The 56,428-nt window shown below is 33.4% G+C and overlaps 2 protein-coding genes and 1 non-coding gene across 3 annotated transcripts; all 3 read left to right on the top strand.

The window, feature by feature from the left end:
• The first annotated feature begins 28,440 nt into the window (after positions 1-28,440).
• On the top strand, positions 28,441-30,832 carry LOC145572202 (peroxidase 24-like). Its single transcript, XM_081631206.1, has 4 exons — positions 28,441-28,677; positions 29,207-29,398; positions 29,809-29,974; positions 30,429-30,832. Exons 1-4 carry the CDS (start codon positions 28,441-28,443, stop codon positions 30,830-30,832), a joined length of 999 nt encoding a protein of 332 aa, XP_081487332.1.
• A 4,366-nt stretch (positions 30,833-35,198) lies between these two features.
• LOC145573280 (U4 spliceosomal RNA) lies at positions 35,199-35,352 on the top strand. Its single transcript, XR_014097330.1, has one exon. It is a non-coding gene; the product is annotated as a U4 spliceosomal RNA (small nuclear RNA).
• Positions 35,353-36,091: 739 nt separating this feature from the next.
• LOC145571036 (protein FAR1-RELATED SEQUENCE 5-like) lies at positions 36,092-39,641 on the top strand. The gene is made up of 4 exons (XM_081630136.1): positions 36,092-36,212; positions 37,149-37,525; positions 37,659-38,377; positions 38,732-39,641. Exons 1-4 carry the CDS (start codon positions 36,092-36,094, stop codon positions 39,639-39,641), a joined length of 2,127 nt encoding a protein of 708 aa, XP_081486262.1.
• Positions 39,642-56,428: the final 16,787 nt, after the last annotated feature.

Genomic DNA, 56,428 nt, shown 5'->3' on the forward strand with positions numbered 1-56,428 from the left:
CAATATAAATATTAAATCAAACAATTAATTTAAATAATTAAAATAGGGATTTGGGACCAAACCCTTAGAAATTATCAACCTTTCAGGTCTGGGGCGAAGGCAACTTCGAGCTTGGTTAGGTGTGTCTAAGTCTCGTGATGGAGGAATATTGTATTTGAAAAGGCAGGCTTAGAAAGAGGGAGAAAGAACAAGCTTCTAGCTTTTAGAGAGAGAATAGAAAGATGATTGTTGATGATTGAAAACGGGGAAATACGACCCTATCTATAGAGAAAAACATCCGAAAACGGTCAGAAAAGATCGAATTCTAATCGGAGTAAAACTGCTCTGTCGCGATGCGATAGACCTATCGCGAAACGATAAACCTGTCGCAGGGCGATGGTGCTGCATGATAAAAAATTTTGTACGGAGTCCTTTTTCCAATATAATTGGGTAATTAGAGTATATTCTTTATCATTAAAATCAGATTAAAACTTTTTAAAACACCTGTTTTATTTCACCTGAAATCCTTTATCTTTTTAAAAATTAAGATATAATCATTAATCCTGATCTCCTTAGAACTTAAAATAACCTTCTATATTATTCTAGAAAATTAAAGTTATTCCTAATGACTTTAGGAATTAATAATTAATGGACCATCCACTTGATCATTAGGTAACCCATAAAACTCATTTAAGTTCCAATTTAGTATTTTGGCCATAACTTCCTCATTATTCATCAGAATTAGGCTTATAACATATCGTTGAAAAGCTCTTTTCGAGCCCTATCCAACTACACACTTATTGGACCCATATCATGGACCAAACTAAATTGGATTGGATATTTTTTATAAATAAGGTACGAAAAGAAAGATTTTCGAAAACAGAAAGAAGTATTTTATTAAAAACAGAGAAATCACGATACCCTTCCATATTTCACTTCGTTCGATAATTAATGACGTGAGAAGTACTCATCACTGGGTTTGGTTTTTGGGGAGACACAATCTGGTGTCTATAATAGGTTTTCGAGAAGACCAATACATACGAGCAGAAACATTATAATTTGAGCCTTTGATCATCGTTATACATACTTATAATTATCATTTTCAAGCAATTTGAAGTCCCTTTGGAATACTTGGAGTTCTACTCATGAACCTAGGCATAAAAGCAATTTAAAGGAATGTACTCTATGTAATTAGTTAATTTATTTAATTACTTATTCTATTGAATTTTTCGAGTATCATGATAGAATTTTTATTATTTGTTATTTTCATGCTCATAACTTAATTTGTGCTAATTAATATTATGATGTTGCTTCAATTATTTTTGTTGTACTATTTTTTTTTCATTTTGATCACCCTTGTGAATGTTTAATTGGGAATAATTAATTGAAAATCAAACTTAATAAGATAATTTGAATAATCGGATTAGGTTCCATTTTAATCTCGTGGACTTAATTAGTGATCATAATATTTAGAATTTTATGTGCATTAAATATTGAACCTAGTCACATTAGTTTGGAGCAAATTGAATATTGTTTGTATTCCTTTTAAATTGCTACAATTATTTTCACAATAAGAATCGAGTAGAGGCCATTACGAGCGAAGTAGAATTTTACAAGTTCCTTAAAAACTTGTTGGTGGCTCCCTACTTTTTTTGTCCCTAATCGTATAATGGCAAATCCCACTTCCTATGATTGCCAAGTATATTCACAACATGCTTAAGTAGGTGTGCTTCATTTGACCCATCCACCTCCATCAAGACCCAATTGGAGGGTGACACCTAGTCCCTTGTTTTCTTAGTTTCTTCAATAAGAGTCTTCCTCTTTGAATCCATCTTTTGTAATTGGTGTGTAGAAGGTATTTGAGGTTTCTTGGATATTTTTGCCATCAGCCAGTTCTCGAGTGAGACTATTTGCTACAAAATTCTTCAATGCATGTATATGTTCAATAGTAAATGAGAATTTGTTAAGCCATAATTGCAAACACATGAGTCTCCCTTACAATTGCATAGATCTTTTTAACAAAACCAAATATGCCTTTGCAATATGTTCTTATTTAATTAAGAAGTTCTTAGTGGCTAAGAAAATTAAGAACTTCTCGATCCTTAATGACTGCAGGATTGAATTTCCTTTACATTATAGGATAATTAAACTCACCTTTATTAAAACTTCCACTATTGTATCCGCAAAGTCTTTCTCCTTCTTTGATTTTTAACTCGGCACTTTAGTGCTCATTACTAGCTTTTGTTTCAAGGACTAAATCATCCTCACTAGTAAGAAGTGTGATTGCAGGAAGATCTTTACACATGACTTTTAATTTTGGGAAATTCTCATTGGTGAACTCCAACTTATTTAAATTACAAGTGGTGAACAATCTTAAATTTAATTATCTTTGGTGAACCTTAATTAGAATGACTAAGTCATTGGTAACCTTAATTAAAATATAATCTGATTATTTAACCAAGGTTAACACTTAAAACCTTTTTTTTAAAAAAAAAAAACCTGGACTTCCTAATTTGCCCTTATTTACTTCCCTCAACCAACTGTGTCTAATCAAAGAAGACTGATCCCTTCTTCTCCTTCATTTCATCGTCGTCTCCCTCATTTCATCATCGTCTTCCCATTTCATCAAAGTCTGCGAAATTACACAAACAAATTTCTAGGGTTACAAAATTCGTATTATAGCAAAATTATTTGGAGGTTAGAGAAATTATTGGAGCGAATTTTAGGGGAATCTAAAGGTAATTGGGGGAAATCAAGTGCGAACAAATTGCGCAAGTGTAGGGAGATAATTTTTCTTGTTAACCATCGTGGTGGAGTAAAAGTGCGATCTTTGCTGCAATTTTATCAAATAGGGCGTGAATCGAAGTGAGGTATGTATTTTCATGCTTTCATTTGTAGTATGCCCTTGTTTTTGATGTTTGAAATGGATGTTGACTGCAACCTTGTTTAGCGTACATGTTATATGTGAAATCGATGTTGTTTGAAGTGAAAAACGTATTTTCATGGTTTATATGTGTGAATTGTATGTTGTTGTTGTCAAATGTGTTGGGTTGTTCGATTGTTATCCTGTATGTATCTTATACTGTTGTTGTTTTTTGTCTTTGTGATTGATGCAGAATGGGTGATAATATAGTGTTAAGGTTTCAATACAATGGAATTGATGTGATTATTTTGGTTGAGGATGTTGATAAGGTTAATCTAATAGACCTAATTGTAGAGTATTGGGAGAAGGCAAAGGCAAACAATATTGAAACTCCTAGTCACCCCAGTCAATTGGGTGAGGGAGTACCAAGGTCTGAGAGTGATAATGTCATCACAGAAGTTAGTTTAGGTGATGACACTGCTAATACTACTTTGACAGTGTATGAAGCACAGGATGATGACATTGATGATGATGGGTATACTGCAGATGAGGGTGAGGGTGAGTCTGATGATGATGGTGAGGGTGATAAGAGACAGTTTAAGTGATGAGGATGGTGAAGATGAATATGGGCCTAAGGTAGAGGATTCCTTTGATCCATTTGAGGAAGCAGAATTTGAATGTGAGGATGAGCATGATTACTATTTGAGTAAGCTATATAACAATGGGGAAGTCTACAAGGATGAGGGGTTTGGCAAAATAGTGTTGAAGGAATGGCAGCTTTTTGTTGACAAACAACATCTCAGAGATGTTGTTAAGGATTATTGTATACAGTGTGGGTTTGCTATTGTTGTTGATTATGCTAGTACCAAGAGATATGCAGCAAGATGCTCAGACATACACTGTAACTGGAGGCTGCATGCATCCATTTTGCCAGACAACACAACATGGGCAAACAAAAAGATAAGCAATCCAGAGCACACATGCCAAGGACTTGAGATGAGAAATCCAATGGTGAATGTGAGGTGGGCTAGAAGGGTGTTGATGGATGATATTAGGGCTAATAATGACATCCCAGCCAAGTCTTTGAATGAATTGTTGTGGAAGAGATTTGGTCTTGACATGGCACAGAGCACTTTGTATAGAGTTAGGTTAAAATCTCTAGAAGAAATACATGGGGGTCATGATGAGTCATACAAACACCTGCCCATGTATTGTGATGTTATCAGAGAAACCAACCCAAATTCTGTAGCTCATGTTGTTTGGTCAAGACCTGAACCTGAAAGGCCTTTACAATTCAGCAGCATATTCATTGCATTCCAAGCTGCATTAGATGGCTTGAAAGCAGGTTGCAGGAGCTTGATTGGAGTAGATGGGGCCCACCTTAAGGGCAATTATGGTGGTGTGTTACTGTCTGCAGTAGCCATGGATGGAAATAATGAAATATTTCCAGTTGCATGGGCAATTGTGGGGACAGAGAATGCTGATAGATGGAAATTCTTCCTTTGGCATTTGAAGACAGCTCTACAAGATTCAGGGAGGGGAGATGAATGGTGCATACTTTCTGACAGGCAAAAGGTTATGACACTAATAATGTTTGCTTATATTTGTCAACCTTTGTCTTTGCTTATCTGTGTGGTTATGACACTAATAAAGTTGCTGTTGTTATTTTTTTAGGGTATTGATCCAGCCTTAACTGAAATTTGGCCAAAGGTTGGTAGGAGATACTGTTGCAAGCACATTGTTAAAAATTTCAAGGGTCAGTTTCCTGGGTTGCTTATGTTCCAGCTTTTCTGGAAAGCTGCTGGGGCATACAATCCCTTCACTTTCAAGAAAGCCATGGAAGCTTTACAGAAAGCCAATCCTCTGGCATTGGTGTGGCTTGCAGAAGTGGGCCCACAATCAACTTGGACTAGGCATGCTTTCAACCCAGCCATCAAGAATGATATCAACAAATCCAACTTTGTTGAAAGCTTTAATTCAACTTTGGGAATAGATAGGTGCAGACCAGTCTTGACCTTGCTTGAAGGTAATAACAGCATACAAGCTATTATGTGTACATTTGAATTTGAAAAATGAAATATGTAAGCTAACACATTATTCTCACTTTGATTGCAGGTATAAGAAGGTTGACCATGGTTAGGATGGCTACAAGAAGAGAAGCTTGTGAAAGTTGGAGAGATGATTTCTGCCCTAACATAATGAGAAGAGTGCAAGTAATAAGGCTGGAGTCTAGGTCTTGTAAGTGCCTTAAATCTGGTGATGGGTTATTTGAAGTGTTAGATGGCAGATCTGTTCTTGTTGTCAACCTCAAGGACAAAACATGTATGTGTAATGCATGGCAATTATCTGGATTGCCATGTAAACATGCTATGAGGGCAATTCTCCACTCACATGATGACCCAAGAAAGTACATCAGTGAGTGGTACTCAGTCCAGAGGTACAAGCTGACCTATGCACACAGTATCAAAGTGATACCAGACCTAGAGCAATGGCCTGACAGCACATATGAAGAAATAGGCCCACCACCAATGAAGAGAAGGATAGGGAGGCCTGCTAGGAACAGAAGAAGAGAAGAAGGTGAGCAAGCTAAGGGTAAGAGGTCTAAGACAGTCAAATGTAGCAAGGGCCAACAATTTGGACACAATGCTCAAACCTGCCAAGGTGGACTGACTAAGAAACAAAAAGCCAAAGCTGGAGCTGCACCAAAGAAGGCACCAAAGCAAGCCCCAAAGCAAGCTCCAAAGCAAGCCCCAAAGCCACCCCTAAAGTCAAAGAAAGGGACAAGCCAAAGCCAACCAGATCCTGCTACACTGGCATCTTCATCTCAGCCAATAAGACAGAGTCCAAGAACTAGGGCAAAAAAAGGACTTTCAGCATCACAACCTTGTTAGTTTATGCATTTCATACTTTGAATTAAACAATGTATGCCTTTTAAGGATGTCAAACATGTTTTATGCTGTTTTTTGCACCAACAAAATTGGTATAATTATAAGACAATGAATTTTTCCTGTTAACACTATGTGTTTTTGTTGAAATATTAACTCTGGCATTTTGCTTCATTGTGAATATCCCAACAATTTATGTATCAATAATATAGGCAAAAATTTGAATAAGACAATAAATTGCAAAAAAATCATAAAAAGGACAGTTCTTTTATTCATCAAAATCCAGTGCATAATTTCGACATAAGTAGTCCATTACACCACACTAATAATCCATACTAATAATCATCACTTAGCAACTACAAGTAATAGCACAAAATACATTATCAGTGCCACCCTAACAACTAATTTCACAAATTTAAATAACTCATCAACCCTATCAATAACACCATGAACACTGCCACCTTGCTCAACCTCCATTTCGTCACCAACCCTAATTATATCCCCTTCTTTCAACCACGCAAAGAAATCGCAACTTCTACACTTGAAGAACAGCCTTCGAGGGTTTCTTGTTGTCTCTGAAATCATCACAGCGGCAAGTTGAGGAGGGGAACAGTGGCATCGCGTATGCTTCACCCACGCTATGCCATCATCCATGGTGATACCCTTCACAGTCGTAGACGCACGAGAATTTCTCATCGAAAAGACTAGAACCTGAGGATAATCGTTGGACAGAGAAAGAGAAATGAACAGAGCACGAAATTAGGGTTCATATGATTTGGGGGAAATTGGGGATACTGATTATATAGAAAAATAAAGGGATACGTTTAGGAGGGAATTAGGGAAATACTTTTGGAGGGAAAGCTTATTTTTTAGGGGCAGATTAGTAATTACACCAAAAGTTAACCATAGTTGTTAAATAATCAGATTATATTATAATTAAGGTTACCAATGACTTAGTCATTCTAATTAAGGTTCACCAAAGATAATTAAATTTAAGATTGTTCACCACTTGTAATTTAAATAAGTTGGAGTTCACCAATGAGAATTTCCCTTTAATTTTCGAATAAATTTAGAATCATTTTTCTTCCAATTCAAGTTATTTCTTTCTTGAGTTTTGGCTATAGTGGTTTTCTTAACAAAACAAGATTTTTTGAAATTGGAAGCATAGGCTGAACATCCTAGAAACCTTTCTAACTGTTTTTTATCTTCAATTTTATCTGTGAATTTTTCAAGAATTTGTTTTTATAAGACAATCAGCCCTGTAGAAACCCAATTCCTTGTTGTAGCTCTATTTTTTCACATCCATAGTTGTTTGGAAAATCCCAACAAATAAGAAACTGACTCTTATGATAATTTTTTGTTGAGTTACCATAACCTCTTTACATTTCTTTTTAATCAATTTTCTTAGAAAAGAAATTATGTTACGCCTAGGGCATCCCTAGCTTTGTATTTCTAGCTCTCTCCATTTTTCATATATTACTTTCATTTATTTTTTCATTAAAATGACTTGGTAATTTATCATAGAACATTCCAAGGTTTGTTTTATTTTCACCAATTTTATAATAACATGTCTCAAAAATTTTTTAATGTACTTTTCAACATATTTCATATTATAGAGAAACATATTACGTAATTTTATTTGATTTTACATTCACTTTTCATTAGGATTAGCTCTTGGACCAATGAATTCTAACTCGATGTATTGATATAACTATCTAAACATTCTAGTAGGGGATTCACTAGCTCTAAATTAAAGTAGTTTTAATTTCTTCATTTATGCCATCATACTAATGTTGTACATAGTCATAAAAGCTATGTTCAATACAACTTAAGAAATTTTCAGATTTCCCTTTAATTAGTATTTAGTTGAGTACACTACTCATTGCTCTTTTTCCATATGTTGATCTAAAATCCATGCAGCAACACAAATTAAGAGTATAAATAAAAATTATAACTATTAATAAAGCAATTATTTATTGAAAAATTAAACAGGAATAATCCAACCTTTACTTCGTTCTTCCATAATAAACCAACCTTTTGATTAACCCTGAATAATCCTAAGTTAACTATTTATTTTCTTATATCGAGCCTATTTGACCGTTTACCTAAACTTCAGGTAACTTTACTTTTTCTTTTAAAATTTTTTTCCTAAAGTTTTCCCTCCTTCTTCCTTCTCCCCTCTTCAAACAACTTGCCATTAACAATGGCTCCCTCACGGCTACTAGTACTTCAACCTTCCCGCCACCGTGCACCACCTCACCTCATCGACAACATTACCCATTTTCCCATCAACCAACCTGCCCCACTAACCCCTCCTCTCCCTGTCAACCAGCCAATCAAGTGCCATCCCCTCACAACCAGCCTTAGGGGTGTCCATTCGGTTTTCGGTTTGGATTTAGTCCAAATTTAATCTAATCCGAAATAAATTTTGGTTTTTAATTTTCAAATCTAATCCAATCCGAATTACTTGCCAAATCCAATATGATCCAATCCGATAATTTGGTTATTTGGTCCAATCCGAAAATCCAAATTAAAATATGTTGCTAATTTTTTTTAGGTCAAATGCGATTATAAAAATAAAATTACAATATTAAAATTTCAATTCTTGAAAGTAGTATTACATGATTTATACAAGTATTGAAAACATAGGTTTACATGATTAATATTATTATAATCATAAACATAGTTTAACACGATTAATATTAACAATATTTTTTAGTCAAATAACGCTTTTATAATTAGGTTATTTTGGTTTTTTGGATCTGAACAAGGTTAATTCGATCCAATTCGAAAATCCAAATTTTCAAAAATATTCAATCCGATCCAATCCGATTTAAAGTTTGGATCTGACCCGAATTGATAATTCAATTTGGATTGGATTGGATTTTGATTTTTGTCCAAATAATGGACACCTCTAATGATACAACCTCCATGGATGGTGTGTTGGTGGTGATCCCATGAATGGTTGTAACACCCTAGAAATACCTTTCATTAAAATACCTGTTTTGCTCTTTTTAAACTCAAAATAGAAAATTTAAGACATACCGCCACCGTGAAAATGGCTAAGGAAATTATCAAAGACACACAGCGGAAGACTAGCTTTAAAAAAACATTCAAAACAATTCAACTTAAAAAAGTCAACCAAACGAAAGTAAAGTCAAACTAAAGTAAAACGAAGTCAACCTACAACTTGGAACCATTGTAGGCCCTTATTTAACTAAACCAACTTGAAAACCTTTGTGTTAGTCTCACAAGCATAATATAATAAAATAATCAAGGCAATAAACACATCATAAACTTATGGAAACTAGCATGATTCGCTCTTCACTCATACCCATCATTAATATGCTTCATCACCTGAAAAGCTTCTCTCTACTAGTTCCCACTACTCTCCATTAAAAATGGGTCATCATAGGGCCATAGTAAAGACAAGGCCAAACAAACATACAAACACACAATTAGCAATGCTGAGTACATAAGCGTAATTAAACACACTAACATGCTTTCATCTATCAACACACAACTTACCTTGTTGCACCTGTTTACAAGCATGCAACATACAACATGACCCTTAATTAAATAACTAATTGATTCATTTTGCATTGATTACGCATGAACGGGTTTCCTCCCTAACATGCCCCAATAAAGGGGTACTAACACGGGAGCTAACCGTGCCAATATAAATAAAAGAACCACTCGTAAGTGGCGGAATTCATACAACGTCCTGTACTCCCACTAAAAGTTATGGTTAAATATAAAACACCATAACTCCCCCCATATGTTCATACTCAAGGTATATACGCTCCAAGAGTTTTGGTGCGTAATCTCTTTCACTTTATATTATTTACATATTATTAAACTTGGTGATGACTTTCAAACCATAACACAATCAAACTTTATAATTATTCAAACAATTAAACATACCAATTTAATTCTTGAATAATTAGTGACCACATAATATTTAATGTTGAACCCTTTTTAAATCTACCTCGGTGTCAAAGACACCTTAAACGCATAATGCACCAAAATTCCTATCCCTCAGTGTTAAAAATACCTTAAGTGCACTAAAGCGCCAATATATAATTTATTCCTCGTGTACAAAGACACTTAAATAGCTCTTTCCTCACGCTTATAGCATCAATAAAAATTATATGAATCATAACAAAATTTCTTTTTAATATTCCAAACCAAATTAAATATTTAGTTTAATTAAACATGCTCTCTATCATGCCAATAATAAAAGTGTGGTTCATATACAACATGCCAAATTAATTATTTTCCTTCACTAATCCATCACAAATAATTCATGCTTCATAATTCAATCTCCAACATCAACCAAATAATAAAATCCAATCAAAATCTATCATGATACTATTTGGAATCAATTATTCAAAGCCTAGCATGTTCCTATATCACCAATTAAATACCAAGTACGAGAACGTACCTTGAATACGATCTGAAAATCGCCACAACTATATGAAATCTCCTATAATCCAAAATTATAACAAGGCACTAAAATATACTCCACACAAATTTCTAGCAATATATACTCTCATTAATTCACTCATTATTTATTTAAAAAAAAGCTGAAAACAAAATTTAAAAGTCCTTACTTTTACCCTAATTAATGGGTAGTCAAAAATTCCTTCAAGAAACTTAATTATAGCTTACTAACAAAATTTTCAGCAATATTAAATCATTAAAACTTGCTGTAAATATGCTTTAAAACCCTCAAATAAAAGATTTAAACCACCTTAAATCATATTCCTTCAATATACAATTATTTACAAACCTAGGGTTTCAAATTTGGGGCTTTTTAATTAAAATCAAAATCTTAAAATTTATTTACATACTACCTATAATCAAACATCATGAAAATCATCACAAAACCCATAATTAATAATTAGACTTAGGATTAAAGAAAAATAATTTTAAAAAATAATTTTTTTTTATTCAGGTTGCCGGACAGCAGCCACGGCACCACAGCCGGCTGCTGCCGCAGCTGCCGCCGGCGTTGGCAGGTGTCGCGGTGGCCCGTTGGTGGGCATGGTGGTGGCCGACGATGGTCCGAAAAAAAAGGGGAAAGGGGAAAAGAAAGAAAGAAAGAAAATAAAATAAGAGAGAAGGGAGAGAAAATTACCTTGGGTATTCTCCACTCTGGGCAAAGTTTAATTTGCCCATATGTTGAATATTTATACCCCTTTTTTCTCTACAAACGCTCCTACCCTTGAATTCCCTTTCTATCCTTACTAATCCCTTTCCTAAATAAACTTGACTTTTATAAAATTTTCCTTTTATAAAACTTTCCTAAAATATTCCGAAACTTATTAAAATAAATAATTAAAATGCTTTATTTAAATACTTCACAAAATACTTTATTTAAAATAAAATATGTATAAAAATACAGGGTATTACAATGGTGTGTTGAGTGGTGTTGGTGGGTAATAATGGAGGAAGGGAGGGAAGAAAGAAACAAATAGATTGGGGAAGGAGATAATTTTGTTAAAAAACATTTTAGAATTAAATTTTTTTTATAAAAAATTGATCAATTAGAAAGTGCCACATGGATGGTAACCTGTTGTAACAGGTAAGGCGACCTGCTAGGGTTGCTATGAGAAAATAAATAGTAAACTTAGGATTATTCAGGGTTAATCGAATGGTTGGGTTATTTTGGGAGAACGAGGTAAATGTTGGATTATTCTTGTTAAGTTTCCTTATTTATTTAGGAAAATTCATGTTATGTTTTAGGTCATCCACTAAAGGTTATCAGCAATAGTAAAATGATTTATTGAGGTACTTTATGTATAGGGAAATTTCTAAATTGTCCTTGTGAGACAAAACTTTTGCAGCTCACCGTTAATCATTGTTTCAAGTGTGGTTCTTAGTTAGCTAACTATCTTAATAAATGGTGCTTGAATTACTCTTGAGCGTGGTGGAAGAGGGACTAAAACACCACACTACAAAGTTGAGGAATGCCTAGTTTGTTTTTTTTTTTTTTTTTTTTTTTTTGAAAGTCGTTTAGAACCAATTTAATCAATGGACAATTTGTCTTGGACAACAGGGCAGCTAAAGAATAGATGATGTAAGGTCTCTAGGGAGCTAGAACACCATGGGCATGCGTTTGACTCTTTCTTGTGTCTATTGTGAAGGAGAAAGCTAGTAGGATGAGAGTTAAGGTGACTAGAATGAGACAAATACTACCCCTATTATACTTCCTTATATGGTGTTGTTTCAATGAATACTACAAGAAAGGGGGGTTGAATTGTAGTATGACAGATTTGTCAAACTTTTTGCGGAAATAAAAACAAGTAAGCTTAAGGAACATAAAGTGCAAGAGAGATTTTACATGGAAAACTCCTTAGCCCTAAACAAGGAGAAAAACCATGACCACAAGGAATTTTAGGAAAAGAATCTTCACTAGAATAGGGCAAAGACCTATTACAACCTAAAGACTCTAACTTCAAGTTCCTCAACGAACTCAAAGCCCCAGCAACAAGTTACCCAACTTGTTACTCTTCTCTTCTCCTTTCTCTTTCTCTTTACTTTTGATAGGAATGGTGCCCTTTGAACAACTGTATTATTCCGATAGAGGGTTCGCAATTATTAGAAAGCTAATTACTCAGTGAGGTCAAGTGATCGAAATGCCTAGTTGGAGGCCGTTTTCGATCAATATTAATCCATAATTAATATTACAGGTCAACCTTGACTGAACCCTTCGGGTCACACCCAAGCAACTAACGATCCAATACGACGAATTAATCCGGAAGGAATTAATGGGTCACTCAAGTATTATGTATTTAGACATCGAAAATCAAGCTAGGAGCGTCGAGACCGAGTATCGCAAGTCGAGTTGAATTAATAAAAGACAAGACGGTAAAACTCAATCAATCAACAATTACCAAAATACCCCTAGCATCAGAATGCCCCGAGCAAACCGAGTGCTAGGGGAAAGTGGTGCTAGCATGCGCACCGCACCAAGCCAAGGGTGCTGGATGCGCATGGCTAGGCAGCTGGCGAATCGCTAGCAATGCTAGCAGCACTAGCAGCCCACATTGCGTGCGTGGGTTGCTGCGCACATGTGCGGGCTGGTGCACTGGCCAGCAAGCTGTGGCGCGCATGTACTCGGACAGCAACACCCAGCAGCCCGCATCATTACGTGGCTTGTTGGGACAGGCTGGCAAGGCTTGCGGCACTACAGCAACGCCCAGCAATATCAATATTCATTTCTCTTACCCAAAAAATTCATTTCTCTTTCTACATCAACATTTCTCTCGACCTCACCGTCCTCTTTCCTCGGATCTATCACTCACTCTCGCCAGCGTTTCGCTTACCCCCTCACCGGCGTTTCTCTTACCCCCTCACCGGCGTTTCTCTTACCCCCACAGCACTGCTTTGAGGATCTCACTCACCATCATCCCCACCGCCAATGCTTCACTTCCTCTCCACCACCATCGTCGTTTTTCACTGTCGCATTGGTCACCCTCATGGCGTCATGTCACTTCCTCCTTCAAATCTATCATTTTAAAGCCCTTGTTTATGGTTCTAGTCCAAGTAACTTCTTTTTCTCTCACTTGCTAACGATTCAGTTAGATGTGATTATGTTTGAAATTCTAGGGTTAATTTATAATTCTTACTAAAGCTAATTGATTGTTCACTATCATTATTAGTAGATCTGGTGTCATTCTTGATCTTAGTGTTGCTAATTGATTGATAATTTGTTTATGTTTGAAGTTTTATTTGATTATTAAGCTTTTTCTGTGCTATTCTTGATCTTAGTGTTGTTTATTATGTTGTTTGTCTTGAATTTTTGCTAAATATATGTATTATTATTAATGATTATAGAGAATTTATAATTAAGAATTTTGTTGGGTTGTATCTCATATTTTGTGCAAGATTCGATCGGAATATCATAGAAGTTTGTCACCTCTTTTGTTATGGTTTCTTATTTCAGTTAAGATTTTGTGCTATTGTTGGACTTAATCTCTTGATGAAACTGTTTGATATTGAGATTTCATTGTACCTCAATTGATGAAGATAATAGGTATTAGTCTTCCTGTTTTTTCTATGTTACAATTATAAGTTTATAACATAATTTATGCTTCTTTTTTTTTTTTTTGGAATACTTTAGTTTGTGAATGGTATTGGTGTTGGTCTGTTTTCTAATTATTCTACATGTTTAATAGTATTCTGATTTTTTTTTCTGTTTGTTACTTGGTAACAATAGGAACTTGAACATTAAATTTTTTTAGAGCTCTTCTACTAGTGTCAGCTTGAAATATTGAATGTCGTGAGGATTTGAACTTTTATGCTAAGCTCTTTGCACTCTTACTAGGCTAATATGCAAATATTTATCATTGTTTTTCTCTGTAGAAAAGGACTTGTTGTCCCTTTGCTCAAATTGTATTGATTTCCCTCGATGTAAGTACTTTTTACCAGAGATGCATTCTTTAATTGATGTTTTATTTAGATGTATTTGCTCAAGTAGTATTGATTGACCTTTGTTTTAAATTGTTTGCTTTCATTCATGAATGATCACCACAATCTATAGATCTGAATGTATGCCTATGTTTTTAAATCTATTTATCTACACTTATTTATTTTCCTATTTTTGGTGAAAATAATCCATCTATTTATATGGACCCCAATTTTGAATAATTAAGTGTGGGAAGTATAAAGTTGGAGGATTTATATGCGTCTCCCATTTTAAATGAAGACAAGTTTATATCTATTTTCCTATTCCGAAAAACAGTCATTCCTCTCCAACTAAAGTAGGCATAGGAGACCAAAGAGGCTGACTTCTAATGTGTTCTCACCTTATTCCTTTTAAACCAAAGTGCTAAATCCATAAGAACCTTAAAAACTGGGATTTCCTGGTAGATGAACCCACCTCAGGTAATCCATGTCACTAATTGACATTGCTGAAATATATAGAAGGGTTAAGATAGATTTCAATATAACTTCTATTTGTAATCAACTTCTTAACTATTTTTTGAGGTGATATTTTTCATCTAATCTCTATTTGTGATCAACTTCTTAACTATCTTTTGGTTATCTTATCCTTGACAGGATATCTGCTATAACAATTGTACAACTTGGGGAATAATAACTAGCATACAACGCCATGACGGGATCTGACTTTCAACACATGTATTCCTTATCAAAGTTATAAACATTCATAATGCCATGCTACTACTCGTGATACTTTTGCTAGTGCTTATATTGTTGTCGCTGCCTATGGGACGCTATTCTTGTTGTTGCTTGCTCAACACCACTTCTGTTGCTGCCTCCTATTCTCTGGTCATGCGATCTCCAAGTTTGTAATTTGGTTTGTTAATGATATATATATTACTACCTTGTTGAGCTTGTGCGGCTATTGTGTACATGCTATATGTTGATTTGCTTCCAATTGTATTCTTTTTTTTTTAAGTGTAATTTTACAGAAGTTTATTAATGGAAACATTTAAGTTTATATATTTATAATTCTTTGTTTAGCAATTTCAAGTGCAATTTCTCTACAAATGCAAGTTATTTGTGATTGGATAGACGTAGTTTAGACTTGAAATAAGCAGCATTATTTAGTTATTATTTAATTATAAAAAATTTAAATTAACAGCGGTTAAATGGGCATAACTACTGCAAATCAATTGATTGATTTGCTGCGGTTGTAACCTCCGCAAATTAATAGATTGATTTGCTACCCTGGCGTTTGCTGCCACTCCAAAAACGCAGCAAATAAATACTTTTTAATCGCTGCAAATCAATGTTTTTCTACTAGTACATGTTGGTTTTGGTTAGACTCAACGATTTGAGTGATGAAGTCCTAACATGTCGTGGCAAAGGAGATAAATTGTTGAGAGAGAATTAGATGCGACAATTTATCTAACTAAGAGTGGCTTGGAGCCATTAGCAAAGAGTTTCTTACCTTAGAGTAATAAGTTTTAAGACAAACCAAAGCATGCTTAATCCCTCATTGATTCTTTGGATCTTGGAATCGCCTTATTCTCGCCAAATGGGGACAAATTTAATGCGTGGATAAGGCGCTTAATAAGATTGAAAGTTTTCATGAATGCTTTTAAATTTCAAACTTATTATGTTATTTTCTTGATAAATGGTTATACTTATATTTGTAGAATCCTAAATCAAATTATATTGTTTTCAATGATTGGTAAAGGAAATCTTGGAGAATAGTTCTCAAAGAGAGGAAAGGCATTTCTAAAATACAATTCTCATAAATGACTTTTATAACTAAGTCCGTAAGGACGGTTGGACATCATGTATTCAAAATACTAGGTAGTTTTGATAATTATGAAGTATTGAGTTGCAAACTCAAATTGTCAATGCTTGACAACCAACATATCTTTTCGCTTCATACACTAATGAGTACAACTCATTGATGTAGTAATTCTAGTACGAATTAAACAAAAAGATGGAACTTTGTTTTATGGCGCACTAGATGCTTAACATGCCTAAAAAAGTATAAAGTCAAAGATACTTAAAGAACTGGTTCTTAAAGGTTATGAGATAATGTATAAATAAGAAATATAGGAAACAAGGAACAAAGAAAAGGAATAAAATTCCATTTCTACTAAAGAGTTCATGTTATTCTAGTTAACTTAGCAAGTCATTATCTTCACAAGTATCAGATACTGCTTGAGTGTTCCAATTTGAAAATGACCTCAAACCATTGAAGTAAAGCTAAGTTATTGACTTACAAGCTTAGAATGAAGCAAGAAGTGCTACATCAGTTGTAAGATCGTATGCTTTGTTTAAAGACCTTTTAAAAACTAAGGCTGGAACAAATAATGGTTATTATTATGTTCCATAATCAGCAAACAATCCGTTTACACATGAAAAGACTCACATTCAATATAAATAGCAATAGTTGAGAATTTATTTGAATGGAATGGTTATCCAAGCCTTGAGTCAAAAATGCTTGATTATAAACAAACATTTCTCTAACATGATAAACTCACAAAATTCAAGTCATGGGCATGATTTGTGTTCCGACATTTTTAGCAATGTCACATTAACAAGAACGTACTCAAGGCTATATAGGCTCTTGACAATTGATCGATTCGATATCGTTCTAAGACAAACAAGTCTTACTTGTTGAAACCGACAAAGTAAAGAGCTATTGTTCTTGGTATAAACAATTGACTCCGAAAGCTAAAGAGGATTCAATTACTTCTACGTTTCACAAAGAATTTGAAAGAATATGGCTGTATTCATCAAATGTGAACAAAACTTGACTTTGAGTAGCTCAAGCGTTCAATGAAGTACAAAATCGACTTGACAAGATATCAAAACGTCTAGATTAGATCAAGCGATGTTTTCTTGAGCCAAGCGTGACCATCTCAAAGTTATGAATGGAAATTTTCATAAATAACTCCGCAGAGATCATAGTATGTCTTCACAGAGACCTCGATGTCATTTGAAAATGACTCGAACGATGATGGATCACATCCCTTCCTATAAAGTTCTTAAAGATTTGCACAAATGACTAATGTTACACTAAATAAAATGTCGAAGCTAAGAAAGGACGCCATATTCAGTTATGAATAGAAATAACTTGTAAACATCTTTTCAAGTATATGTCTAAAACTCTTAGCCTCAGTGGGAGCTAAGTGACTTAGTGGGAGCTCACCGGCTTAGCAAGAGCTAGGTGGCTCAGTAGGAGCTTAATGGCTCATTAAAGGCTAAGATAGCTCAAGTGGGAGCTAACTGTTTGTTTCACAACGAACTTTTACCCAAAGACAATATATATGTCTCTTTGTAAGCATTCAAGTGAGACTACGGGCATTACCTCCACAACCTAATTGTGAACATAATGTTTTTTGCTCTAAGTGGTGTCCTTCTGGAAAGCAACACATTTCCAAAACGACAAGTGGGAGAAAAAATGAACTCGATGGCCATAAGATTAGCAACAAACTAAAACTGAGAATCTCGAAAGACCTTAAAAGGTCTTCGTGAAAATGCTTGATCAAGAATACTCAAAAGGACTTTACAAGTGCCATAAAAGAGAATTCATTACTCACAAATCATCATAAATGATGGAGTAAGATCAACATAATCAAAGGGCTTTGTGATAAGTGACTTTTATGTCACTTTTAGGGGTGTTTATTGAGTCGTTTTCCGGCTTATTTTCCAATAAATTTCCTCGTTTTAATTCTTTATCTGTATTATTTTCTTATTCTCGTCCTTTGTCTCTTAATTTGTGTATTTTAGTAGTTTTTAATAGTTTTTAGTTTATTTTCATAATTTATTTTGTAATTCTTAATTTATAATGTTCTTAGTATAGGTTTTTGTTAATATTTTTCTTCTCGTTTTCCTCCTTTTATTTTCTTTTATTCTCAGGTTTGTTTTCTTTATTTTATTTAATTTCATTTGATTTTATTATTTCTTTTAGTTTTAATATTTTATTTTACTTTAATTTTATCCTTATTTTATTTTAGTATAGCATTTTATTTTACTTTGTTTTACTTTATTTTTATTTTTATTTTATATGTCGATCTACCCTCGTGTTCGGTTTTGTTGGTGTGTGTAGGTGTGTCCGGGTTTATGCTCGATTTCCATGTTCAAATCAAGTTATAAAACTTAAGTTTGAGTCAAATGTACAGCAAACAAGCTGCTACCCCTTTTGATGCCCATACTAAACCATCACCACACCATTCCTTACCCTACACCACAACTCAACCTCTATCATCAACACTTCACTCCCCAGCTCCCTCACCTCACAGAAAAAACACCCCACATTTCACCAAACCTCCGCCATTACCATCCCACTTTCCACAACAACAATAACAAAAACAGCAGCGACAACCCCCTGCTCTCACAGCCAACTCCCACGCAACTCCTTGCCACCGCAATCACAACCACCAAGCCCCAATTCCCACGCAATTCGCAACCAACATAAGTCGCCCAACAATTGCAGCAGCAACGCTGCCAAACACCACGCACTCCAGCCGCCGCACCTATCACCGAAACTCACAGCTCCTAGCCACCGTTAGCCACCCCTAAAATCGCGGCAACAGAGCAGCCCGTACTTCGAATCAGCCCCAATTCAATTCTAGTTCGCCGCGGGCGCGGACACGGTATTTTGGAGCTCAACACTTGAAGCGAGAGATGCCGAGGAGAGGCCTGGGAGAAGGCGCGGCTCAGGCCACCGCGGGCACGGCCTATTCTTCCGCAGGCGCGGTCTTCGGGGTGTGTATAAACCGTATCATGAGCTTCTCACGTGTTATTTATCAAGATCGAGCGGCCAAGATTATTTGCTTATAATTATTGATGGTGTTGATTTGATGATGAAAGATTCGGTGATGATTGATGATGGTGGAGAGCGGCAGTGAATGATGAAGATCAGAGACAGGGGGATTTGGGGAGAGTCTGATTCTATTTTCGTGGGATATTGCTTGTTTTTCCCCTTTTTAATTTCTTTTTCCTTTTTACTTTCTTTTTTCATTTTAGTTTGTTATTTAATTAATTTGTTTAGTTTTATATCTTTTTATTTTTCTTTATTTATTTTCTTTATTTTTATCTTGTAAGAGAAATACCCATTTTTGGGTTAATACTCTCTAAAGAATAAGGGGAATAATTCACCCTAGTATTAGATTAGTTGAGCCTCTTTTATTTTCTCTCTCTTAGGGTTAGATTAGGAGCCTCTCTCTCTAGTTTAGGAGTAGTTTTAGAGAGAGAAAGATTGGATTTTTCATGTAGTTTTGAGAGGTTGAAGAAACAATTTATGGATTTTCTTCTCATATATTCAATGAGTCTTCCTAACTTTCTCTCATCTTTATTGATTTCCTTTATTTCTTGTTTTTTTAGATTGTTTATTGATTAGAGTTGTTTATAAGTTTAATAGTTTAATTTTAGCTTTAATTCTAGTTTTACCTTGCTTTTCATGTTCTTCTTTATCATGTTAGTTTAGATTTTATTCTAGGGAATTGGATGAAGATTATGTTGATGAATTGAATGAGTTATTGTGATTTGTATGCAATTGATTCTTGATTATTGTGTATGGATGATGCTTATATGGATTAGAATCTTTCTAGCTAATTGATTCTATGTTCTTAATTATGCTTTCAATTAATTGTGCGAAAGTGAGTTGTTTGAGAGTCTAAATTCTTCCATCCTATGCTAGGCTAGTTGCACGAGAGTGAATTAGTTTAGTAGGATAATTAGCATGCTTAATTGCGCGAGAGTGAGTTGAGTGTGTTGATTGTTCCTAATTGAGGTCATTTTCATCTAATTGCAATGTTGTTGTTGAATGCATTGGTGTAATTGGATTCCACTTTCCCTAGTTTTAGTTATTTGCTCTAAGTAGTGTTTAGTTGAACCTCTCTCTATATCACGACAATCCTTCTAGTTTAATTAGCACAAATTGAATACACTTAATCTTCGTGGTTCGACCCTATACTTGCCACTAACTAGTTTAGTGTAAGTTTAGGCATTATAAATTTCTAATTTGGTTAGGGTTAGTAGTCCCAATGACCTACTCTACCCCCCATCACTTTGAAAGCGCCTTGAATTGAAACTCGGTGTTTGATGCAATTACCCCGTATAGGTATAGAATTCACCAAACGCTTAGTTTCTATTAAGTTAGAAATAAACCTAAGATTTACAAGCATACTATATACTATAAGATGGTAAGGGAATAGTGTCTTGTAAATTAGCTATGACAAATCCAAATTTCGAATAATGTTTCAAGGCCATAAAATCCGAAATAGACTACATGTTTGAAAATCATGTTTAAAACTTGATTAATTTGAATGAAGGATGAAAGACCCATCGATCGCAAATAAGTTTTCAAATAGAAAACTAACAAATGTGGAAATGTATATGCATACATAGCTAGATTAGTTGAAAAGGATACAATTAAATTCACAGCGTTGATTTTAATAAAAACTTATTCACCAATCGGAATGCTCAAGTCTTTTCGTGATTATTCTAGCAAATTGCACATATGAAATATGGCAAAATAGATACCAAAACCGCCTTCCTAAAACAAGATTTTGGAAGTGACTATGAAAATAGTGTAAGGGTTTTGAAAATCTAAATAATGCTAGATTTGAAAGCAAGTTCAAGAAATCCATTATGGGATTGAAGGTAGCATTGCATAAAGGAATTAGAACGTGTTTTCTCACAAAAGGATTGACTTATGGAGAAACATAGAAATTCTTGTGGATAAGAAGTTTAGTGGGAGCTAGAGTCAATCTTGTAAGGTCCAACAAGAAGTTTACGAACGCTATTGTAAATTAACTATCAAATGCTAAATGCTTAAATTTGAAAGTATTTTCGGCAATGGACCAAGCTAATGGTGACACTTAGTAGATATTGGGAATTAAGTCTATACCATAGACTTAATTAAATGTTTAAACTAGTAAGGGAATTTACCAAACATGAAGGAATTTGAAAGGCTTTCGACCCATATGTATAAAACTAAGTAAATGTTTGAACTAAGTATAAGCTAGGCTAAATACTAAGTCAAACGAGAAAGACTCTAGTAGAGACTTTCAACCGTATCACATAGCAAACAGTTTAGCAAGACTCAGTGAAACTGGATGAGCTAAAATATAACATGGATGGAATAAGATTGAGAATCATTCTACAATTAAATCCATCATGTACGCTACGATACGGAATCGTCACACAACTTACTTGCTTAGAGCATGTGAAGTATGTATATAGTACCAATCAACTTGAATATATGTAATAGATCGTTAGATTATGATCAAGAACATCCAAAGCACTTGGATAAGTATTCTCATAGGTCGTGGCTTAAGAATGGTAACATGGATGTGCATCCATATGTAATGTGCGGAAATTTAAGGTAAATTTTCATGATCACGAGTGATTAGGGTATCCCAAATCATTGTGAGCCGTTTGGAGTGAAACCAAAGCAAAGCATTATCAGGAAGTCTACTAAAATATATGTTGAGAATATTGTTGCCTTAAAGGCAATAATAAGGAAGATGTTAAACGGAAAGTTCGTTGTTGAACGTTGATGATTATAGGTTGTCAAGTTGAAGCTCTCAATCATGAAAATGAGTGGGAGCCAACACTTAGACAATAAATCCAAAATCACAGATAATCCATAACACTCTCAAATTTTATTATCTTTATTATGAAAGTGATCAATAATGAAGATGCTAAGAATTGCAAAGTAATTATAACTAAACCTATGCAATTAGTGAACGACGATATTCACCATTGCATGTTAGAAATAAAGCATATTAAAATATGGGTATAATTTCTATTAATGTTTTGTGAAGAGTATTACTTTTAAAACATTTTTGAGAAAACCATTTATCATAAGATGAAACGTTGAAAGGTTTCATAGTGGAATAAAAATTATTACTAATTATTCCACAAAACTATTTAATTGTGGTTTAGAATTAAATTATGAGTCCATTCAATTTTGAGAATATTCAAAATAGGGTATCAAGACCAGTGTTGGATAAAGAAACACCTATTAAGTGAACGTTGAATATTGTAATCGAAAATTATCCCTAATCGAGGTCATTTAAGTAATGGACGATTAATGACCACTTGAGATTAGTGTGTAGTTTGATTTATAGCACCGTTTCTTGTGCTACAAGGACATAATTGTCATAAATCATTTGCACATGTATTGGTTTAGAACCATACCAGATCGACCTATGAGAATACTTTAAGAGATTTAAAATTGTCATAAGTACACTTCTCATTATGGCTATTGGAACCTCTTTCCTCGATCATGAGTATTGTGAGTTCTCTTGTTTGAGTACTAGTCTGCTTCGATGTTCGTCAAATGTCTGCCGTACATGGGGATTATAACGGCAACACTCGGGCAGCTAGGTCCTCTTAGTAAGAGAAGCTGACAGTACAAGATTGGGAATGTCCCCCATTATCAATAGGGAATATGTCTTTGTTGTTTACAAGGCCTCTCGAAGAGCGAGATTGTCAAAATGCATGGTCGTGCTCAGATGGATTTTAAGAAATCATCTTCTTATTGGCAGTCGGACTCGGATTTCGAGAAACATTTCTGAACGTAATAAGGATGACGAATAATCTTACCTTATAGATCATTAAGAGACATTAAGTGACATAGGAAATAGGCTATACACAAAAACCGCACTTATCCGGAAGGACAAGTGGGAGATTGATAAGAATGGTGTCCTTCGAACAAGTGTATTATTCCGATAGAGGGTTCGAAATTATTAAAAAGCTAATTATTTAGTGAGGTCAAGTGATGGAATGCCTAGTTGGAGGCCGCTTCCGATCAGTAATATTAATCCATAATTAATATTACAGCTTAATTTTGACTGAACCCTTTGGGTCACACCCCAAGCAACTAATGATCTGATATGATGAATTAATAACCGGAAGGAATTAATGAGTCACTCGAGTATTATGTATTTAGACGTCGGAAATCGAGCTAAGAGCGTCGAGACTGAGCGTCGCAAGTCGAGTCGAATTAATAAAAGACGAGACGGTAAAAATCAATAAATCAACAATTATCAAAATAACCCTAGCATCGGAATGCCCTGAGCAAACCGAGTGCTAGGGGCAAGTGGTGCTAGCATGCGCACTGCACCAAGCTAAGGGTGCTGGGTGCGCATGGCTAGGCAACTGGCGAATCGCTAGCAATGCTAGTAGCACCAGCCGCACATAAGCGCACTAGCAGCCCGCATTGCGCGCGTGGCTTGCTGCGCACATGTGCGGGCTGGTGCACTGGCCAACAAGCTGTGGCGCGCATGTACCCACACATCAGCACCCAGCAGCCCGCATCATTGCGTGGCTTGCTGGGGCAGGCTGGCAAGCCTTGCGGCACAGCAGCAGCACCCAGCAACAAGCAGCCCGCGTGTGCGTGGCTTGCTGGTACGGGCTGGTACGGGAAAGCCCAGCTGGCAGCCCAGCCGTGAGCTGAAGGGATGCCCACATGGCACCCTTGTTACCCATGACAAAGGAAAGCCATGTGGTGCATGCTTAGAGAGGAGAGTTTTTGCTTGGGGATCAAGGAGACAAAGTGGTCCTCCTTATGGTCCTCACCCAACCACTTCTATGTGTGTGCCAAGTGTTGTTTGATTATTTGCCTTGCAATTTTAATTTAATTTAGAATTAAATTAATTGCTTATTTTTCTCACACTATCATTTTCTCCTACATGGAAAGATGATAGAATTTTTTGGAGCCTTTGCTTATAAATACCAGTCTTAGGAGTTGGGATTATTCACTTGAGTAGGAACTCAAAAAGGCATCTCCACTTGAGAGAAAACTATTAATAAGTTCATATAATACTCGAGTAGTGTTTTGGTCCGACTCGGCTAAAGTCCGAGTAAGAGACCGATCGGGTCGAGTTGCGGGTAGATACCGTAGGAGGTCTTTACACTTGCAAGACTTGGCTTTTCAAGTAAGAGTTCCGAGGTGTGAACGAAGCACGCGACAAGGGTAAGAAGGTCTTTCCTATCTTTCTTGTTATTTATGTCATTTAGTTATATTAATTGTGAGCGGGTCTTGGGGTTGGGTTTTGTTCCGCGGAAAGTCGGACTTTCCAAAACCCAACATCTTTCTCTCTTCTCTTTCTCCTAGCTTCACTCAAAGCTAAACAGAAGTTCACTCAAACTTTCCAATTCCCCAAAATACAACTCAAAAGAATAAACTCTAGTATAAGAACATAGAACACTCTAATTCACTAATGTGGAATAGGATTCTTGACTCGATTTAGGAAAACAAACGATGAAATCTATTTGAGCAAGGGTGAATTTTTCCAACTAAAATCAACTGACTATTTATATACCAAATCTGCTTTGGAAAAACATCTTTGTGCTGCTTATCCATGTCGCCACTACTCTAAACCTACTAAGCAAAACATGCCCTAAATTTAAGGACATGAACCCATCAATGTGCAAGACCATGACATAGAAAAATTCATGGATAGTAGTCCACAAGTTTTGGAAAACAAAAATCAGATTTTATTTATTTAAATAATATTTCGAAATTTAGAGAAAATAAAATCCTTTTTATGAATTAAAAAGATAAGATTTTGAAGTCAACTGTTTTCCTAAAATTAAATAACGCACAATTATATCTTTTGGACTAATTCCACATAGCTAAGTTAAAGTGTAAACCTAATTCTTAGACTTACATAAATCCTAAATACTAAAATATTTTAGTCTTCATGATTCTCTGATGAAGCTTCTACTCCAAGGCTTCTGTTCTAGCTAAGGAACTTCTCTTCTCTGGTGAAGCATCTACTCCGACGCTTCTGTTCCTGTTCCTGCGAAGGAACTTCTCTTCACAAGGCTCCATCTCTGAAGCCCCAGTTCCTGTGAGGAAACTCTTCTTTTTTGGAATACTTTGTCCCTGGCTATCTTGTTCCTCATGGAATCTTCACAAGCAATTCTCCTAGTTATTGCATCTGATCACACACTTAAACAATCAAACTCTTATTAGTTTGTAAATAAGTTAGGCTGTGTCATCATCAAAATCATAAGGTCAACATACGCCGATAAATTACATGTAACATTATATCTCTCCTTTCATGGTTCTCACTCAAAACCCACTACTAAGCTACTTTTTAATTATTTACTTCTCTTACCCATTACTTTTTCCTGAATTACAATCCCACTGTCTTTCTTTTGCAATTTTTTATAATACCCACTTAGGCCCTGTTTGCTTCACCTTAAAAAAAATAAATAATATTCAGATTAAATAATTTCAATTCAATAAAAATACATTCAATTCAGCAAAAATAATTTCAATTCATTAAAAATAATTTTGGTTAAGTAAAAAATAAGTAACTTTAACGAAGAAATATAATGGAGAATCAGTAAAAATAATTTCAGTTCAGCAATAAAAGTAATGTTTAACAAAAATAAAGTGAAGTAAATATAGTCTTACTCTTATTATATTTAAAATAATTAAAAAAATTATTTGCGGCCTAAAATTATGTGTCAATCAAATTTAGAAAATGCATTTTATCTTAATTCATCTATGTAACACTTAAAAAAAAGGGAGCTCGGGTTAATCTCCGTGATAAACGAATATGTTTATCTCGATGAAAAAATTATAAATAATATTACATTTTAGGAAATAATAATAATAATAATAATAATAATAATAATAATAATAATAATAATAATAATCAACATTATCTTCTTCGTCATTCCACAATCCATGATTTCCCTTCCTCGTACCTTCATTCCCCACCCAACTAACACCTTACTCTTCTTCTTCAAGCTCCATCAATGGCGGACACCAAACCTCAACACCAGTATTTTCGGCGGCGCCAATGAAAACCCTAAATAAAAATATAGAAATTAAGGGAATAGTTAATCCTAAAGGGAAGGAGTTTCCGTTTGGTTGTTTGATTTCCCCCTTTCTATTGGTATTTACCATAGATGGAGCTTGTGAGCTTCTTCATTTCCAGCAGATTTCCATTTTCCATTAAAGCTACTTCAATGATTTCTTCTTTAAAATAACAAAAATACCCCTCTTTTTAATTGGAAAATGACTACAATATCCTTTGATAAACTTCACAAAGTTATCACAAAGATAAACTTGTACTTACCCCTTAAAAAAGGGTGGGGGTACTTTTTTTTTGGGTAAGTGATTGACACAATAACAAACCTTTTATTTTATCTCAAAATGTAACTCTTTTGTCACAACTATCCAAACAATTGAATGTTTAAAAAAGGTAATCCGCTAAGGGATTGAAATTAAAGTTGTCAGACATGTCATGTATGTTGTGTTGTAATCATGTTTGTGTTCAAAGTTTAACAAGTTTGAAAACTTCAGCAATACCACGACCCACTTAATAAAGGAAAAATTGAGTTTATAAATCCCAACTTTGGACGTTTTACTATGAAAAATCCCAACTATGCATTATCCCCCAAAAATCCTAACTTTGATACCCATCTTCTTTTAAAGATCTCAACAGGTCACCAAACTTGTTACTTCAGGTTACAATCCACGTGTCAACACGGGATTGGTCAAAACAATAATTCAAAAAATAAAAAATAAAAACTAAAAAATTCAAAAAAATTAATTAAAAAAAAACTAAAAAATTCAAAAAAATTAAAAAAAAAAAAAAAAAACAGCAGCCCCCACCCCCATCCTAGAAAACACCCTACTCCCACCCCACCCCCGTCGGCTTATCGCCCCCCACCCCCGATAACCCCTCCCCCGCCACAGAAATCCGGCGACCTACCCTCCCCCTCCCTCTCCCTCAAAACCCACCATTTCCCTCCCCCCACCCTCACGAAACCCTTCCGCACTAAACCCTAAACCGGAAAACACCCCCCCCCCCCAAAACCCCCACCCTCAAAATCGCCCCCGCTCCCTTCCCCCACCCCTGAAATCGACCCATGCCCAAGAGATGTGCTACTGAGGGGTGTTTTCCGGTGTAGGGTTTAGGGTGGGAGGGTTTTGCGAGGGTGGGGGGAGGGAAAGGGCTAGGTTTCAAGGGTGGGGGAGGGGTGGGCACCGTTTTTCGACGGCAGGGGAGGGGTTTTCGGGGGTGGGGGCGATTTTCCGGCAAGGTGGGGTGGGGGTGGGGGTGGGGTGTTTTCCGGGATGGGGATGGGGTGGGGGTGGGGGCTGGGTTGGTTTTTTTAATTTTTTTTTTTTTTTTTGAATAAATCAGAATTTAAAAAAAACAATTAATTTTATTTTTTTGACCACTAAAATTCTAACAAGTGACATTTTTTTTAAAGAGTTAAATTTCTCTTTAGGTAACCGGTCATCTGGGATCTTTAAAAGAAGATGGGTATTAAAGTTGAGATTTCTGAGGAATAACGCATAGTTGGGATTTTTCATAATAAACCGCCCAAAGTTGGGATTTAAAACTCAATTTTTCCTTTAATAAGTATGTAGTATTGTGTATACTTGTTTAATAAAACGTGTGAGAAATCATAGATACTATCATGCTTTTTTCGTGTATGATTCGCATTGCGTTATATGCAAAAGTATTAGCCATATTAATTAAATTTTTTAACAAAAATTATATAAGTTATTCATCTATGTTCTTAAATGGGTTAAGCCATGTTGCTTTCATGTAGGGATCGATTTTAATTAAACACCGACCCATATAAATTGAACGAATCATGTCGTGTTGACTGGTTTAATAAAACATGTCGTAAACCCCTAACTTTAACCCGATTTTTAGTGTCTGATTTATGCCATGTCATCTTTTGTCAGATTTAATTAGAATTCTTGGCCACTTGCCTAGTTGCCCACTTCCTACTAAAGTGTCTCTTATGATCACTAGAGAAAGCTAAGCTTGATATAGTTGATACCTAGAGAAAAATAATTAATTCTTACTCAAAAAAGGTATTAAAACATCCGAAATAATAGATATAAAATTCTAAGATCTTAACTATCCAAGGAATGAATTAATTTAAGTTTGATAAGCACAAATTTTTAATTAATTAATATGAAAGTCAAACCAACATTCGGCATCGATGTTGCTTAATTTTACGTGTAAGTGTAAATTGTAAGTGATAAAGCTATTGGTGGATGCGTGTATTAAAATTAAAATACATTTCACATTGAAGAAATCTAACTAAGCATCTTTTTTATAATATAGTAACTTTCAATTGAGAAAGATTCCATGCATCTGAGTACTATATAAGTTGGCAAATGGTAGTATGGAACCATGCAGCTTAAATTAATTCAACGTAGTTTATTATTAAGACCATAATAATAAATCTACAATTAAACTACTTGAATTTACAAAAATGGCTAATAAGGTTTTGTTGTTGTTGCTTATCATAGCAATTTGTAGCAATTTTGTGATTTCTAATGCAGGTAAAGATAACAAGAACAAGAAGGGTGGCCTAATGGAAAACTTTTATGAAGATGATTGTCCTGGTGTTGAAGAGATTGTGCAAAGGGTTACGGAGAGTCATGTCTCTACTAACCCGAACTTACCTGCAAAGCTCTTGCGATTGCATTTCCACGACTGTTTCGTTAGGGTATGTGTCTTTTGCCATCAATATTGTCCCAATATATAATTTTATTATGTTAATAAGAATGATAACCAAGATTGTTGAAAAAAAAAAAGATATATTCCATTATTGTTTCATTGATATTGCAATAGTTTGACTTTGACATTATTAACTAACTTGGATTTTTTTTAATCAATACAGTATATGAACTTTTAAGAATTTAAATAATAATATTGTATTTATTCTTATAAATGGTCAAACTTAATTGGGTGTTGACAAATTCGATGATTAAACTATTGTGCTTTTGAAACGAAAGACGATACATATAACATGTTACTAATGACAATGTTTGCATTATATAACCCATTTCATACGTGTTTCGTATGCATGAGTCAACCAAATCCATAATCAATTAATATGTGAAATCACAAATTTTAACGATGCCTCTTTTTTTGTACTTCAACAAAAGCACACACATTAACACTATTGGGAATTTCATATGAGATGATAGTTTTTTTTTTATTTTTTTTGGCTGAAAAAACAAATATACATGCAGGGTTGTGAAGGTTCAGTACTATTGAACTCCGTCGCAAATACTAAGTCGGAGAAAGAGTCATCAGGCAATAAAAACTTAGCAGGGTTCGAAGTTATTGATGATATTAAAGCAGCGGTCGAGAAAGAGTGCCCTGGAATTGTTTCTTGTGCTGATATCTTGGCTCTTGCTACTAGGGACGCTGTTTCTCTCCAAGTAAGTTTCAATTTCAACCACAAATGAACTATCATGCTTTGTTCTACATATCTTTGTCACAAGTCACAATAAGTAGTCAGAATACTCAATCGTGACTTGTATACAAAGAAAAATGATATATACAACTTTAAATACGAGTAGTGATTAATAAGAATAAAAAGTTAATTGATGAAACATCAAGACGTAATACTACCAGTCTACGTCCATTTCTTTCTTCCTCAAATAGGTCATTGTTGCATTGACTTGAATGGTCCATATAAAACAACATAATATTATACTGTTTTGGGGTTTAATCTATTATTCCCACCATTAATAATGTTTTATATTTCAATTTTTTGTTTAACTAAGTATTGTAACTAGTTGTTCATCGTACTTTTGTTGAATACTATTCTATACGTATCATTTTCTAGTACGGGAGGCCCTTGTGGGATGTACTCACAGGCAGAAGAGATGGAACTATATCGTTGGCTTCGGAGGCTGAATCTAATCTCCCTTCTTCCTTCTCTAACCTCCCTGTCCTCAAAAAGAATTTTGCCAAAAAAGGCCTTTCTGTTCGTGATCTTGTGGTTTTATCAGGTACGTACGTCAAAACTCTACATAATTTTGATTCTTTCTCTATAACTTTCATAATGTAAATAATACAACATCATATATTTGGTTGGTTATATTTAATGCTAAAAATGTTATAATACTCTCTCTGTCTCTTAATGTTGTTCTTTCTATTTAGACATTGATTGTCTGACATAAGATGAAGAACTTTTGTTACTCTTTTAGAGATATATAGATAAAAGGAATATTATGAAAAAGCATATATTTATTCCATTTCAACTTATAATAAATCAAAAACAATACTATCTTTGTTAATTGTTATTTGCAACTAACTTTAGGGTATCATTTGTGAGATAAAAAAAAATTCTACAGTTGCATATAACAATTTAAATTAGTATATTTTCAATCTTATGCAATTTTTGAAAACTAAAATGTCTTCCATTGTGTGTTTAAATACTTGTATGTTTTCTTGGGATGAAAGGTGCACATACAATTGGAGTTGGTCACTGCGACTTTTTCAACCATAGGCTATTCAACTTCACTGGAAAAGGAGACCAAGATCCTTCATTAGACCCAACTTATGCTAGTTTCTTAAAGACTCAATGCAAAGGTCCAAGTGATTCCGCAACCACGGTTGAACTCGACCCAAAAAGCTCGCTCTCCTTCGACAACCACTTCTTCCAAATCCTAAAAGAACATAAGGGTCTATTCGTGTCCGATGCTGCCCTCCTCACCGACAAAAGAGCTGAAAAAATTGTGGATGAACTTCTTAGCCCTGAAAGCTTTCTTGATGAGTTTGCTAGGTCTATGGAAAAGATGGGTTCCATTGATGTTCTTACCGGACGTAAAGGGCAGATTAGGAAACAATGCAGTGTGGCTAACTAAGTAATTATGAAAAAATATTGCTTAGTGTTTTCTATGCATGCTCAATAAGAGAATGGACATTTCAAAGAATGTTTCATTCCTTGTTTATTATTTTTATGACAAGTAATAAGGGTCTTCAAATGTGTTGTATGCCCAAAAATTCTAATGATTGTCAATAATAAGGCAATATGTGATCTCAATAATATAATTTCATAAGATTCAACAGGGGCTATACATCCCAAGTTCCCAACTATATATCTTCTAGTAAAACTAACTATGATGATAAGGGGTAATTGATAAGTATTACTCCTCAGTGTTTTATTCTTTGACTTTATATGCATATTTGAACATCTTCAAATAACAATAATTTCAATTACATATTGTAAAAGACAAATATTGATAAGTATTACTCCAATGGTTTGGACTTGTGTTGCATGCAATTTATAAAATCCTCTAGCTACTAGCTTGATCATTGGAGCTAAAAATAAAATTAATCAGCTTGATTAAATTAATTTGCTTGTGAGAAATTTTGCCAAAAAGAGAGGTTGATAGTATTTTATTAAAATTAATTTTAAAATCTAATAAAGAAATTAAGGCTTATTTAAATAATAACAAGCTAGCTAGTGGGTAAACTATTGGGACACAAACTAGATATGAAAGAGATTAATCACTACTAGATTATGAGATTCTTAGGATAATATCTTATACAATTTTTATGTTATTTTTTTGAAAACTTTTTATATTATTTGATACTAGATGTAACCCCGTACGATGTACGGTTTTTTTAAAAAAGATTATTTTGATCTATGGTTCTATATAATAACTTTTTTTTTTTCTATTTTAATTTCTTTTACATAAATTGTAGAAATTAAGATTTTCGTTTTTTTACAAAATCTGATCGAGAACCCCTATAATACTAACAAAATAACCACGAGTCTCTATTAATAATTTAATATAACATGAAATATTCATAGCGTGTACCCGGTGAAAGACATATCTGTTAATAAAAAAATTCTATTAATAATTAAATATAACATTAAATAGTCATAGCGTGTTCACGATGAAAGCACATACCTGTTTATAAAAAAAAATATATATATATATAAAAAAAACATATGTTTATCTCATGAATCGGTGATTGTGTCCGTTGTTGAGTCGTATACTGTAGTCTGTCTCTTGCAAAATGAACATTTTAACTCCTTAATCATAACCACCGTTCAATCTTGAGATAATACTTTCATATAATTGTGTGGAATTGACGTTAGACAGATTTATATAGGTTTGAAAATAATGTATATTTTAATGTGGTGATAAACTTTTATCATGAATATGATAAACTTTGTAATGTAACACATAATCTATTTTTGTTTGTGCAAGATGATGAGAAGGGATATTTTTTTTTTTAATTCTAAAAAAATTTATTTTATTTTTCTAATCCAAAATTGAACTTTTTTTATTTGTTTTAACTTTTTATTTTTTGAATTGAATTTTTTTTTTTTTTAGTTTTAATGGAATGTAGTTTTTTTCTTCCATTTTTTGTTCATTTTTTTTTTATTTTTAATATATGTATGTTATTACAATAACTTTTAATATTTCATCATTATTTTTTATCGTAAACATGTTTTTAAGTTTAAATGAACGTGATTTTTATTTTGAAATATTAATGTATTTTATTATATTATTTGTAATGTTTATATTTCATTATTGCCTATATGTTATTATCTTTTTTCGATGTAATCCAAAATTGAATATCTTTTAAAAATTTTGAAAGAACTTGATTTTCTTAATTTTCAATTTGATAATTTTTTTTAACGTGATTTTTAATTTGTAAGTTTAATATTATTTTATTTTGAATATTTTAATTAAACTTTTATCGAAAATTTATAACTTTTTATTTTTTTACTGTAATAAAAAAAATGCGATTTCATTTGAATTGATTAAAAGTAAAATAAATTTTTCATAATATTCATTGAATTTTTGCATCAATGTGAATTAATATTGTTAAATTTCAATTGTTGATTTTGTTTAACTCACGAATGAATTTATCTATTCTAAAATAAAATATATATCTAATTTTGTGATTGGTTGAAATAATATCATGCAATAATGCATTTTTTTTACAGAGCTTTTTTGGTGCAGCAGGCCACACCGTGTGGCCTGCTGCCAAGTCAATAAAATAACGGATTCAGAAGCTCGTATAACGGGGTTACTATTCACGCACATAACGGGGTTACTGGTTTTGTCAGGGTTACTTGTATTTTTCGGGGGTTACTGGTTTTGTCAAGGTTACTTGTATTTTTCGGGGGTTACTGGTTTTGTCAGGGTTACTTGTATTTTTCGGGGGTTACTGGTTTTGTCAGGGTTACTCGTATTTTTCAGGGGTTACCTGTATTTTTTTTTCAGGGGTTATTTGTATGGATTACTTATTCATGAGTTACTTGTATTTTCAGGGGTTACTTGTATATTTTTTCAGGAGTTACTTGAATTTTTTTTTTGGGTACTTGTATTTTTTTTTTCAGGGGTTACTTATATGGGTTAATTCAAGGGTTACTTGTATGAGTTCTTTATTTAAGGGTTACTTGTATGAGTTAATTATTCAGGGGTTATAACTTATATGAGTTAATTCAAAGGTTACTTGTATGAATTACTTATTCAAGGGTTGCTTGTGGGCCCCATACCAAACCAGTAACACCCTACAAGTAACCCTTGACCAAAACCAATAACACCCTACAAGTAACCCTTGACCAAAACCAATAACACCCTACAAGTAACCCTTGACCAAAACCAGTAACACCCTACAAGTAACCCCTAACTAAACCAGTAATACCCTACAAGTAACCTCGACCAAAACCAGTAATACCCTACAAGTAACCCCTAACTAAACCAGTAATACCCTACAAGTAACCTCGACCAAAACCAGTAACACCCTACAAGTAACCCTGACCAAACTAGTAACACCCTACACGTAACCCCTGACCAAACCAATAACACCCTACAAGTAACCCCTGACCAAACTAGTAACACCCTGCAATTTTTGACGAAGAATGTTCGATCTAAGATTTCACGAAGAAAACGAGCTCACATTTCTTTGGTTCTTATCGATTTCACTACTTCAAATGTTGTTGATGATGTTAAGGATAATTAATCACAATTTTTCACATCAATTTGACACCCAATTTCTACAATTTCGGGCTTTAATTGCAACAATTTGGCAAAGAGGAGAGAGAAAATGGGTGGAGTATAGTTATGGTTGTTGGTGATGTGTGGTTTGGCTTGAAGAAGAAGCTAAGAAAAGAGAAGAGAAAAAATGGGTGAAGTAGAAATATGATAGTTGGTGATATGTGGTTGGTTTGAAGAAGAAGTTAAGAAAAGAGGAGAGAGAAAAGTTGTGGTACTTTAAAAAATAGAAAATAATAAAAATAGTGGCTGGCCACACCGTGTGGCCAGCCACATACAAAAATTTGTGTTTTTTTTAATATATCACTTTGTATAATTTTTAGTTTTTTAAATATTACTTCCTCCGTTCTGTTAATATTGCAACAAGGAGGAAATTACGCATCCCAAAGCAGATTTTATATGCTAAATATCTATAATTGTGTAAGAGTAAAAATTATAAAAAGTTGATATCGTGAAAGTATTTTATGAGACGAATCCAACAAGATCCCACATGACTATATTTTGCTTAACGTATAAATCATATTATATGGTCAAACAAGAGTGATGAATAGTGCAAAAAGTCCATTGTTGCAATATTAATAGAACGGAGGAAGTATAAATTATGATATCTAAAGATAATTTTTAGTTCTTTTAAAAAAGATAAGTTTTAGTTTTTTAAATAATTTAAATATTAATAAATCATATTCATTGTTTTTAGTTACGTGTCCAAATTCTTAAATCCCATTCGTCACTTTTGCTTAGGTGGTAAGTGAATTTTTTAATTCTAAAATAAAATACAAATCTAATTTTTAATTGGTCAAAATAATATCTTTTCTTAATGTGGCGCGCAGAATGCTCTCCAAAAATACCTACTTTATTTATATATATTAGATTATCTTCATATTCATAAATATTTGACATCTAAACATTAACAAGATTTCGATGTTTACACTTACATACGGCCTACTACAGCATATCCAACACTCTATAATATCCTACACTCTATAGTACAGCAAGATAATCGGCAATGAGGCTAATGGCATACTAATTCTTCAAAAATAATAAAAATAAATAAAAATTAATGTTGCTTCGCCTAAACAATATCGAAGTCTAAGAAAACACTATAGTGTACTACAATCATACTTTAGCGTCCCACATCAGCTATTTAAGAAATTAACGTTCTTTATGTATAGCTAGTATATAAGAGACAACAGTGACTAGCGAATATCCTATCTTTGCGCTTGGGGCAATGATGCAGCTTGTGAGGTAATAACCGAGGCTCGTCAATTGCTGGTTGAAAACTATTTCCAAACCCCCTCTTCGGCCTTGGCTTGACCTTGGCCGTCGAGAATTTCTGGGAGGGCTCCTTATTTTGAGGTAATGCCCTATGATTTTTAAGTATAAAAATTTCCCTGCTGTTTATTTGATGCGCTTTGCTGAAAATGATACTGCATTTCAAGTCTCTTAAGGGAGGTCTCGGTTCGAGCCTCATCGTATGGAGAAACTCTTGTTGAGAGACTCACCCATCATAAGCCAGGTGTGCTCCACTAAACCTGGTGGGCATCCTAAAGATATATATATATATATATATATATATATATATATATATATATATATATATATATATATATATATATACATATATATATATATATATATATATATATATATATATATATATAATTTTTAACTTTTTATATATAGGCAGACTTGTTACAGAGTAGATAAACGGCAAACCTCGGTTTATCTTCCGTCGCAGGGCGGACTATTCTGTCGGCTTTTAAGTTGTATCAAAGAACACCATGTTTTTTAGGGTTCTAAGGATTTTACATCTGAAATTAGTACTATACACCCGGGTGCACCATGCACATGGTGCACCTGGGTGAAATTGATGCTGCGTGATAGTTTTTGAATGCACATGCGTGATCTGTTTCAAAAAAAAAAATTATTATTGCATGTGTTTCCGTAATTTAAGGGATTGTGAAGAACATTCCATATTATTAGTTTCCAAAATTACTCCATCTACATTCTTCCATTATTTCAAATATTTTAGAGAGAGAAAATTGGAGAGAAGTTTAGAGAGAGAAATTATCGACGATTTTCAGAGCAATTTTCTCAATTTTAATGGCGTATCAATCAGAATTTCGACATGATTTTGATGCTAGATTTGTTGATGATAACGATGGTGATGATGATGATGAAGATAATGGAGGTGAATTTGAAGATATCGTAAACAGAGACGAAGGTAATTTTTGTTGAATTTTTGTTTTGATTATATGAATTGTGAAATTATGAGAAATTAGGTTGAATTTGATTGTAGATTTAGTTGATTGATTGTTCAATTGATTGTAATTGTGTTGTTTATTTGTTTATTATAGGTTTTTTTTTTTATAATTGTTGGACGTTGAAGATGAAGTTCTTTTTATATTTGGTCATATTTTTTATTTTATTGATTTGGTCATGTTCATAGTGTATATGTTTGTTTTATGATACATGTTCTTTTTCATATGAGTTATGTTCTTTTTATGATGCATGTTCTTTTTTAAAATATTCATGTTCTTTTTATGATGCATGTTCTTTTTTTTTAATATTCATGTTCTTTTATGATACATGTTCTTTTTTTTAATTTTTATTTTATTTTATTATTATTATTTTTTTGATATAATTGCCAGACGTTGAAGATGAAGTTCTTTTTATATTTTGTCATGTTCTTTATTTTATTGATTTGGTCATGTTCATAGTGTATATGTTCATTTTATGATACATGTTCTTTTTCATATGTTATGTTGTTTTTATGATACATGTTCTTTTTTTAAATATTCATGTTCTTTTTATGCTACATGTTCTTTTTTTAAATATTCATGTTCTTTTTTTTAATATTCACATGTTCTTTTTATATTTGGTCATGTTCATAGTGTATATGTTCATTTTAGATACATGTTCTTTTTCATATGTTATGTTCTTTTTATGATACATGTTCTTTTTTTTAAATATTTATGTTCTTTTTATGATACATGTTCTTTTTTTAAATATTCATGTTCTTTTTATGATACATGTTCTTTTTTTAAATATTCATGTTCTTTTTATGCTACATGTTCTTTTTTCAATTTTTATGATACATGTTCTTTAATAGTAACCTTATGTTCTTTTTTCAATATTTATGTTCTTTTTATTATTTTAGGCTTTACTGAGGCAAAGGAATCTGAACTTTATCTTAAGAAAGTCAAGTCTGATAATGAGGCATATGAGTTGTACAATAACTATGCTTTTAAACATGGTTTTGGTACACGTAAGGCGAAAAAGAATTTTAGAGAAGATAAGGTTACTATTCGTCAACGATTTTGTGTTTGTTCTTATGCTGGTTTTAAGAAAGAAAGAAAGCAAGGTGATGAACCAAAAGTGTATCAGAAGAGAAATTTTCGCACAGGATGCAAAGCAATGATTCAATTTGATGTTGAAATAGATTCTGGTTTGTTTGTTGTTGTGAAACATCTCGTGGATCATAATCATAGCAGAGTTCCAGTTTCAAAAAGACATTTGATTAGGTCTCATAGGAAGGTAAAATCTTATTCATATATCTGATATATAACTTCTACCATGTGTTCTTTTTAATATTTTAACATGTTCTTTATTATATATAAGTATGTTCTTTATAATCAATGACATGTTCTTTTTTCTTAACTATTTATAGGTCAGTCAAGAACAGTTTGGTATGCTTAATAGTTTAACTGAGAATGGTATACGTGTTGCTGATGTTATTCGAGTTCTAAAAAATCAAGCTGGTGGTGAGAAAAATTTGGGATTTCTTTGCAGTGATGCTTATGATGCTTTAGCATCAGAGAAGAGGAAGAAGTTTGATGGGTGTGATACTAAGCAACTGCTTAGTTATTTTAAAGAACGCAAATCAAATGAGTATGACTTCTACTATGATTTTGATGTTGATGATGAAGGACATTTGGAGAGTTTCTTCTTTCGAGACAATAGGATGAAGGTTGATTATGATGCTTTTGGGGATTTATTGGTTCATGATACCACATATCGTACCAATAAATATGCTATGATTTGTGGTCCATTCGTTGGGATGAATCATCACAATAAGAATGTTATGTTTGGCATTGGATTTTTTATTAATGAGAAGTGGGAGTCATTTGTGTGGTTGTTCACTACCTTTTTGAAATCGATGGGAGGTAAACATCCTGTTACAATCATGACTGATCAGGCTCAAGCTATGACCAAGGCTATTAGGATTGTTTTCCCAAATTTTCGCCATAGGTTATGTACTTGGCATATCAAAGAGAATTCAAAGAAAAATATCAAAGGATTGAGGGCAAAAGAAGGGTTTGATGACTTGTTTGATATAGTCTTGAAATACACAGACACTATTCAGGAGTTTGAGCACTATTGGTCTAGGTAATATTCTTTTTTGTATAATGTAATGTACATTATGCTTTTACAGTATGTTCTTTTTATAATGTTAATGTTCTTGCATCATGTTCATTAATGTATATAGATCCTGATGTTCTTTTTCAGAAATTTTTATGTTCACATGTTCTTTTTTGTATAATGTAATGTTCATTATGCTTTTACAGTATGTTCTTTTTCAGAAATATTGATGTTCACATGTTCTTTTTTATATAATATAATGTATAATGTACTGTTTAATATGTTTTATTTTTTTTTTGGCAATTACTGTTGTTCATTATGTCTTTACAGTATGTTCTTTATAGTAAGAATTATATTCATTAATGTTTTTCTGAATTTCAGCATGCTTATAAAATATGATTGCAAGAATAATAGTTGGATCAACAATTTGTATAAAATCAGAGACATGTGGTATCCTGCATACTCTAAGGACTATTTTAGTGGTGGTATTTTGTCTTCTCAAAGAAGTGAAACTACAAACAGGTTTGTTTCCCGTAGACTTCATATCACTCATGGGCTTTGTGAGTTTTACAATTCTTTCATTGAGGTTGTTGATGAATGGAGGAGTAAAGAAGGCAGAAATGATTATGACAGCATGACTGGCAATCGTCATTTAGTGTGGGCAGATGTTGGGTTGTTGGAGCATGCTCGGAAGATTTACACAATTCAAGTGTATATACAATTTGAGGATAATTTTGTGAGTGGTGTTCCTTGCACAGCAAAGGTAATAGGAATTCAACATCCTCTTTATGAGTATCATGTTGGGCATCCAAAGAGGGATTTGATCATGCACACTGTTTCTTTTGATGAATCATTGGTTACAGTTGATTGTACATGCAAATATTTTAGTGAGGTTGGATTACTATGTAAGCATTCATTGCGTGTACTTCATTTGAATAACATCACCTACATCCCAAAGAGGTATATTGTGAAGAGATGGACAAAGGCTGCAATGTGTACTCGGGTTGATGATAATGTTGTAGATGAATCGGGAGTTACACCTTCTAATGTGTGGAGATTACATATTATTAGGACTTTTATAAGGCTTGCTGATCGTGCACAAATTGATTTGAGTTCGCGAACTGTCATTGAGGAAGCCATTGATGAGTGTACTAACAAAATTGATCTTCTTCTAAGGAAAGATGAAAGTGAAAATCAAGAGTCTTCAAATACTAATTGTCAGTCAACTGTAACACAAGATCAAGGGGATGGTAATCTGTTGGAACCACCACTACTACAAAAAGTAGAATAAGAAACGCAATATACAAAACGGTTAGCTTAGATAAGCGTTCTCTAGGACAAAATAGAACGGTTTTCTATGACAACCGTTTTATATATGAAAGAATATAGAACGGTTCACTAGCCTAACCGTTCTCTATCCTTTTTCTCAAAAAAAATATAATTTAAATTAATTAAATTAAAAAGATAGAAAACGGTGTTACTTACAACCGTTGTGTATAGTATGACACCTAATTATTAAAAACTACTCTGATGGATGCCAACCGCCCTTATATCATTCCTATCATTTAATCCCTAATTATAACCTAAAGAAAAACTTAAACTCTCTCTCTTGTTTCCATTGCTATTGCCACTTCTGCCATTTTTTATCACTTATGGTTTGTCCTCATATTAATTTCCCTCATGATAATTTTCTACCATTGTTTGATTACAAATTTTTGATCTTATTCCCATCCTCTGCTTCTTCATATTTCCCCTAATTTCTTCTTATTTTTTTGTTCCTGTTTTTCCCCTTTTCGAACTTCCAATCTATTCGAGGTGTGTGTTTTCCCTTTTGTCTATGTTTTTTTTTCATTGGATCTTCGATCAATTATGTCCTATTTTTGGAATTTATTTTGCAAATTTGTATGTTTGTTGTGCAGATTGTTTAGATCTTGAGTTTTGTATCCAGATTAAAACTCTAGGTTTCGGATTTGGGTTGCATATCGAAATTTAATTTTTGTTTTTGTTACATATGCAGCTATGCTTCAAGCAAAATCTAGTTTAAACTACGACTTGGGATTATGAGGTCTTTAATTTGGTTACGCATTCATGATATAGATCTAATTACTCCGTATCATCCGATTGAGGTAATTTCTTCATTTATAATTGTATTTTTTCCTTCAAATTAAGAACTTAGATTTTGTAGTAGTTTTTCCTTTTCTTTTTTTATGTTGGAATTTTTTTTTATTCAAAGATAAGAATGTGCACTTATAAACTTCGTATTATGTTTGTTTTGTAGATTTACAACTGTCAAAGAAAGGGAGAAGATAAGAAAGTAGACAATTGTGAACGAAGAATGACAATTTTTTTTGTTTAATTGTTCCTCTTGATATGTTTTTTGTACTACTCTTCTTTTAATGTTGTTAGTTATGTTCATGCTAAATTTGTTGTAATTGGGTTTTTTTTTTATATAAATATTCATTTTACGTTTTAAAGTTCAAATTCGACTGTATATCTTTATTAATTTTTTTCCTTATTAATATTGTAAGAAATTATACGGTATTTGTACGTATAATAATTTTTATTTTTTTTTTATTTTAAAAAGGAGGATTAGAGAACTGTTATCTGACCTGACCGTCCTCTTTAGTAATGTAATATAGAACGGTCAAGCATACTAACCGTTCTTTATTCCTTCTTCATTTTCTTATTTTAATAAGGGAATAGAGAACTGTTGTGTCTAATAACCGTTCTCTATAGTTGAGTATATAGAACGCCTACATGAACCGTTTTATATACTTTACACATCGTTTAGCAGAAGAACGCTCCTAAGGCGTTCTATAAAGCCTATTTTAACGGTTCTATAAACCCTTTTTTGTAGTAGTGCACAAGGAGTAAATGAAGAATGTGATCCTCAAACTGAAGATGTGAATGGGGATGGTAATGGTGAACAAGAAGCTGCAATTCAAAAATAAGTTAAAGATCCTATCAAGAGAAGAAAGAAGGGGCAAAGAAACACTAGACCTAAGAGTACACAAGAAAAGATAACCAACAAGCTAAAGGGTCAAAAAATCAAATCATGGAAAAGGAAAACCACAAGAGGTGTTTCAAAATTGAAACAAAAAGCTCAAACTACGATTCAGGTACAGATTTGATAACTTACATTACCATGTTCTTTTTATCTTACTTTATGTTCTTTTTTTACATTAATATATGTTCTTTTATATATATGTTCTTTTTAGTTTACTTTATGTTCTTTTTTTACATTAATATATGTTCTTTTATATATATGTTCTTTTTAGTTTACTTTATGTTCTTTTTTTTACAAAATTAAAAGTTTATATGTTCATTTCACATTAATATATGTTCTTTTATATATATGTTCTTTTAAACTTAGTCTATGTTCTTTTCACAAAATTTAAAGTTTATATGTTCATTTTACATTAATATATGTTCTTTTATATATATGTTCTTTTTGACTTACTCTATGTTCTTTTTCACAAAATTTAAAGTTTATATGTTCATTTTACATTAATATATGTTCTTTTATATATATGTTCTTTTTGACTTACTTTATGTTCTTTTTGACTTACTCTATGTTCTTTTATATATCTTGTATTATATAGGAATTCATGGTTGTACCAGAAGGAAACATATTGGCACATTCAAATGAGTTTGGAGGATCACTAGAGTATTTTGAACCTGATGAGTATTTTGGAGTTAATGTAGTTCCTTTTGAACCTTGTCATTAGAAAGAAACTTTAGATTTAATGGTAGTTTTACTTTTTTTTTTTTTTTGTAAATTTTGTTGTTGGTTCAGCATATTAAAGGTTTTTGAACTTATATGATTTTCTTATATAGCATATTATGTACACTTGTTCTTTTACGAAAAAGGATATATAATTGATTAGTACATGTATTCATTTTTTTTTTTGACAAGAAAAATGATGATAATAGGATTCGAACACCCAACCTTTTGTAGGAAAGATAGTTACTTAACCATCTAAAGAACATGGCATTGATTAAAAAGAACATATCATAAAAGATATACTTCGTAGTATAATTGATTAAAAAGAACATGTCATTGATTAAAAAGAACATGTCATTGTCAAAAGAACATATCATAAATTGTAAAAGAACATTACTTATATATCATAAGAATATGTTTTATGCAAAAAAAAGTACCAAGTCATATAGATACATAAAAATAATAAGCTGCTGCTATTATGTTCATGCTTCAAAATCCAAATAAACCTGAAATTTTAAGTGTTCCCTAATTCTTTGAAATGTTTTTTGGCACGAGCGCACATTTCAGGTTTCTTCCTGTTGAGATCGTTGGTGATAAGCTCATATGTGTACCTCAATCTTAGCTTCTTCAATGCATCCAACTGTAAAAAGTCAATGAATAGATTAGAACTTAAGCAAAAAAAACAAAGCACGAATTCATTTATAGATAGACAAATCTTACATTATTAGCTTTGAGACCACAAGTCCATTTTTTCTTCCCAAAATATGTTTCCATGTGTCTCATTGCATACACACCACAATCAATATTGTTTTCTCCGGTCCTCCATGGCATTTCAACCAACTTTACAGAGTAATTAGACATGTTCTCCCCTATTTTGATATCTTTCTTTTGCAAGTATGACCCAAGAGCATCTCTCTATTAAAAAAGAACATAAGTTATTATTGTAAAGAACATAAAAAATATAATTAATGACTAAAAAGAACATACGACACTGAATTCTTACTAATTTTTCAGGATAGTCAAAATATTTATTCTTCATTGGGATGCCATCTGGAAGTGATCTGTTGTCAAGTATTTCTACTGTCTTTGTCCTAGTGTTGATGACAACAACATAGAAATGTACAGATACGTACACAGGGAAGAAGAACTGAAACAATTAAAAGAACATGTCATCCAAGAAAAAGAACATAAGTATTACATAAAGAACATGTCATTGACTACAAAAGAACATAACTATTACATAAAGAACATGTTACTTATAAACAAAAAGAACATGCTTAATCAAATTAAAAGGAACATAAGTGGTAAATAAAGAACATGTTATTTAAAAAAAAAAAAAAAGAACATACTATAATATATGAAAGAAAATTTTGGATACTTACCAATTGATATCCATCTGCAGATTGTATTTTGTTACTTTCAGTGAGCCAAAAATGCAAAGTCTCAAAAAATTTGTCAAGCCTATATCCAGGTGTTGGTGATTGACTATCATCAGCATATGAGTCACTCATGCATAGTTGATTCTTTGAAAAAAAAAATCATATAAATAATAATTTTGAACACAATAACCAAAATAAAGGAATAAAAAGAACATATCTCACTAAAAAGAACATATCTCAGTAAAAAGAACATCTAGAATTATATTACTCACAAAGGCATTGTTTGCAAAGAAAATCCTTTTTTTATCATCTACAGCATTCCTTGAATTGAGGATTAAAGCCCAGGCATCAATAATATCAGTGTATATATACACATTGTCTCCAAGTGTTCTGAACATTTCCCTTGTCAAATGTGTATGTCCATCATCATACATCAATTCACTGGAAAAACATTATGAATTTGTGTAAGTTAAATATAAACAAGAGAAAAAGATAATATATAATGCTATTAATGTACCAAACTTACTCATCATCAAGTTCTGGGGCATATGCAAACTCTAATAAAGCATGCTCAAACTCTTCTGTCCCTTCTATCATATGAGAGTATTTTACAAGGTAAGGTGACTTGTAAATATATGCCTCTTTCCTAACCCTTTTGACAGCTTTAGGGGATGTACTGTAAAAAAAAATTGCAAACTATCATAAGTTAAAGAAAATTCATATATATTTAAAAAAAAAAAGGATATACATCATACAACAAAAAATTTACCAATCTTCAACCACTCTTTATTTTCCTTTTTTCTTATTCTTGTCAGCTATCTTCACTGTCTCAATTTTCTTCTCCTCTTTTTCTTCATCTTTCTCCAGAATTGGTATTTCAACCCTTTCTTCAGCAATGGTTTTCTCTGCCTTTTCTTCACTTTGTTTATTTTCTCCTTCCTCCATGCTTTTGTCATGCACCCTTATAACACTCAAAAAGAATATAAGAACATATACATAGTAAATAAAAGAACATACAATACATACTCAAATAAAGAACATAATTTAATAAAAAAAAGAACATGAATGTTCTTTCAAGAGTCAAAGAACAAACAATATCAATCTAAAGAACATATTTATTAAACAAAAAGAACATGCTTATAAATAAAAGAACATGAATGTTCTTTCACAAGTCAAAAGAACATACATAAGTCAAACAAAGAACATAAACCTGTTCATTATAATAATATTACACATTAATTATTCAAATAATACATTTCTGAATAAACAAATTGCATAATTAAAAGTCAGTATTTGAGTCAATTAGTTACCCCTTTGTTTGACCACTCATGACTTGGTCCATTGCATTGGACTCCAATTGTTGCTCGGTGAAGACTGAATCATATTGAGAAATGTCATCAAAAGTCTGATCACCCAAATTCATTGTACTTGACATGCTTAACCCAAGTGTAAGCCTTAGGTCACATGATAATTCAGGTGGTGTAGTGGTTGGAGTAATGACATTAATTCAATTGGTTCAAGGATGGGTGATTGAGTTCTCTCCGGCTGAACTCCAGTATCTTCAACACCCATATTGTCACCAAATTCCTTGGTGTTTCCCTCATAACCAGCCATCTTGACAACATTATCTACCATCTCACCAAACCAGTCAGATGCAAAGAAATTAGTATCCTGACTAAGAATAGAAGGCCCTTCTACTCGCTGTGTAGCTTCATTATTCTGATTTTCTTGGGACAGTTTGATTCCAGCACATTTTGCCCACATTGTACTGACATTTAACAATGTGGTGTCTTCATCAAGTGTGTTACCATGGAACCTCTCCCCTAATTTTAAAACATTTGAGAGGTTCACAAACCCTTCAGTAATTCTCTCTGTTGCCTGACGAAGCAATAGAGTATATTCCTAAAAGATGAAGAAGTATATCATGCATACATTAGAAGAAGAATATATTGAATAAATTTAACAAAGTATAGAACATAAAATGGAAAAGAAAAGTTTATATTGTACCTGCAAATTTGTAGGTTGATGCTGATGTTGTTGTTGCTCTTGATGCTCAGGTTGTTGCTGTTGTTTTTGCTCTTGATGTTCAGGTTGTTGCTCTTCTTGTGGTTGATGCTGCTGCTGCTGTTGTTGTTGTTGCTGCTTTTGTAGCTGCTGCTGTAGCTGTTGCTGCTGCTGCTGCTGTAGCTGCTGCTGCTGCTGCTGCTGCTCTACTTCAACATCTTCAATTGCTAAGACTTGGCTAAATTCTGGGGCTTTGATTCTATCCAGAACTGTGCCAATCCTAAAGCCATCTGCTACCTCAAGATTAACCCTTTCCTTGATCATATCACCATTCCACTCTTTGACAAGAGGAAATTCTCTTGGAAAGCTTGATGTACCCCGTTTAAGGCGGTCAAAGTAGCAAATCTATATAATTAAAGATTGAAACAAATGATAATCTATAAACACATTCATAATAATTAAAAAGAACATCAAATTTCTAAGAACATCCACAATATATAAAAAGAACATCCATAATGTGAATGAAAAAGAACATCAAATTTAAAAGAACATCCACAACATATAAAAAGAACATCCAGAGTATATAAAAAGTACATCTATAATGTGAATTAAAAAGAACAACAAACTAAAAAAGAACATCCACAATATATAAAAAGAACATCCAGTATATAATAAAAAGAACATCCATAATGTAAATTAAAAAGAACAACAAACTTAAAAAGAACATCGACACTATATAAAAAGAACATCCAGAATATATAAAAAGAACATTCATAATGTAAGTTAAAAAGAACAACAACCTAAAAAAGAACATCCACAATATATAAAAAGAACATGCAGAATATATAAAAAGAACATTCATAATGTGAATTAAAAAGAACATCACACTAAAAAAGAACATCCAGAATTTATAAAAAGAACATTCAGAATATAGGTTAAAAAGATCATTAAACTAAAAAGAACATCAAGAAAATTTAAAAAGGAACATCTAAAATTTATGAAAAGAACGTCTAGTATAAATAATAAAAATTACATATGAAAGTACAAAAAAGTAATTAAGAATATATTACCGTAACAAAAGGCAATGGTCCAGGAAAAAATCTTTTTTTATCTCCCTTCCAGTAAGTAGCCATCTCCTTCAAGCTATCTACTGTACAGGAAGACCAGCCAAATTTTGAAATTTTGTTGGTGTCAGCTGCTGTGTACATGAACCTATCATTAAAAAATAACAACTAATAAGATAAAGAACATGACAGTGTATAAAAAGAACACAAACATTATATAAAAAGAACACAAACATTATATAAAAAGAACACAAACTTTAGAGAAAATAACACTATTTTTTTACCTAAAATAAGGCTGTGGGTTAGACACAGACTTGATGCAGGAATTCACTACAATAAGTAAGAAACTCCTCTTCCAATTATCATCAAGGGGAGTGTCTGGATTACCTAACTTTCCAGATAATTCTGTTAAGTTTGGAATAAACCCATCACTATATGCTTTCACTTCTTTCATCACCTCAACTAAAACTTCATCCTCAAGGGCAGCATCTTTTATCTCTTCACCTCCTATTGGTAAACCATATACCAGGTGGGCATCAATTGGTTGTATATCAATTTTCTTATTTTCATCACATAAGAAATAGAGACCATCAACTTCCAAATTCTCCACAAGTGTGGATGAATACTTAGGGGTGCCCTTTGGCATATCAAGATGCAAGAAACCGCCAAACCCCATATCTTCAATGGCTTGCAACTTCTCCTTCTGTTTTGTGCTTTGCAAAGTTCTTACCAAGTTTTGTAAAGGCTTAATAGTGTGCCTTTGCTTCAACTCTACTTCCTTATCTTCCTTTGTTTTCCTTCTCTTGTTTATTGGTTTGGGCACACTTACTATTGAAGATTCAACCTTTGATAGTGAAGCTGATTGTGAACCACCAGCATCATCATTCAACCTCCTTTTCCTTAAAACAATTTTTTTTCCACCAACATCCTCCACTTTTCCTTCTTCTCCAGCTTTATCAGTAGCTGGTTTCGCAGCTGGCTTAGCTGGTTTAGTCTTCCTGACATTTTTTATACAAAAAGAACATTTATAACAATAAAAAAAGAACATGCACACTGTAGAGAACATTTACAACAATAAAAAAGAACATGCACACTGAAAAGAACATTTACAACAATAAAAAGAACATCAACTAAAAAAGAACATCCAGAACAAATCTCAAGAACATGCACACTGAAAAGAACATTAATGATACATAAAAAGAACATCTCACTAAAAAGAACATCCATAATATATGTCAAGAACATGCACACTGAAAAGAACATTTACAACAATAAAAAAGAACATGCACACTGAAAAGAACATTTACAACAATAAAAAGAACATCAACTAAAAAAGAACATCCAGAACAAATCTCAAGAACATGCACACTGAAAAGAACATTAATGATACATAAAAAGAACATCTCACTAAAAAGAACATCCATAATATATGTCAAGAACATGCACACTGAAAAGAACATTTACAACAATAAAAAAGAACATGCACACTGAAAAGAACATTTACAATAATAAAAAAGAACATCAACTAGAAAAGAACATCCATAATATATAAAAGAACATGCACACTGAAATGAAAATTCATAATGCATTAAAAGAACATCTCACTAAAAAGAACATCCAGAACATATCCCAACAATAGCACACTTAAAAGAACATCTAGAATATATCAATCAATTAATACCTTTTCTTGGTAGCAATTTGTTTGAAACGATAATCTTTTTTCTTTTTTCCTTTGTCTTCCAATTCTTGGGGTTGTGAAGGATCTTCAGTTTTGACTTCTTTTGATTCTTCTTCTTCATCCCTTCATTAATTTTTTAAAATTATGTATCAATTTAAATAATAAAAGAACATACCCATATCTCAAAAAGAACACTATTGACATTATCTTAACCAAAAAAAACATTTTGTATAATTTTAGTGACCCTACTAACCAGATCTACAATTTATAATAAAGTTTCAATGTCATTGAAGTCTTCAATAACCAAAAAAGGACCAGAACAACATGAATATTCTAGATAACTTACTTGGGAATATCCTGATCCATAGTTTCTATGGATTTTAGGATGAGGGGGTCCACAATTGGTTCCATATCATCAAGTTTCTTTTTACTCACATTTCCTTTTACTTTAAACATTTCAGAAAGTGGTAAAGATTCCTCATCTTCATCTAGTTCTTGTAATTTACTGTAAAACAATTACAAAACAACAATAATTTGTACTTCAATAATTTCAAAACCAAGAAAAAATTCAACTGAAAAATTAACAAGTTAAAAATTAACCTTTCTTGGTTTTCCTTCAGTTGTTGTTCTTCTTTCTCCTCCAACTGTTCTTTTGGAACAATTTGTACTTCTCTACTTTAATCATTTAAAAAAAACCCAAAATGAACAAAATTAAACATTTTAAACTCCAAATTATTGACGAGAAACTGATTGCATGTATAAAATTAATACTTACACTTCACTAGAATCCACCATTTGTTCAAATTTGAGAGTTGAATTGCTGAAATTAAAACAATTTTTTCTGGGTTTTCACTTTGAAGAAGACGGTTTTACTTTGAAAATTTTTGAAAAATTGAAAAAAGATAGAGAGAAAATATTTAGAGAGAGAGAAAAGATCTAGAGAGAGAAAATATTACTTTTGAAATGATTTTTACTCTCGATTTTTACCCAAAAAGGTGGGCCATGTGTCAGTTATTTTCCGAAAAATCCGAAAAAAACTTACTCCACCTTTTCATTTCACGTGTTCTTTTTATCAAACCCTTTATGTTCTTTTATTAACCCATGTTCTTTACAATCCTTCTTAATGTTCTTTCCGCCTTTTTTAATTTGCGAGGGGTCTGCGTTTTATGTTTTGGCGTATGTCGTTTTGATCGGGTGCACCATGCGCATGGTGCACCCGGGTGCACCAACCAATAATTATTTTACATCAAGTTTAGTTCACGGTAACCGTTATATATAATGTCATGTACTCCGGTTTAATTGTGAAACGAAGAATATAATGACGTTGTTTTTTCTTTGAATTAATTAATGAGTCTTAAAATTAATGGTTCTTCCTTCAAATTAACAAATTCATCAGAGTATTAGTTGATTCTCTTGTTAAAAAAAAAAATGAGTTGATCCATTTTGAATTAAATGAATCCATAATCTGTTAGACGATGCATTTTGAATTGAATGAATCCATCATCTACTAGATAATCCATTTTGAAATTAGAACTAGATGAATTTGAAATAAAACTATTAGCATTTGTGTGATCTGATACGAAATTAATGAAAATGGCAATGCAATCGGATAATTGCAAGGCTTGACAATCCGCACTCATGGGGGATTAAACGTTCCACGGAATACTCGCAGCCAACCGGGTGGGCCGTTGCCCCACCGAACCCACCTAATTTGCTTTAGTGGGTTTGTTTATATGTCTCATATTTTGAGATACTATATATAAATACGAGTATTGTCTTCTTCTTTCTGATAATTTATAATTTAGTATTATTGAACCCTAAACACATAAACACAAACCTACCCTCTTGAGATCTGAACAGTTCTTGAGTAATTCCAACTTTCGAATTCGGGTACACGAATTATGGAGGTCGTTGTGTAAAACTTGGGGGGCGTGCATTGCCGGGATACCTGTACCGATGGTGGCATATTTCGCTTCTAAATTAGTGGGTTCCAAATCACGGCACAATCGAAGGAGAACAGGTGTTTGATTCGAATATGGCGATCGAATTTGTTCCAGGGAAGTTCTTGATTTGTCTATTATTATTCCTGGAATCAATAGGTATTTTTCCAACAATTCAGAAGCGAAATAGTATTTTAATTTATACACTGTTGATTCCTTGATTTTGGAGATTGATGTACAAATTTTTGGGATTATAAGTATTTGACGAATTTCAAGAACTCGAATTTGGGGATAAATTTATTTGCCTTCAGCCTGATTGTCGAAATAAGATTATGTTGAGCGGCACAAGGATTAGGCAGGGAGTATTATTTATTGTATCATATGATACATCAAGTGATTATATTGTTGCGTCAACGTACTGGACTTTAATTGTATGAGAATTTGAAGCAAGCGTATTCGATGATATTCAAGAACCCTAATTTAATTATGAGACTTTCAATTTGGTCGTCAGATTATAATTTATTTATCTTCTGCAAATCGGCTGAAATTTATGGAGCAAGACTGATCATAATTTTTACACAATAAATTTATTTCTCTCTCTTGCAATCAAAATCAAGATGGATCTTGTTCGTTCTCCACGTGGAATATATTGGAAGTTCTCTCTCTGATATTATATGTTAATCGGCTACTCTATTTGATTCTAGTAAGGAAATTTAAAGGATTAGTGTTAATGTATGAATTCTTGGATTTACGAGAGACAAACCCCACTAAAATTTCAAGCCTTAAATGGTATTATGCGTGTGGTTAGTGCGCTTAAGTCAACTGTAATGGTGGTCAGAGCTGTCAACGTGATTGACGCAATCATCATTTGATCATACTCAGTAACCATTCTTATCAATTTTTTGGTGCTGTTGTCCGACTCTTGGTCGCGAGTTCGTGTGCCAGTTAGCAGTGGCAATGGATCAGCCTGATGAAGTCTGCCAAGTTTGGTAGAATGTGTAGCAAGAAGTTTGAACTGTGTGGCTATGCGAGTAGTGGACGCCAGTCAAGAGTGATTAATGTCACATAGATGCCGTAGCCCGTAAGGGTTGAACTAGCTAAGTTATTTCTCAACTTATTTTATTACCTCATATTATGTTTCTAACTTTATATAATATGTTTATTATATGTGCCCCAAGTATGCATAATTTAATTAATATGAAGCACTGCTTTGCAATGTGGGGGTAATTTGAGTTAGATGTTTGTGACTAACTAGTAAGTTGGTTCTACTCATGTTACTGATTGGTTTTGAGGAGGAAGGTTTCCATGAGTGGTTCTTTAATTTTATTTGTGGCTATTTGCTAGTTTATGAGTTGCAACTTGCAAGTATCTTATTTCTGCTACTTGTTGTGTACTTTGTCTAATCATGTATGATTATGAGCTGTGTTTATTTTTCTTAGTGGTTTAGGGATGCTATTTGTTCTATCTTTTGATAGTATTGCGTTGAGTTGTTTCCCTTATCTTGGAAAAATAATTGTTGAGCATGGAGTATGTGATAAGCTTGTGATGTTCCCTTTTAATTTGAAAAGGGAATTTAGAATTATTGTTGTTAATTCTTATGTTTTGTTTTGCTTATCTTAGAACTTGAATTGTGTATGATTGCTAGAGGACTAGCATTTAACCTTTCTTGTTGAAGGTCTAGACGTGACCGAGTTTTCCTCCATGCTTGAGAGTAGAAGTGAAAGGTATGGTTTGACAAGGACTAGTAAAGTTATACAAGTCTAAATGTTATGGACCCCACGTGAGGTAAGAATAGAAAGTAAGTTTCTATATCTTAATTGTAGATTATTTATTCTGTGAATATTTACTATGTGGGGGAAGCCTTATAGTTCACGTTGTTATGTTAATAAAGTGCTGTTCACCCAAGTTGTTAGTTGTCTTTCCCTGAAACGTTGACAAGAGGTAGGTTTTATTTTCACAAGGTGTGTGATGTGGGGGTTTTCTAACTATGAAGTTTATTCTGTAAAGTACATTTCATATGGCATGTGTGACCAGTATGTAAATGTATGGGTGATGTATATGTTGAACTATGAGCTATGTGTGTAAGTGTATATGACCTTAATTTGACAGTTCATGTATGTGAAGTTTTTCAAGTACGGCTTACATCATGTATATTAACCTATTAACCTTGGTTGATCATGTGGTTGCTTTTATCTCTTAAGCTTTGGTTTGGCAGGTAGTTGAAGAGTGGATCAACTAAGGCAAGTATAATGACCAAAGCATGAACTAGTTGAGTTCCATCTTGTGTTTACTTTCCCGTTGGAAAGGTTTAGATGGATTGATTAATTGGTATTCTAGTGATGGTGGATAGGAATCCTAAACCATATGAAAATACCATGATAAATGTTACTTGATTTAGTTTTGAAGAGAAAACGCATGTTAAATTGAAAATAAGCTCTAGCTGAGTTTTATGTGCTTGAGATTTATATGTCTTATCTTGCCATGATATGTCCTTCATTTGTAATTGTCTTTCAAAGGAAATTGGAAGGTGTTTTGCATTGGAAGGAGGTTGAGGGTAAGATATTGTTTTTTCACAATATATATGTAAGTTTGGTATTGACCTAATTTTATTACTCACCTGTATTATAAGTTTGTCTATTTTTTGCAGTAAGGTTGTGTAAGCTTCCTAGCATGATTGACTAATGATCATAGGGTTTGTTAGTGATACAATCATATGAGACAACTCAAGGTATAAGTTATAACCTTCAAATGTTAAATTAACTTGTGCGGTTAAAGTGGTGAGTGGACTAGACAAGTCATGTGGGGGTCAAGTGAAGTACCCAAACTATGTCAAATGTTTTTATTCTTGGCATGATAATATATTGATGAAATGCATGTGTGCCTATTATGAGAAGCATTGATGTAATTTAGATGCTAGTTTAATCATATGTTGTTGATTACACATGTATTGGTTGATTGAGATTGAAGGTCTTAATCTTTATCTATGCCAAGATAAAAATATGAGATGATGAGATGAGTGGTGTGATTCTAGTTGGTAAGATCATTGAATTGGCCAAGGTATGTATTGAACTCATTCTCACTATGTAGAGAATTTAATATGCTGAATATATTAATCATGTTAAAACCAGAGTTATTGAGTGTGAATTAGCTTTGATGTTTGATTCAATATGCTAATGATTTGCAAGTTAATTGATTTAACATTTTATTCTTGACATAATGTAGCTTTGCAGGAAAATTTTTGCTGTTTCACTTAATTTTTCTAGATAGCATTGTCCAATCGTTGTTGGAGTTGGAGTAATGTAGGGAACAAAGGTTAAGCAAACAACAAAGATTATGATTGCCATGCCATTGTATATTTTTACAGGTTGATGAGTTGTACTCTGTTCTGAGTTAATTGTAAAGCAAAGTGTGACACACTATCCAGTAGGAAGCAAAGATCATTGCTACCTAGGGATGATAAGTGTCGAGAATGTGAGTTATTGTAAAATGAACTCTGGAAGTTTGACCATTGTGGAGGTAAGTTGATCCTCATGTTCTCTACATTATTTTCACAAGTGTCTTTGTGTGTGTTTTCAGGAACTATGAAGGTAGTGACAAAGTAAGACAGGGCTTGTGGAAATGGTACCCTGGTGAGAGTATGTAAAAGCAGGAAGAATCAAGCAATTCCTTACAAAAAGGATGGATCACAAGTAAGTGCTTGATCGTCTAAGGGAATGTGTTTAAAATCCCATGTGGTGTTTCATTCTAGTGACGAAGTGTCAATAATGAGTCTACGGTGTTGGGGTATCTGGTTCTTTAACCCTCTAATTTTTATGGTTATGAGATGCCTTGCTAGACATGCTGCTTGATATTAACAGGTTGAGTTTTAGTGCTCTTAATGTGTCCATGGCTCAGGTTGGGTGGTCAGGTAGACAACTTACATGGATGCACCGATGTGCTTTTAACTTGAACTTTTGTTCTGATTGAGTCTGGAGCCCAGTTTGGTTGTCTCATTGTTTTTTTACACTGTTGGTGTATGTTGAATCTAACTCTTTTGAGTGGTCTCTGACCAGGTGATTCAGAGACAATCTGAGTGTGGCTCTTAATGTCACTTGTCCAAATATTCTTTTAGTAGGGAGAAAATAGTGATTCTTAAATGTACCTAGAATCTTTAACCCATATACTCCAAGAATAGGACTGATATTAAAACCGAATGTACAGGTTGAGCATACTCTTAATATCTCTAGCCTAATGGCTCAAGAGTTGGGAACGATAGTGATTCTAAAATGCACCTAGAATCACTAGCCCATATACTACTTGAGTAGGGAATGATAGAGGTACCGAAGAGATGAGGTTGGGTTTAGCCCTTAATGCATCTAGCCTAAGAGCTTGTTGAGCAGTGGCGAGATAGATGCACCGTTGAGTTGATGGAGGTTGAATTTAAGTGTTCTTAATGTTCCAGTTCCATTGCATGAATAGTCCTGGATTTGCAAGGTGCATGTGAGGTACACATGTCTGCATGAATAGTCTTTGGATTTGCTGGAAATGTAAGGAACACGTGCGTCAGTACGAAGAGTGGCGCTCTTCTAGGGAGGACAAGCGTGGTTCTTCTTAAGTACTCATGAGATCCCAAGTGTAGCCAAAAATCGCGAAGTTGCTCGAGCTCTAAAGTCAAGGTATGTGTTCCCAAGGTCCCTTCCTCGCTCCTAGGAGTTCAAACCTTTGGATACTCACTAGGGAAGTGTTGAAAACCTTGTCCACTAATGTGTTAGTTCAAATCTTCGGATACTAGCATTTAAGTATTGAGACTTTAATTTACTGTTCAGATTTCATGTTGTTAATTTGCTTGCATTAGTAGGGGATTGTTGGAAATGGTAATACAATCGGATAATTGCAAGGCCTGACGATCCGCACTCGTGGGTAGGGGTGAAAGTGAAGCGGTGTAAAACCGAACCGAACCGAAAACCAAACCGAATAACAAATATGGTTCGGTTTTTTTTTTAAGTGGTTTGGTTTCGGTTTTGAAAAACAAAATAATTCGGTTTTTGGTTCGGTTTCGGTTTGAGAAATTGAAAAACCGAAAAAACCGAACCAAACCGAAATATGAGCCCAAACCCAAAAAATAACCCTAGCCCAACAGATTTACCCTAAGTATATAAATGAAAAAAAACCCTAATTCTCTCATTTCCTCTTCTCTCTTCTCCGCGGCTCCACCTCCACGCTTCACCCTTCTCTATCCTCTTCTGAATTCTGATCTTCTCAATCTTCTCACTCACTCTCCTTTCCTCTTCTCAAGTTCTCACTTCTCCCCCTTCACTATCTCTCCTTTTCTCTTCTCACTTCTCCACCTTCCATTCGCATCACCATCGACGAACCTTTCGTGGATTTTCGAACTCCATCAAGGGCATCAACTAAAGGGTTTCATGTCAAATTCGACCATGAAAACACTAGATCTAGTGTTTTCATGGTCGAATTAGACTTTGAAACCCAAATTCGAGGGAAGGGCCGTTGTGTAGGGGTTTGGTATGACTGCTCTTTTGCCATTCTGCTGCTGTTCTTGTTAAAAACTTGTTCAATCTGTTGTTAAAACTTGTTTGTATGGATTGGTTGGTTTGATTTTGTTATTTTGTTGTTATAAATTGTTTAATTATGTGTGTATGGATTGGTTTGATTTGATTTTGTTAAGTTGAAACTTGTTGAATTAGAGGTTTTAGAACTTGTTAATGATATTATGCTACTACAGTACTGCTTTGTTGATGAATGAGGGCCAAAAAATTGCAGATTATTGGCCCAAATAAATGAGGCCCAAAAAATTCGGTTTGGTTCGGTTTCTTATTATGAAACCGAAATAAATATGGTTTGGTTTGGTTCGGTTTCTAAAGTAAAGTGGTGCGGTGTGGTTTCAAAAATATGGAAACCGAATTCAAGTGGTTCGGTTTCGGTTTGGGCAAAAAACCAAACCGAAAACCGAACTTTCACCCCTACTCGTGGGGGATTAAACATTCCAAGGAATACTCGCGGCCGACCAGGTGGGCCGTTGCCCAACCGAACCCACCTAATTTTTAGTGGGTTTGTTTATATGTCTCCTATTTTGAGATACTATATATAAATACGAGTATTGTCTTCTTCTTTCTGATAATTAATAATTTAGTATTATTGAACCCTAAACACATAAACATAAACCTACCCTATTGAGATCTGAACAGTTTTTGAGCAATTCCAACCTTCTAATTCGGGTACACGAATTATGAAGGTCGTTGTGTAAAAATTGGGGGGCATGCGTCACCGGGATACCTGTACCAGTGGTGGC

Source organism: Chenopodium album, chromosome 12, assembly GCF_948465745.1.
Source record: "Chenopodium album chromosome 12, dcCheAlbu1.1, whole genome shotgun sequence".
NCBI classification, from domain to species: domain Eukaryota; kingdom Viridiplantae; phylum Streptophyta; class Magnoliopsida; order Caryophyllales; family Amaranthaceae; genus Chenopodium; species Chenopodium album.

Bases quoted from the DNA above. Each gene is read 5' to 3' on its own strand.
- LOC145572202 (XM_081631206.1), top strand. From the start codon at position 28,441: ATGGCTAATAAGGTTTTGTTGTTGTTGCTTATCATAGCAATTTGTAGC. The intron at 29,399-29,808 runs GTAAGTTTCAAT...ATCATTTTCTAG, and splicing joins GGGACGCTGTTTCTCTCCAA to TACGGGAGGCCCTTGTGGGA. The intron at 29,975-30,428 runs GTACGTACGTCA...TTGGGATGAAAG, and splicing joins TGATCTTGTGGTTTTATCAG to GTGCACATACAATTGGAGTT.
- LOC145571036 (XM_081630136.1), top strand. From the start codon at position 36,092: ATGGCGTATCAATCAGAATTTCGACATGATTTTGATGCTAGATTTGTT. The intron at 36,213-37,148 runs GTAATTTTTGTT...TTATTATTTTAG, and splicing joins TATCGTAAACAGAGACGAAG to GCTTTACTGAGGCAAAGGAA. The intron at 37,526-37,658 runs GTAAAATCTTAT...AACTATTTATAG, and splicing joins TGATTAGGTCTCATAGGAAG to GTCAGTCAAGAACAGTTTGG.